Below are 72,089 nucleotides of genomic sequence, written 5' to 3'. Positions count from 1 at the left end.
GATCAGACCTCTGCCCAACAATTCTTGCACTTGTCTATTTAGCTTAATCTTTCATCAGGTGTCAACATATGTGGTGCTTTATTAGGAAAACTAGCTCTAGGTATCAAATCTATACAATGAATTATACTTCTCACAAGAGGCAAACTATTAGGTACATTATCAGAAATGATGTCATGAAATTCAGTTAACAAAGTCTTAATCTTAGCTGCATGTTCCAATACATCTTGTTTCTTAGTCTTTCTAGGAATCAAAGCATAAAAACCATTCTATTCTTTCATTTCCTTTGCAAACTTTTTACCCTTTACCAAACATACTTTGACTGTAGTACAATGATTTTCATCAAACTTTTCCACCAAAGGCAACAATACTTGTTTCTTTCCTTCCACCTAAATAGTATATTGATTCAATCTACCATCATGCAATGATTTTCAATCATATTGCCAAGATCTACCAAAAAGAATATGACAACAATCCATATCCATAATATCACACAAGACTTCATCATGATAATTCCCAATTTTGAATTTCACAAGGCATTGTTCACTTGCAAGTAAGTTATGCTCCTTTTGGATCCAAGCAACATGGTAAGGCTTAGGATTTCTCAATCTTTGCAACTACAATTTGTTAACCAGCTCTTCAGATGCTAAATTATCTTAACTTCCACTATCAATGATTACTTTGTAATATTTTCCAGTGATCTTACATCTAGTTTTGAATAAAATTCTTCTAAAAAAAGGTTCCTTATCAACTTCTTCATTCCACAAAATCCTTCTTAACATTAGGTTCTCACCATTTTTAGGTTTATTAGGTGTTTCAACAACTTCTTCGCAAGCTAAAGTATTTCTACTATTAACTCCAATCTTTTCTCTAGAGTTAGTACATTCAAAGGCCCTATGTCCTTCTTTGCCACATTTATAACAAGTACATTTAAACCAAGATCTCTCTTCTCTTTTTCTACTATTATTATTCCTAGAGTAACTATTATAGCTACCTCTAGAGTAATTACTATTAGGATTAATTTTAAATAGAAATAATAGTTACATCCAAATATAACCAATATCAAAAAATAATAGATCACATAGAGGAGGATACAAGATGCCAAGATTTAATGTGGTTCACCCCAACCCTGAGATACGTCCATCAAATAGCAAGTCCAATATTATTACAATCTAGTGATTACAACCTGATTACAATATGTAATCCCTTATAGCTCAATACTGCCACAAGAAGCATTTTTTGCATCACACATTATGAAAATCCCTAACCCTAAGCATTTTTATACAAGCTCTTTTTTCCACTTACAAAATTAGGGTTAGAATAATAGAAAAATAGTAGCTAATGCCTTTTACAATATATAGTCCCCATACATCTGTATGCACAAGCTCTAATTTCTCACTTTTATTTTCCTTCCTACTCTTCACAAAACTCATTCTCTTTTGTTTTTCATCCACACAAATTTCATAGAAATCCATATTAACACATTTAAGACCTAGTAAAACTTTCTTTGAATGAAGTACTTTCATACATTTCTCATTCATGTGCCCAATTCTGTTGTGCCACAATGCTATATTAGAATCTACAACAACTATTTGTTCTCCCTACTCAACTGCAAAAACTGTTCCTAAACATTCATTTTTCTCTAAAACAATCAAAGTAGAAGGAACAATATGAGCTATACAAAGATATAGGGTGCCTACTTTCACACCTTTTACTACTACAAGGGTATCTTTTGAAACCTTCCAATTTTAATCATTAAAAGTAAATACATAACCCTCATCACCAAGTTGCCCTACTTAAATTATATTCCTACTCAACCTTGGAACATATCTTACCTCATGTAGTAACCAATTATTCCCATTCTACAACTTAATGTTAACTTTTCCCTTTCCAAGAATCTCACAGGGTTCATTATCCCCCAAATAAACAAGCCCAAAATCCCCTTGGAGATAATCAATGAAATAACCTCTATGAGGTGTAGCATGAAATGAATCACCAGAATCTAAAAGCCATGAATCATCAACACTTTCTAAAGACAAAAGAAAAGCATCCTCTTTGAATTTGTTACTTACCACATTTGCCTCCTTTTTGCCTTCTAGTTTATCTCCTTCATTATTCTTTCAAGTCCAATAGTCTTTCTTATTATGCCTTATTTTATCATAGTACTAGCAATCTCTCATTCCTCTAGATTGAGACCTCTTTCCCTTTGACTTTCCTCTTGATTTTCTCACAATTTCTAGAATTAATTCCTCTCTCAGTTGTTTTTCCTCTGCTTTGAGCATTCAAAGCACTTCCTATTGTAGATTCACTTGAGGTTTTCCTATGAGTTTCCTCACTCAAAATAACATTGATCACATCATCATATTTTAGGGTATTAGATCCAGAAATAGAATTACTCACAACCATTACCAAGCCATTCTAGCTTTTAGGCAAAGAACACAAAATAAGAAAGCCCTAATTTCTTCATCAAAGCAATACCAACTGAAAATAACTAACTAGTAATAGTATTAAACTCATTTAAATGATCTTTAATAGGTTCACCTTCTACCATCTCCATATTAAATAAACACTTCATGAGAACTACCTTATTTGAAGTAGAGGGCTTTTCATACAACTTCACTAGGGTTTCATCAACTCTTTAGTCATCTTCACTTTTGTAATGTTAAATGTCACTGACGGGGTCAAGCATAATCAAATGCTTCCAAGTGCCTTTCTGTCTAAAAGATCCTAGTCCTCATTTGTCATAGTTCCTTGGTTTTAGTTTTTCCTCCCTAAAACTTCCATAAGTCCTTTTGATAAAGATAGTCCTCCATTTGCATCTTCCATAACTAAAAGTTATGCCCATTAAACTTGTCAACCCTCAACTTACCCTTGTCTGCCATTGCTCCCACTCAATCGTGAGACTCCAACTCAACCGTGAGGCATTCTTGCAGAGGATTGCAAAAAAATAAAAATGATGACAGTCTGGCTAAACAAAATGATGACAACTTGGCTCTGATACCACTTGTTAGGATTAACCTCAGATAGAAATAACAGTTACATGCAAATTTAACCAGTATCAAAAAATAATAGATTGCATAGAAGAGAACACAAGACACCAAGATTTAACATGGCTCACCCAAACCCTGGGCTACATCCACCAAACAATAAGTCCAATATTATTACAATCTAGTGATTACAACTTGATCAAAATCTATAATCCCTTACAACTCAATACTGCCACAAGAAGTAATTTTTGCATGACACATTATGAAAATCCCTTACCCTAAGTCTTTTTATATAAGATTTTTGCCACTTAAAAAATTAGGGCTAGAATAATAGAAAAATAGGAGCCAACACCTTTTACAATATAAGGTCATTTTTGGATTCGAGGGCACTTCTCGTGAAAAGCCTCGCGAGGGTGTTCCCCCTCGACCCCACCCTATACTACGATAGGGAGCACACCTGGGGCACTGCCTCTAAACCCCCATAGAAATAATTTGGAGGGAAACCATGCTGAATAAACCTATGAGTTTGATTAGACTCCACATCACAATAATTACCTCGTTTAGTAGGTTCATCTTCCCATCCCTTATCTTGCATTGTGCCATCAAATCTACTACTTTCTCCATAGGTTCTACCTCTACTTCTTTGAAATCTGCCACCTCTTCCTCCTTGCCTTTGATCATGTCTCTTTGACAATCTTTCTTCAACTTTCAAAGCAAAATGATATGCCTCTTCTACGCTATCCATATTAACACAGTTGATCTCATCTTGAATTGATGCTCTCAAGCCATTCAAATATCTAGCCACTTTCTCAACTTCATCATCAACATATCTAGATTTGATATCTAGCTTATAGAATTCTTTAGTATATTCCTTCATACTCATGTCCTTTTGTCTCAAATTTTTCAATTTCTTCAAAAAACTAACCTAGTAGTCTACTAGGAGAAACTTCTTCATCTTTCCAAGCATCTTTGTCCATGTTTTGATCTTTTCTTTTCCTCTCTTTTGTCTGTTAGTTTGCAAATGATCCTACCAAAGAGATGCACAACCTGTCAACTTCATGACTGCAATCTTAACCTTCTTATTATCAAGAGTACCTTCTTACTCAAAATATTTTTCCATCTTAGAGATCCAATCCAGCAATGCATCAATCTCAAGTCTTCCATCATAGTGAGAAATTTCTATAATAGGTCTAGAATCAACTTTAGACAAAACTCTAAAAGTCTTTCCTCATCTTGTTTAGCTCCAGGTATAGGTTTAGGATTAGGTGTAGCCACTTCTTCATCACTAACATCTTAAATATGTACACTTCTTCTTTACACTATCTCTATACCTTCAAGTTTGGTTGTAATCTGTCTCAACATGTCCATTATAGAATTATGAACATTTCCTCTACCACAAACTATCTTGACAATAGTTCTTGCAAGACCATAACCTTCTACAAGTTATAGGTTAGATTTTAGATTTTCCACCCTACAACTAATCTAATAACATTCTCCATGATCTAATCCACAAGAAAGAACTATTATTTTATACTACTTGAAGTAGGGATAGGAAGATTCAAGAGGAATAAGTCCAACTTAAACCCACAAACTATTAGATATAATTGATTAATTGTGTATTGTCTTTAATGTTACACAAATATCATATCATTATTAGTTAGTGTATGCTGAGCTCACTCGGGCATTGAAGATAGTTTTTTGTGGCTATCGAGCAATGCAAAGTTTGCCTAGTTCAAAAGGTAGTGTCTACTAAGATCACTCAGGCACCAAAGGAAAGTCTGCAGATGATGAGTGCTAACTAAGCTCACTTAATGAAGAAATGTTGCTGGAACCAATGCTAACTGAGCTCACTCGGTTACCAAAGGAACTTTTCTAGTATGCAATGTTGACCGAGCTTCACTTCGTAAACATAGGAAAATCATTTTTGAGTTAGTGTCTATCGAGTAGGGTTGGCTATCAAAGGATTTTCTTATTTTGGTATTGAGATTGATTAATTTATGTATTTTTTCTAGCCAACAAAGAAGAGGAATATTATTTATTCTAAGTTGTATTCTAGTCAACTAAACAATATGAAAGATATAAGTATATGGTCGAGTTGTAGGTTAGAATGTGTGAAGAAATGTGAGAATACATTAATGATTTGATGATGCTAAGAGGAAGCAAATCATAAGGATAAGCAAAATATCCTTATGAAGCTGAAAGGATACATTCGATCAAGAAGGATCGAGTACAAACCAGAATTGAGATTTGTAATTAGCAAATTTAGTTGCATCCAAAATAGGTCATCTCATTGTTACTCTCTAACCATTGTAGCAGTGATCTAAATTTATTAACAGAGTTGGCTTAACAAATATTTATAAATCCTCTAACAAGGTGGCAGTTCTATTGAATTATCTAAAGACCTCTGACAAGGCTACTCCTAATAGGGTGATTAAATCCTCTAATAGGGTCACACTTAACAGTGTGTTTTGTAACCTTTGACAGGGTTGACTTCTAATAGGGCTCACTTTAGAAGAGTGAAAATAGTAACTAGTTGCGACTAGTGGTTTTTCCCAAATTGGGTTTCCACGTTAAATCTTGGTGTCAAATGTGTTCATGCTATTTCTTTTATATGTTTGCAACTAAGTTAAATCAATGATAATCATAGATAACATCTTAAGATTTTTATATTAATTAATTATTAAGCATTCTTAATGTTTATCGAGTTACAACATTTCTTTGTTTTCCAAGCATCAGCTGAATTATTTTATTGACATCTAAGGGATCTGAGATTTATTTTAGTAGTAACTGATTCACCCCACTCCTCTCAGTTACTCCTCTTATATTTCCAAAAAAATATCCCCTGATTAGAGTTACACATGGAATCAACATACAAACTAAATAAACAATAGAGAACAAGAGACTAGATTCCATGCAACCATATGAATGTGATCAATTAACTTTCATAACAGAGATCCAAACATGCTCGGTTGTGAGGCCTTTCGAGTTATGACCGTATAAAAATAATTATGAAATCAAGTCCAAAATCATATATATATTTCATATATAGGATCTTCTCATTATCTATCATAATCTCCTCATCCTAATAATACTTTCTTACATCAATCTAAGCTATTTATATAGCTAGCTAAGCCACAAATTGGCTAGTCAAACATTTAATTACATTATAGGTCCTCCTTGGAAGAGTAAACCAAAACCATCACAAATATGAATGAAACCTAATAAAAATTCATATTTAGGTCCACACATGATCCAATAATATGACCTTACCTTAAAAAAATCCAATTTCCTCATACAAAATTGTGCAAGATAAAAACTCCACACATTTTTGTGAAAACTGCCCAAAAATTGATGTCTGAGGAAAACAACAATATCTCCTAGATTTGATTGAATTAAAACTTGTGCTTTGAAATTGAGGTAGTAATTTAGGTTCTCTACAAGACCTTAAGTGAAAAAAGACTAATTCATTAAGGATAAGTGCACATCCATCCTGAAATTCATGTGCAAAAACCTGACACAAAAACTAGCAAGAAATTGATGCATTAGAATAATGGCCATATCTCCCAAATCATGATGAATTATGACTTTTAGTCTTAATAATAGATATTAATCTAGGCCCTCTTCAATCCCTGGAATTTTTAGCCTCATAATCATTGCAAAAAATTATTTACATCGCCCGCAATAGGCACACAGAACACAAAAAATACAACTCCAGTAGCAATGCTACTTTACAAACAATAGACTGGTAAAAAAATGTTTTTGGTTAATACAAGATTGCTCCAAGACCCAAGATTCTCCTACATTAGATAGCCTTCCAATTAGCTATAGGTTTCTTCCCTTCACTCTCTCTTTCCTCTTGCACAAACTTCCACCATGTCAATGCTTGACCTTTCAATCTGGATTTTGCAAACCTCACATTTTGGGCCTTTTTTGTCCCCTCACACTCAAAGTAATTTTCAATAATTTCAATCCATTCTAGGATCACCTCTACATCCATCTTGCCATGGAATACTAAGAAATTTTCAAGATTCTTCCCTCCAAAATCCTTGAGATCTTTGAGGAATGGTTCTTGCTCACCAAGTGGAGGATATGGTCTAGGTATTTCATCCTCTAAATTCAACTTCTCTTTACCTTGGGATTCATCTTCCATCTCCTTTATCTTATCTTTCACCTCCTCTAGGGCCTAATCAACAATCTTGGTCTTCTCTTCTATGAGCTTATTTTTCTCATCTATCTCCTTTTCAAACTCCGCACTGGTAACCATCCTTGACGATCCACTTGACTCAATGAAATACAACATACCACCACAAGCCACAATCTTATGGCTCTGATACCACTTTGATGGGGAGCTTCTTCACTTCAGTTCTTTCTTTCTCTTCCAAGGCTACTCCTAGCCTACTTAGGGTTACTATCCAAAACCTCAACTTAGAATACTCCTTCCCAATTCACTTTCACCAAGAAACTCACCCAACAATTAAAGTTTCCATCCACTACCTTCTATTCACCAACTATACACTAATTGGCCTAGAGTGCCAAAACTTCACCCAATATAGATAAAGGGATAAAATCAAGTTTGAACCACCTTTATGGGGTTCTTGACACATTTCCTACCATTCTACATCATTCTTTTGAGTTTCACAGATCCACAACTCCAATTTACCCTATTTAGCCTTAAAGCCCTAAGAGCCCCTAATAGCCCTCCTAATACTAAGGAAAAAGCTATAGCTTTTAAAAAATATTAACAAGGCCACATAGTATCTTTAGGAATATGCTTCCTAATGGCCTAACCTTTTAAGATTTTTTAGATCTTAGCCTCCTATGATGATCGTACAGTATGACTTCAAAATACCCCTATTTGAAGGGTTTCATAAGAAATGACAATGATTCCTTCACCAATAGTTTTAAAATCCATTTCCAACCTCCTCTAATTTATGAACCCTTAACACTCTACTCCTTCATTTCCTAAACAAGATTGGCACGTGCTAATCCACTCTTATCACCAAAACTTCAATTCAAGCTTTTATTGTACCTTGCCAAGCCTACACTTCTTGCTTGGGGCTCACTTGAAAAATTAAGTTCTTGACTTGCATGGGACTCCTCTATCTATTTCTATCTAAATTACTTAGAGAGATAAATCTTACAAAAATGGGATACAAGAGACTCCCAAGTAAGTTTTTCAATCCCCACTTCACCTATAAAATCCTCGTACTACCACCAGGTGGAGGCACTATCTCGTAAAAGGTAAACTGCAGGTCACACCTTTAGGTTACTCCCATGAGGGTGTAATATAAAGCACCACTATAGAATTTGTGGCAAAGCCTCTACTACTGCACCATTTGTGGAACCCAAAAGTAATGGTGGTTGGAGTTTTATCAAATCCCTGATCTTGTTGCTGGCATTTCTAGGAGGTCTGTTGGGTGGTGGCTCTATTTGATGCATTGACTCACCCTCATGATTGCCCTATCCCTCAACCTTTCTAGGTGGAGGACTCCTACTTGTCTCTCTATCATTTTCCTTGTCTCCTCCTAGTACCTGTGCTTCATCACCTCTTAAAACTTGCTATTCAGGCTAGACTATAGGCAATAACCTTTGATGGACTACCCCAGTTAGGTTTTGGAGGGCATCCAGAAATATCCTGGTTAGGGTTCCATCATGATGGTGGTGGAGGTAGTGTAGGTGGTCCATCCTACTATTCTTCCCTAACACATGAATCTTTACAACCTCTGCCTTAATGTTCAACTCATGTGACTATAAATATCCTACACAATAGTTTGAGTTTAAATGAGTTGAAATGTAATGGGTTTAGGTTCCTAGTGTTGAAACTGTGCTCTGATACTATAATGTTATGCCCAAAATTAGGGAAAAAATATACCAACATTTTTAAAAAGGTAATAACAACTAATTTTAATACATACTAACATTAAATATGTTATAGAAAGATGATGACTAGGTAACGTTGAGTTCAAGGCTTGAGTTCAATCAACTAGACTAAAAATCAATAACAAGATCCTCAATGTCATCAATTGACATTCCTTGGACATTCCATTTTTCCTTTGTCTATACTTCTATCACATTCTTGGCTAGGCATCGCATGGTCTTCACATAGTCTAGGGTAGGGTAGCCAATCACTTGATGAACAATTGCCTTGGTTATCTTGACTATCCAATTCTCTAGCCATAGCTTCATGTCTTGTACCTTGCTCAAAATTATTTTGATCCATTCAACCTTAAATACCTTGGGAAAAACTAGGGCATAGGTGAGCCCTTTTTGGTAACAACTCTATTCTTTTCTTTTAGAACTCCATTCTCGTGCAATTTTTCATAGGCTTCCTCATTTCAAAATCACTTATTTCTCCAATCTTACACATATAGCATGATCCCACATCATGCACCATGATGACTTGGGGAGGAATGAATGATAATGCACCAAATGTGTCTCCAATCATCGTGACTTCCACATATGTCCTAAATTTTGGTGGGGTTTATGTATCATTCCTCATAATTTGTGTATTATTATCATTTAAAAGTTCCTTTCCACTTCTAGATACAAATAATGCCATTTTGAACTAGGTTTTATAAACTTTGAATTAAAAATACAAAGTAATAAAGTTGGTTCAAATAAAACTTTCAACCTTTCGTATTTTTTTTTTTGTTAATGGCACAATGCTGAATCTCGCAAATTTTTGCACAAATCATTATGTTAAACACCTTCAAATCACTTTATAAAATACTAGATTTCTAGGTGAGTGAAATTATGTATAAAATTTTCTATATAGGTTCAAACAGTTAAATTAGGTTGTCAAAAAATGCTTCATAAAATGTTTGGTGCAATACAGTTGCCTCATTCTTAACATAAGAACTCAGTTACCATAGTACCTTCCTTCCATCACTTGGTCAAAATGCTTCATAAAATGGTTCATGCAATAGAGTTGCCTCATGCTTAACATTAGAATACCACAGTACCTTCCTTCCATCACTTGGTCAAAACCAAAACTTGGTCACTATTACCATTTCTACACTTGGCTTTGTCAACATATTAGTTTAATTTACATAGGAGCCTAGTTCACTCGGTCATTATAGATACCAATAATGATGATCAACATCAATTATTTATATAAATCCTTTGTTTAGTTCTTCCCTCAAATCTATCCTAATGCATATATGAAATTTTACTATATCTTATGTTTGGAATGGGTGTATAATGTAGCATTCAAATGTGTAGATCCTTACATAACCTATATGCTTAGTTAGAAGTAGTGTTATTACCTTATCCATTGGATTGGATGAGCTCACCTTCATTTGTTCCACTAATTTCAGCTTCTACCTTCTTTCTCCAGGCTTGATTCATCTCATTCCTTGTTTGTTCTGCATCAAATTTTCTTTTTCCTTTATATTTTTAATTGCTAAGTGTTAGTGCTCAAGTACTAAAATTTCTTCTTACATGTCCAATCTCATGGAAACTATAAAAAACTAAACTTTTATTCATCCAACTCTTGGATTTCCCTCTAAAGTGTGTCCTGATGCAATTTTTTGGAATATATCAATATTCACCATAATAATGATAACTATATCATGTGTTGTAATTCCAATTTGAAGAGTTACCTTGTTTAAATGCATTTACTTGCCTTTTGGTTGTCCACTTTGCCTTAGATCTACATTCTTGAGCTTTATGTCCATACTTCTAGTAGTTGTAGCAATAACCTTCAAATCTAGGTGCAACAAGTGTGTTACTAGCCTTTGACATGCATTCATGTGCTTGGTGTCCTTTCTTATTCCAATTAAAATAGTATCCATTGAACTTTGGTTTAGAATTTTTCTTACCAATCTTGCTTCTACAGATGTTTGGTGTATGACCTAGTTTCACACAATGACAACATGTAGGTTTTTTGTTCCTTGGCTTTGCATTCCTCAGTTCTCCACTCTTTGATGATTCTGCTTTTTAAGTAGATGAAAGGTGCTTGATGTATCCTAATCTAGAGGTATCACTGGGTATTTATGGTGTTCTCATCAGTTCCTCAAAATATCTCACAATCTCATTATTTTTTTTCATCCTCTTCATGATTTCCTTCTCATATCTTAACTCATTCCTCATAATTGTAATTTCCATGTTCTTTCTATCCAGTTCTGAATTTGAAAGTAGAAATTGATTTGCCATATCTAGTAGATTGTCATCAAGTCTAGTAGCCATTATTCTCTTGTCTTCTTTTGAAATATTTTTTTCTTCCTTATCTTTCTTTTTAAGTTCTATCATTTCACATAGTCTTACTACTTGATTTTCATGTTCTCATTTTAGTCCTTTGACTTCTTCATTCAGTATGTTGTTTCTTTCCAATAGGTCAGCTATTACTACATCACTTTTATTATAATTTTCATTATTAAGTAGTACTTTGGTTTCTTCTTCTTGATAAAGTGTGCCATTCTACTAAATAGCCAACTCTTTCCTTTTTGTTAAGGATCTCTTTATCTCATCTCTTGTTGCTTCATGCTATTGCAATAAGATGTGTATGTCAAGTTTTTGGTTCTCAATGATTTTTCACAAATTGTATGCCTCCATCTCTAAGATATTAAATATCAAGTGTTTAGACTTATTCTTAGAGAACTAAGCTTTGATACAAATTTTTGGAAGTCTATTGGCAAAGTAAGATACTAAGACAAGGTGGAGGTGAATCAGGATCTATAAAAATTTTGTCTTCTTGAAAAAAATTAAATATACTTACCTATAATCCATCTCATATCACCATCATGAATCTTATAACCATAAACCAAAATAGATCTAACTATTCATCACATCAATAAACATGAAAGCAAATGTTGACACATAACACAAAATATTTGGTTAACCAGAAACCCTCCAAGGTGAAGGTGAAAATGGGGTGGGGATGACACCCACAAATCTTCACTATTGTAGCTATAAAGTATGCATGTTAAGGGTAAAATATTTGATCACTTCCATTGATCTACCCTATGAGGGGTCTTCCATGCTAAGAGCTTACAAGACTTATTTAGTCTATCTTGATTAAAGGATTTAAATTTACAACTAAGTAAGCACTTTGTTAGGATATTTATATAGGCATGTTAGGACCACTCTGTTAAAATATTTACCCCAATTCATATGCTATAATATAGTAGAAGATCATTTTATTAGCACTCTAGTGCTTGATTATAGATCTCCTCTCTTCAATTTTGATATGATCTCCTATTTGATAAATTTTTTTATGTCCTTTACTGCTAGGTTTCTCTGCCTGTTCTTTTCTTCTTGACATCAAACATAGCCTCTTTTCACATACACCTCTTCCTTTTCTCTATCCTTCATCTCAATAGATTTAGGACTTAGAACCTCCCTAAATAAAAACCTGGAGAAGGTTCTAGATCATGATCAATGATCCAAAATTATCCCTTTTGTTTCTTAATCCTTCTATTTTTCTGATTGGTTGATTACCCTGTATAGGGATTAATGATCCAACTCACAATGCATAATAAACTTCTTAGTTGTCTCAAAAATCATTAAATTAGGTATAGAAGTTAGCCAAAATGGTTTACATAATAATTTGTGCCATTCCAAAAATATATACCAAAACTAGTTGATTTGACATAAGACCACCTTGATGCTCGGTCATAACTAATACTTATGTTGCGACTCAACTTCTGAATGCTTGGTACTAACTATATGGCTTGGGATGAGCTAATTATATTTACCTCAATTTACTCTAACTTCTTCAGCATAAACTATCACTTGGTACATGTTGGGGTGCTTGGCAACTTAAGAATTTCTCAGCTCAAATTGAAATGTGAAAAATTCCAAATCCATCATTGAACCTTCATTGGGTGGCTCAATTGTAGTGATGAATAACAAAATCTACCTAGTAAATGACTAAGTGTTTGAAACTAATAGTGAACATGACTTGGAGATCAACATGGCCAACCTATTCAACATGAACAAATAGACCATAATTTTTTATTACATGATGCATAAAATTTAATAACATTCTAGAAATCTGGTTGGCTTGATTACTTTATCAAGTTGGTAACATATGAAGATGAGATAACTAGAGAGATAATAAGAAAAATTAAAAATGGTCAAGCTAGAGTAAAAGGTCTCACCATAGATGCTTCACTAGACCAATTTTTAGAAGTGACTAGATTACCTCAGGTTGGAGAGTTGTTTCCTCAGAACATTGACACCAAAAATGCCTGGGATAAATATCAAGCCCACATTAGGCAAGAGCCTACAACACAATGGTAAATTGTGAGCCTCTTATCAAATAGTTCTTGTGTATGAATCTACCCATGCTTAATAAAATAATCATTAATAATAATACATAATAATTGATCTTGGCTTTGGCCTCTTATCGATCAAAAAAAAAAAAATCAAGCCCACAAGACCTTTTACTTGATATAGATAAGAAAGGGACAAAGAGACTAAGCCTATAAATAGATTCGAAAATACACCTATAATATGAAATAAATTTCATGTGAAGGTTAGTTCTTAATCTTTCATTCTCATCATTTCAAGATATTAGCTCATCTACATCACAATATGTTAATGAATGTTCCAAATTTTTTATATAATTTACTTTTTGACACTACTACTGAGTATAGGAATGGTAGAATTAATTTTGTTTCTCATTATTGTCTCATTTAACTTATAGTAGAATGATTAGCTAGGGATATATCTCCTATGTGTAATCACCTAAAAATGGTCATCTAGACTATTAGCCCCCTTTTCAACATTTTGGCTAAATTAATTTAATCATTTATCTAGACCAAATTGCTAATAATCAATTTATTTGATTATAACCTATAGTTTGACTATGCTATCCTAAGTTCATTATTTGATTAAAAGAACATGTCCCCTTTTAATTAAATAAAAGACCCCATTCTTCTAACCCACTTAAAGTGTACACATAAAGTCCTTTTTCTATTTTGCAATTAAAAGAAAAGGCTTTGTGACTTTTGTCTTATATGACAAGTCAACTTATATTCTATTGGTTGACTTGTGTGTGCACATGGATCACTCCTATTTTCGAATTCCACCATTGATCATCCACCATCTTCATCTTGATCTCTACCGTCCATACAACTTTAAAAGGGAGAGAGCTTTCCCCTTCAAGGGATCCATCTTTTGAATATTGTCATGCTGAAGGTTTTCTAACAGGTTTCCTTGGAGCTTTATGGAGAACTTCTTTTCCTTGTCTCATTCTCTCATTTCCTTCATATTAGTCTTAAGATCATATGGCATGATAGTGTAGTTTCCTTCAAATAATTAGATCACATAGATTAATAGTTGGATTTGTAACATTCCCATCTCATTTTTAGCATAGCTTGCATTGTGCATCTCATCCTAATTTAGTCTCATTTTTGCATTGCATGATCTAAGAGTTCTTTGACACTAGCACTCTTGCTCTTGTCTAAAGAATCTCCCATTTTGTGGTTTACTAGAAAGGGCTGTATTTCTAAGGCTCAGCTGAGAGCTCCTATATGCTCATTTGTATGCCCCTTGCACTCCATGACTAGGGAGCTCTAAGTCGGCATTCGAGCTTTCCAATCTATGGAGAACCTCAGATAGAATGATTTAGAGAAGTGCACCTTTTCTAGTGTACACTATGCCTTGGGAGGATTTTATTATCTGTAGAAGGTTTGAGCCACAATTTTAAAATCTCAACCGTAAGACCAACCTATCACCCATAAATGTAGGGGTTCTTAATACAAAGTTGAACCCTATGTAGTTGATTTTTTGAAATCTATACATTCCAACTCTTATAAATCACATTCTGAGGAACTTTTCCCCCTTTTAAAATGATTTCCAAGTTCCTAAGAAAAATCCCCAGCTTCTAAAGTTGGACCTTTCATAAGGAAAGGGAAAGAGAAAATGTATGAAGAATATCCATAAAAATAAACTCCTACATTTTCTCCAGAGGGTGTGTAAAGGAAGAAATCCAAAACATCTTCCTCTCCTACAACCATGGTATCTAGAAAGCTAAAATTAGTTTCTACTCCTCCAAGGCTAATTTCTAGACTCCAAAGCAGAGCAATAATCATACCAGCTACTTTGAATATTGACTCCAACCCTTTATCTTATACTTCCTATCTTTCATAACCCTCACCTAATGCTTTTTGCTTTCTCAATTATACCTTTACATTAAAATAGTACATCACATGGTAAAGGAGGACAGTATATGAGTGAGAAGGGGTATCTAGGGCTTGGACTAGGAGATCTAGTAACTATTGCAAAATAGTTATAGGATGAGTCAATGGATAAACTATAGGAGGGGACGGGGAAAGTAATTCAAGATGAATTGGTTAAGCATCTACAAGAAGAAATGTTGGAGATTTCAAAAGAGAGATTGCTTGAAGTGATAATATAGAACAATTTTTTGATGAGGTCAAAGGAAAAATATAGGATGAGCCTTCATAGTAGCTACATGAAGAAACATCAAACAAAATGTAGGATAAACCTCTATAAGAGGAAAAAAATTGTATTATAGAGGAGGGAAAGGAAATAAAAGAGAAGATAATAAAAGGAGATAATCAAGGGATCAATGTAGAAATGAATAAGGCCCAACCTATTTCATAGGAATAATAGCCTCATGTGCCACTTGAAATGCAATCACAAGGTATTGAAATAAGATATGTAGTTCCTAAGTAGTCATAGGAAGAAGTAGTACCAACCATAGATGATAAACCTATTGATGCCATAGAACATCAAATTAATATTGATAAATATAAAGGAATTTAGGAAACAACTATAGTAGACCCTGAGATACTAAAAATAGAAACACATGGTCAAGATAATTAATAACTAGAAGGGTAGGAGGAAATATAAGAGGAAGAAATGAAAGACACTATTAGGCCTCCTCTTCATGTGAACATTTCTATTGAGATATAAGGAATAGTACATAATGAGACTTATAAGTAGCTTCAAGGAGAAATATTAGACCAAATATAGGATGAACCCCTATAAGAGGGAGAAGTTTAGAGTGTAGAGGAGGGAAAGGAAATAGAAGAGTAGACACAAGGTGGAGATGATCAAGGAAAAAATGGAGAAATGAATGAGACTCAACCTATGTCAAAGGAGAAAGAGCATCATGTGCCACTTGAACTGTAGCCACAAGGTAGTGAAACATGAAATTTAGTTCCAAAGAATGCACAATAAGAATAAATACTAGTCACATATGATAAACATTTTGATGCCACAACATATCAAGATAATATTAATAAATCTAAAGGAATCTAGGAAACATTTAGAGTAGGCCATGAGATACCAATATTATAATTACATGATCTAGATAATCAACAACCAAAAAGATGAGAAAATAAATGAGGAAGAAAAGAAGGACATTGTTAGGCCTCCTCTTCATGTAGCTTGTTTTTCTTCAAGTATTAAATGTCATGAAGAAATCTTTTATCAACAAACCATGAGTATTAAATATGGGGCTCTAAATCCACACACACTTCAACATGATCATTATTTGATAGTAACATCCCAAAATGAACACGAGGTTGTCCATTCGATATGTCTACACAAGGTGATCTATTGCCTTCTAACTAGATGGGGTTTTACTATTCACTTTCAGAATTGAGAGCTCAGTAACCAAACCAAACTAGTATGAAGGATTTATGAATGTGAATGCAATCTAATCTATATTCTTGATTTTTTCAAATGCAAAGATTATGAATTAATCTAGATGATTTTCAAATTAATCTAAGAGCAATGAAAAGTAAGTTAAGCTAAATGAATGCATTTTAGTCTAAATGATGAGCATATAAAGCAAAATAGATTTGAATGCAAAGCACTTGAGTGATCAATCCAACAATGATTCAATACTCTTCATGTGCATCCCCCAAAATGAGAGGCTAGGGGTCTCTTTTTATATAATCTTGGACCCGATCAACGATCAAGATTAAATCAAGTGTACAATCTAGATTGAATCTGAGATTGAGTCCTCCATTTTTTATGGAGTTGAATGAGATGAAATAGGAGATAAAATTGATCCATTCAAATATATGCTCATAATTATTTTTTAATTAATCAAATAATTACTTTCAAGAATTATGATGAGTATATTTAATTTAATCAATATATTTAATTCCTTTTTCATATGAGATGAATTAGGAAAAAATATTGATCCATTCAAACATGACATCATAAGAGAATATTCTAATTAATTAAATAATTAGTTTCAACACTTATGGTATATATATATTTAATTAAACCAAAGTATTTTAATTCCTTCTTTATGTTTATTAGCTAAAGTACTTAGGACTTATAATTAAGTTAATTCAATTAGGAGATTAATTTAGCTAATTTCAATCAATATTTTAGAATTAAATAAAGTATGTGATTAATAGAGTTTAGTGATTTTCTACATTCGACACTGAGGTCAAGTAGAGATTATTAGAATAAAAATACCTAGTACAATAGGACTTAAATTCAATCAACAAATAAATGTTGTAATATTGAGACACCGAAATTGGTTCAAAATAGCAATGTGCCAATTTAGGGGTATTACATTTGCCCCTCTTTGAATAAATGTGTGAGTAGCATGTTGATTCAAATAAATCAAAAGTTTGAAGTATAGATCAAGAACTAAGATTAATGACACAGAAACCAATTGATGAGATTTAGAGAGTTATTTATAGAATGAAGCTTAACCCTCTAGAGTCCAGATAGAACACCTAAATACTAGTCTTATAGAACAAATATTGTCAAAATTCACAAGATTATTCTCATAACAAGACTCAGTGTTCAGGAGTCAGGGTTAGAATGCCCTGATACCTATCCATTCAAAAGATGACAAGATTAATCATGATTCATAGAATTATCATCAAAACAAGGCTTAATCCTTAGGAGTCAAGGTTAGCATGCCCCAATACCTGTCCATTAAACAATGATTGAAATAAAGCTTAGAATTATCTTTAGAATGAAGCTTAATCCTCTAGAGTCTAGACAAAACACCTGAATATTGGTCCATTAAAGATAACAAGACCTAATCATGAGTTATAGGATTATCCCTAGAATGGGGCTTAATCCTTAGGTGTTAGGGTTAGAATGCTCTAATACCTATCCATCGAGCTATGAATAACATTGCTATGAGTTTAATCAATTGATCAATAAGTAAGATTAGATAACATATGATTCCATATAAACGGAACAAAGATGTCCTGAGTGATGAGATACTCCTAGAAATTAGGAAATTATATTTAGATTAGGTTGAAGCTAGCTTTGAAAGATTCAATGATGTAATTATCCTGCTCTCTTGGGAATGAAATCAAAAGATGATACAACAAAATAGTGATGAAAAGTAGTAGATTCAAATATAAAGATGTGATCAATGAGTTAGAAGAATGTAGATCAGATCAAAAGAGCATGAAGAAAATTTGGAGTTGATTTAAAGTTTTATTTGACCAAGTTTGACTAGAGTTGACCATAGTTGACTTTCTTAATATTTTTTGAGAATTTTGAGAAAATGTTGATATGATGAAGTTCTAAGATTCATAAAGTATCAGAAAAATATACTACATAAGCATTCAATCATGTCAGTCCCAAAATTTTAAGATGTGATTTTGAGCTGTTTAAGTGTGTTAGATTTCAATTTTTGATCCCAAAAATGAGTTCAAAGCAATCCAATTAGCCAAGGGGGTGATGTTCACATCCATAGGAGCACTTTGAAAATTTGGTCAAAACCTACATAAGGGTAGAAAATATCATTTTCAAATCATTTGTGCATTTGTCTTTTCTGGAGAAGGAGCTCTGAGGAAAAAAAAGTGGCCCCTGTGCACTCACACCAATTCGAGCAATCTAGGCAACACAGTTGGCCAATGGACTATGGACCTCTAGTGAGTAGCTCATAAACCTATAGTACATTTCAAATTTCATGTTTTGTGATTTTTTTTTGGGTCATTTTTGATGAATTCAAAATATTTGTCATCGGGGTCCTTGCATGAGGGCTTGATTTCTTATGTGAGGTGCTAAGAAAGCTTGTCCAAAGAAGTGCCACTAGGGCACTTTCTCAAGCATGAACTGGGGTTTCCTCACTTGTGGGATACCTATCTCTTGTGTGAGAGACCCTAAATTTAGTGCATTTTGTGCAATGTAGATTTTCTATTTCACACAAGATTTTTTTTTCTTGTGCAACTTGTGGAGTTACCTCGTGCGGGGATGTGCCTCATGTGCATGAGAATGTAAGGTCTCACACAAAGATGTGAAGTCTCATGCAATATTCTAAGCTTTTTTTGTATCATTTATGTCAAAAAAATCATGTTTTTTCATCTTCTTCATGTCATTGTTGATCATTGAATCATGTTTTGAGGATGTTTGTGTTGTAGCAGTATATAAACCATGTTTATACTCATGTCGGATACTAAGCATGGTTATATTGTTTTCTTGTTTGTAGGTTGACTTTCTAGATGTTGGGTTCAGATCACACTATCCAACCATTAGGGCCTGTTTGGTGAGCAGAATAGGAATACGTATTCTGGAATACATATTCTAGAATACGTATTCTGGAATACATATTCTGGAATACGTATTCTGGAATAGAACGTATTCCTGTTCTTTGTTTGGTTCAGCCAATATTTGATGGGAATTCATGGACCCAAAAATTTATGTTTTCTAAAATAAAAAAAATGGAATAGGAATATGTATTCCAATACCACCGATTTTGGTGGAATTGCAAAACCCCATTTTTGGGCCAAAAATGGAATACGTATTCCATTTTTGCTTCGTATTCCAATCCTATTTTGGTGCATCCAAACAAGGAATTCACAATTTTTGGAATACGTATTCCTACTCCGCTCACCAAACGGGCCCTTAGGGCATTGATCAGATAGCTAGATGCTGCCAAGTTGACACACATTGATACCCTCGATCTCTCCTATTTGTGTGATATCCCTAATCTGTAAGTGAATCATGATTTATTGATTGCTTTGGTGGAACATTTCTATTCAAGGATGAACACTTTCCATTTTCCTTTGGGAGAGATGACCATCACACTGGAGGACATATATAGAATACTTTGGATACTATTCCATAGGCCATGAATAGACTATGATACACAACCATGACTATGGACATTGGCACTAAGAACTATATTTTAGGATATCATCATGTGAAGAGCTATCTCATGGGAGGAGTTGGTGCAGGTATAGGGCTCGACCCATAGATTGGAAGTAGTACTAGGGGCTTTCCTTAGATGTTATATGATGCTAGAAAAAGGATAGCATGGGTTAGAGTGTGGATGGGGATGGATGTATGAGTAGCCAACACATTTTGGGTGGGGTCAATGCATGCTAACCCAAATGTTCCAAGAGATGCACGAGATCATCTATAGAGAGACAAAGAGTATGGTAGTAGGAGTTTATATATTGCAGGTATGGGTATGGGAGCACCTACCCATCATTAGGCTTATATGGAATGATGAGTGATAGCATAAGGATCCCTACATTTATAGATATAGAGGGTATATGACCTATACTACTTGGTTACATGTTCACTTCTTGGCCACTGATTGGTCATTCAATACATGTCATTGAGTGGTTTCTATTGACTCGTGTGTGGAGGTAGTATGGCTGACCAAAAGACATTTCACAGGAGTGTTGTGCATATGCCCCCTTCACCAAGGAGGTGAAGAAGGGATGGTCAATGAGGCTAGACCTAGGGAGGACTATGATCGATGTGCGAGGTATCACATTGACTCACTTGGATTACATGGTAGTGGTCAAAGATGGAGGGATGACACCTAAGTATAGAGAATATTTTGTGAGTAATCCCATCCCTTAATGCATAGATCTTGTAGGGATGGAAGTATCCATGTAGTTAGTTGAGGCACCATAGAAGCCATAGTAGCAAGGTCCATTACAATGGACTACACAAGTTTTTATCCCACCTTGATAGATAAGAGTGGATCCAGGTGCTGGTGGTAGTGGGTCTAGTCATAGGAGAGTTGAGGAGAGATGAGAACCTTGGGTTCCATCAGAGGTGATGCTCAGAGATAGAGGGTGGAGGGTTAGCCTCCATAATAGATAAAGTAGGGTGTGGGAAATGAGGAGATGTAGGATCATCCTATTCCTGAGCCATAGGGAAGAGATATCCTGGCACAGACCTAAGATTCCCTTAAGAGATCTAGGGATCAAGTGGGGAAAGCATAGTGACAGCTGGGCGAGCTGCAAATCCAACTAGCTATTAGGGACACATGCCTAGTAGAGTGAGATCAAGAGGTCTATGAGCTTTGAGAGTAGCTAGAGTAGTAGTGGGATGAGGCCCATTTATAGAAAGTGAGAGCATCATATTATTATTTGGTTTATGTTGGAGTAGTCCTGGAGGCAGCAAAGAAGGTGCCTCAATTTTTGGAGTATGCCAAAGCATCAGAGGGTGCAAACCCTCAAGCTAGAGTAGATACATCTCCTCTTCCTCTAGCTAGGGATGAAGGAGAAGGGTGTAGTTAGCTTACTCTATCTTCTATCTTACTTTTAATCATGTATTGTATGATGTATCAACATTATTTTTTATCATTTTTGAGATCAATAGTGCTCAAGTAGAACTCATTTTTGTATTGATGTACATTTTTACTCCATTGGATATATATATAAGAGCTCTTGTTTAGTACCACTGCATGTATCACATTATTTCACTTATGATTATTCATACATGAGATGTGTAGCTATATGATTTTGATTAATGCAAATGGATACGATATATAGATATGTAGCATAGATGAGATGGATGTTTATTATACAAATAAGGTTGATGAGATATGATGTATTCTTATAACATGACATGATAATATGTAGATGAATGATATGGTAATAAAAAATGTATATGTACTAACATCTCATGCAAAATTCTCTTTTTTTTTTTTCTCATGACAAGTGCTTTGTCATATTCATAAAGATTGACCAAGGATTCAAACAGTTGTGTAGTCAAGATGAAGTGTAATACATTGAAGAAATCAGCAACCTCTCAATTCAAAAGATACAAGCAAAGAAGTAGCTAGAGCTATGTGCTAATGCAATTTGAGTTTGAAATGCAACCCTATGCTAGATGTAATCCCTAGGACTAGTTACTAAACTTGTAAGATAGTTATCATCACTGAGCTTTTAGTTAGACCCACTAATGTGATACAATTTGTATTGAAATTGCAATCATGAGAATATGAATATGACATGTGTCTTAGTTTTGTCAGGATTAGATGTAAGAATTAAAGCACAAGTAACCAGAATGACTTGAACATTTGTCCCTTTTAATGTAACAAGTGAACATAAGCATCAAAGCATAAATGTAAGGATGACCAAAATTTTTCTTGTGTATAAACACACCAAAAATGAGAGATCTCATTTTCATGGTAAGTGATTAGTAAGTAATCTATCTTCAATGACCCTTGCATTCATAAACTGAGACAAAATAGTATACTTGTAGTGACCCATAGGTTCACTTATGAGGGCAAGTATCAATATTTTACTATAGCATATAGAATTCACTCAAATAGTCAAGGAGAAGAACCAACATCACTAAAGGGTGCATATAAAATGATTCAAGGTACACATGGCCATCCAACATGAGATAGAGGCTCTTATAATGGACATCCCTTTTATATGTATTCTTCAAATCATTGGAACTAAACCATCAAGCATAAAGCAAAGAAAAGATCATGCCCCAAGTCCTTGCTTCTCTAGTAAAATTAGACATCTTGGAGTTTCTCAAAATGAAATGATAAAGCAAAATAATAACACACAAAGAAAAGCTTAGCATAGCTCAAATTATTTCAATTTTCAATTTCAGTTTTAGTTTCATTGGATTGGTGTCAAGTGTCGATGTTCATAACATATGTGTTAGAAATATCTTCATTAGGAAGATGAAAGTAGATAAACTTAGTTATGACAATTGGTGACTAATGTTAGAGAGAAATCTTCATTGAGAAGAATCCTAGTACTAAAGTAAGCGATAGTAGACACACACAACTAGAACAACTGGTGAGTAATGCAAAAGAGATATTCTTTGAGGGTAATCTCAATAGTAAATCAATCAACAATAGATAGCAATAGCTAGAATAACTAGTGACTGATGTGAAAGATATCTTAATCTAGAGGAATCTCAATAGTAAAGTAAGCGACAATAGACAAACATAACTAGAACAATTGGTGACTGACGTGAAAGAGATCTTATTTAAGAGGAATCTCAATAGTAAAGTAAGAAATAGTAGACATATACATCTAGAAGAACTTGTGACTAACGCTTAAGAGATCTCCTTAGAGAGGAATCTCAATAGTAAAGTAAGTGACAATAGATAGATATAGCTAGAACAACTAGTGACTAACGCTTAAGAGATGTTGTAAGAGACCATAGGGTGTTTCCCCCAAGACTATGATCAAATTCAATCAATGTGAGTTTTGAGAAAGGTCTTGAATGTAACTAAGAGTGTATGCATTAGCAAAAGCAACAAACTAAAGTAGGAACACAACTATACAAGAACCAAAAGATGTGTTGTAGGATGTAGTATTTGAAAGAAGAGGCACCTACTTACTAGGTTTTCAACTTCTTGGAAGAGGTTCTAGTTTTTCTACCATGATGAATGTTTTCCAGGTTTTCATCAATGACACTTTTTTCTTGTTTTTTAGTTTTTTTAAAAAATATTTTTGACTTTTTTCAATTTGTTTGGATTTTTGGATTTTTCGGTATTAACAAGGCACCTATTTCTAGGTATTCACCAAGATAATTTTTTTTAAGGACATTTAAGTATGTACAAAGAGCTTCAAAAACATGTTAGTTTTAGAACCATTTTAGATAAAGAGTGTTGATCACCTCTTTGAGCAATTCTCCTTTAGTTGTTGAAAGTTGATAAGCACTGGATCCAAACACTGCAGTGACTATGTATGGACCAAGCCAGTTGGGTTCAAACTTCCCTTTCTATATCCATTATTTTTGATTCTTAGGGTTTTCCCTCAAAAAAAGGTCACCAACTTAGAAGTCATGTGGTTTGACTTTCTTACTATAGCTTTATACATTCTATTTTGATAAGCTCATAGATGATCAAATGTCACTTGTCAACATTAATCTAGTAGTTCTAGCTCTTGTAGCAGAGATATTTTGTAATCATCATCAATAATGAGGCCTTTTAGAGAGATTCATAAAGTAGGAAGATCAATCTCAATAAGAAGTATATCATTTGCTCCATATACCAAAGAAAAGGGTATTGTTCTCATAGGAGTTTTGATACTTGTTCTGTAAGCCCATAAAACAAGATTGATTTGAAGGTGCTAGTCCCCTCCATATTTTTTGTCTGTATGATGTAAGATATTAAGAATAGCCTTATTGGATTCTTCCACTTGTCCATTAGCCTAGGGATAATAGATGGAAGACCATTGTTGTGTGATTTTAAATTTTGAACATAGCTCATTGAGATCCTTGTTTTTAAACTATTCCCCATTGTCAGCAATGATGGAGGATGGTACACCATACCTATATATGATGTAGTTGAGTGTTATGAGCCAAATTTGACTTTTAAATAATATAATATACATGTATATATTATTTTCAAACTTTTCAAATCCCTAATATAATATATTAATAAGTCAAGAATGTATATGGTCATGAGTTAATGTTACCCATATCAAATAACTATAAGTGTTAAAATAAATAAATAATCAAATGTCAAATTAAATGAACAACATTATCCAAATTAAATAAATTATTCAATAAATATACCAAATGTATACAAACATTTAAAAGCATCAAATAGTCGGACCCGCACATTTAAAGTCTTGTGAATGGACATAATCTCTCTGACCCACACATATAAATGAGTGGGGAGGATGCCACATAAAAGGGGGATACAATTTATTTATAAGCTTACCTTCCTATAATTGGTGAAATACTGGAGTGCTGAGATTGTATGAGTTGATTGGGATGTGGACAAGGTAGGCAGATTAAATTAGTGTACAGGAATACCTAATGCATGTTTAAGACCCCCACTACTAAGGTACAACAAGCTTCCACGTGGATCAAACATTGGATAGTAGAAGGGGAGGTGACCAATAGGAATGCACTCAAAATAAGAGGAGGAGATTGGTAAATAAATTTAAAACATAATACTAGGAGCCCCAAGTTACATACATATAAGGAACATTGGTCATCTAGCTAGGAATGCAGAGACTTTGGCATGAAGGTATTAGTGTTAGTGCCAACATACACCGAGTATTGATTAAGGATTTTAGGTATCAGGTCTATTAAGGCAACTATATTGTTTAATCTTCCTATTATATATTTTTAATATATTATTCATCATTGACTATCTATTAATGGATATATTGGAGGTATTAACTAAATATGAGAATATCTATCTATCTATCTATCTATCTATCTATCTATCTGTATATATAAAGGATAATGTTTAAAAATAATATTTAAGGGAAATATTCAATAATATGAGACTTCATGAATATAGAGATCGAGGGCATTCCTATCTAAATGGCTAGATGAGTAAATGAAATCTCATAGTGCCAGCATAGGAAGTGAGATCCTCGTATGAATGGCAATCGTGCCAGTGCAAGAGATGAGTAATCCTATATAAATAGCTAGATGAGGAGTGGATAATGGCTAGAATATTCTAATGATGTCAACATATGTATATGTGAACCTTAAGGGGTGCACTCTAGAGAAGATGATTGAATAACTAGGGGTTAGGAAACCAAATCTAGAGACATCATTAAGGGTGGGATTAAAATAGAGGGTGGATTAGTATAATACTATTTGATACTATTATGATTATAACTATTATTTTGCAAGTTTTGATAACCCTAATAGTGAGGACATTACAATGGTATCAGAGCATAATCCTGCCATCCTGTGGAACTTGTTAGTTCACATATCGGTACATCTAAAAAAATAATGGCAAGGGAACTAGCCCAAGAATTAAGAAGCTTTATGGAACAAACTAATGAAAGAATTGAAAGCTCTGATAAATTACTACTTGAAGCTATAAAAAAATTAAGCAATAATAAAAAGTAGAATGAAAGACCTAACCCATAGAGGGATTGTCACTCTAATCATGAGGAAAATGAACCCTCATCATAGAGTTCAGTTCCATGAGATACCTTTCCTTCATTCATTCCAAGAGGAGAATCTAATGTAGAAGAAGAAACAAGCACAAATAGTGTGGAAGAAATTGCACAAATGTATGTGAACTTGGATCAAAACATTTGACAACTTATTTCCTTTGAAGAATACTACAAAACCAAAATCATGGAAAATAAAAAGAGAAATCATGTAGATGAAGACCTTTAGGAGAAAGAAAATCAAGTAAAATTATCATATTTTGATTAATCGGGAGAGGAAACTGCTCAATCATGGGTACAAAAGTTAGATACATATCAATCTTATAGTCTCATGACAAAAGAAGGTACTAATAAGTTTTCCATACTTCATTTAAGGGGGTTCACCAAAAAAGGGTGGCACTATGGAAAAAATTCCTTAGGGCTCAAAAAAACTACCATCTATAGTGAATTCACTCAAACATTGATGAGTAGGTTTGATCTAAAGCATCTTGAATGGTACTTCCAACAGATAACTCACCTTAAACAAGCAGGGTTAGTAGAAGAATTTTCTAATTAGTTTCAAGAACTCTTTGTAATGGTTCCAAGTCTATCACAAGGTCACTCATATCTTTATAGGACTATGAGATTCTATAAAAAACAATGTAAAACTTCTCGAGCCCCCTTAATTTAGAGGAAGTCATTAGGAAAGCAAAGAAAATTGAGTCTAATACGTATAAGGAAAATTCCAAGAATTGCATGTACAAAATATCTCATGAAGAGCCTATTGGAAATGGAAAGGAGTAACTAAGAGGAGAGGCGTGAATCAATTACTATAAAAACAAATCCTGAGTTCTTTTTAAGATGTCAACACAATATAAAACCAAATCCTATTGTAACTCAATTAACACTAAATATTCTATTATAACATGGTTAACATTGAATATACTACTATCACTTAGTTAGCACAGAGAGTTTAAGATATTACTATGATTAGAGCAGTTGCAAACACATAAATAAAATAACATGAACACAAGAGACACCAAGATTTAACATGGAAACCTAATTTGGGAAAACCACCAATTGTAACTAGTTACTATTTTTTACTTTTTAAAAGTGAGCCCTATTAGAGGATTTAATTCACCCTATTAGGAGTGGCATTGTTAGAGGTCTTTAGACACTTCAATATAGAAATGCCACCTTTTTAGAGGATTTTTTGAATAACTATTAGGCTAACTCTATTAAGAGATTTGATTCACTACTACAATTATTAGAGAGTAATAATGACTTGACCTATTTGCTGATGCAATTGACTTTGTTGATTCAAATCTCAATTTTGGCTTGATTACTTGATCCTCCTTGATTATAACGTTCTTTGCAGCTCGGTGGATGCTCTACCCTATACATATATCCTTTAAACTTGCTTTCTCAATTCATCTTCTTCAATTCCATCTTTCAATCCTCAACTTGATTCACCTTAGGAGTGGCATTGCTAGAGGTCTTTAGACACTTCAATATAGAAATGCCACCTTTTTAAAGGATTTTTTGAATAACTATTAGGCTAACTCTATTAAGAGATTTGATTCACTACTACAATTATTAGAGAGTAATAATGACTTGACCTAATTGCTGATGCAATTGACTTTGTTGATTCAAATCTCAATTCTGGCTTGATTACTTGATCCTCCTTGATTATAATGTTCTTTGTAGCTCAGTGGATACTCTACTCTTTACATATATCCTTTAAACTTGCTTTCTCAATTCATGTTCTTCAATTCCATCTTTCATATATATGATTCACCTTGTCAAGTTAGCTTGAATACTCTTTTAATCAATCAAATATTATCCCTTAAGTTAGCTTGTATTAACCAATAAATTTGTCAGATTTAATATACTGACAGTCAGCTAATACAGAATTGAGTACTCAGTGAACACTAAGAATCCCTTTGTTAACTGACTCAAACTGGTTAGAATGAGAGTTCTAATGTTAACCAACCCAACTTGATCAATACTGACTTTATGCTAACTATCCTTTAGTAACCAAGTGAACTCAGTCAATACATGATCTACTTCATTAACCAATTGAGCTTGGTCAAAACTATCTCTAAACTTGGTTATCGTTGAATGCTTGACATATACAAGAAACTACCTTCGATGCTGAGTAAGCTCAAATATCACTAATTTTCAGTAAAGGCTTCATATTTTGTGTAACAAAAAAGACAATACATAATTGAATAATTATTTTCAATGATCTCCCTCTTTGGCATTTATGGCAACACAACATGTCATAATATAAAGATATTTTAGAGAAAAACAAGGGTAAGGATAATATCCTTAGTTTTGTTCCAATTATCATCCATGAAAACTCCCTCTATTAGTGAGAACTCCCTCTGACATCAATCTCTCCCTCTAGAATGATTTTCTTTGACATGAACTTGCTGATGACAACCAACTCTCCCTTTACAATTTTTTTTGATACAAGGGTCACAAGACCTCATCATGCTTTCAGCTAAAACATGAAATACAAGACCTTATTGATGATGGTATAATTACTTTTGATCATTCCTTACTAGCATCCAATGCTGATCATACCATCTTCAAAGATCCTTTGGGTAATCATGACAAAGAAAAGGCCTCTAGTTCAAACTCAAACCCCCAAGCCAATGTGAATCACACATGCACTAGATATGACTATACCATAAATTACTTCAATGAGTCTAACTCCCGCATATCCATATTCACCTCAAAGGTTGAAGACCCTTGTTGTGATGTCACTATGCATTGTACCAAGATCATCCTACTTGGAGCTCATTCTAGATCTACTACCTCTACTAGACCTACAACCCCTAGTAGACCTAATGCTCCTACTTCATCTAATTATAGCCTTATTGAATAGCTTGGCAAGACCCCTGTGCAAATACCCATCTTGGACCTACTGCGCGTGTCTCCCACTAATTCTCTCAAAAAATGATATTTTATTGCAATGTGCTTTGTCTTTGTATGCATCACTAGATTTATGTATTTCCCAACTTAGTGAATATAGGATCTACTTCATTAACTAGCTGAGCTTGGTCAAAACTATCTCTGAACTTGGTTATCACTGAATGCTTGACATATAAAAGAAACTACCTTCGATGCCTGAGTAAGCTTGACTATCATTGATTTCTCAGTAAAGGATTAATATTTTTTGTAACAAGAAAGACAATATATAATTAAATAATTGGTTTCAACAATCTCCCTCTTTGGCATTTATGGCAACACAACATGTCATAATATAAATATATTTTAGAGAAAAATAAGGGTAAGGATAATATCCTTAGTTTTGTTTCAATTATCATCCATGAAAACTCCCTCTATTAGTGAGAACTCCCTCTGACATCAATCTCTCCTTCTAGATTGATTTTCTTTGACATGAACTTGCTGATGACAACAAATTCTCCCTTAAATTTTTTTTTTGATATCTAGTATGACAGAAAACGCTCTCTTTGACATCTCATGCCAAAGACAAAAATCAATGTATTTTCCATGTACTTGATGTAATGATTCATATACAATCTACTTTGACAATATTGCATCAACTTGACTGATCTTCAAAATGCTTGGTTGATGCACCACTAAAATCTGATTAGTGAGCTATAGATAGGGGAATGACCCCTAGCTTACCTCTTAGATACAAGAATGCATCCTTAGGTAATTAATTGGTGAATATGTTTGCAATTTTTTCTTTTGAATTCACATATTCCAATCTACCCTCTTTGTAAATTGCACTAATTCTCTCAAAAAATGATATTTTATTGCAATGTGCTTTGTCTTGTTATGCATCACTAGATTCTTGGATATGTTAATTACATAGGTATTATCACAGAAGATAACTATTGGATTCTTGATTTCTTCCTTCATACTTGACAATAGTTGTTTGAACCAAATGATGTTGGAACAATTAATTATTGCTACAACATATTCTACTTCTGTTGTAGACTAGCTTTTTAAAGACACTAGGCTTTTTCCAAGAAAGAATGCTCTACCACTAGTGCTTTTCTTATCATTAATACTTCCTTCCCAATCAACATTAGTGAAGGCTTTCAATTCAAAGTTGCCCCCTTTCTTATACCAAAAACCATAATCTTTAGTACCTTTTAGATACCTCATAATTCTTTTTATTGCCATCATATGATTTTCCTTCGGATTAGCAGAAAATCTTGCCACCATACCAACTACTAATGCTATATCAGGTCATGTGTGTACTACATACTAACATTTTCCAATTATTGATCTATATATAATCTGATCTACCTCTTTGGAATCATCATTTATGGAAATCTTATGTCTAGTAGACATAGGTGTTCTAGCTATTCTAGAATCCTCCATTCTAAATTTATTCAATATTTCTTCAATATCTTCTTGATGTACTTTGATTGAGTAATGTAGATATCTTTCTTCTGTTGAATTTGCAAGCCAACAAAGAATTTAATCTCTCCAAACATTGACATTTCAAAGTCCTTACTCATTTCCTCAAAAAAGGATTTGCATAAGTCATCATGTCTAGTAAATAATGTATCATCTACAAACATTTTTGCCAACACTATCTTCTTATCTAGTCCTTCCTTGATGTATAGACCATTATTGTCATTACTTCTTTGAAAATCGATTTTTTTCAAATGATTGTGTAATCTTTCATACTAGGCTCTAGGGGATTGTTTGAGACCATATAAAGCTTTGTGTAATTTTCAATCCATATCCCTTTTGTTAGGATCTATGAAACCTTCAGGTTGCTCAATGTAAACTTCTTCTTCTAGAATTCCATTCAAGAAAGCTAACTTTACATCCATCTAATATACTTTGAATTATTTATGTTTAACATAATCAAATAGTGTTCTAACACCTCTATTCTTACAATAGGAGAAAAAGTCTCTCCACAATCAATACCTTCTTCTTGAGCATAACCTTTTCATACTAACCTTGCATTGTTTCTTGGAACCTCTCCATTTTCATTCAACTTATTTCTGAATACCCATTTTTTGTCAAATACATTTTTGTCCTTGGGTCTAGGAACAGGAGTCCAAGTTTTGTTCCTTTCAATTTGGTCAATCTCTTCATTCATTTCCTCAATCCAACTTTCATTGTCTAATGTATCTTTAACAGTTCTAGGTTCAAACTCAACAAGAAAACATGTACCTTTTAGTTTATTCCTTGTCATTGTACCTTTTGACTAATCTCCAATGTTTTTCTTAGGTGCATGATGCCTTTTGACATATCTAGCAAGTATAGATACCTTCTCTTTAGATTTAGAACTTGTTTCATTTTGTTTACTATGCTTTAGATTTATCTTTTAGGTACATCACTATCATCATCCTAGGATAATCATCAAATAATAAAATGAGATACTTATCTCCATAGTGGCTTTCTATGCCAATGGGTCCACAAGGATCTGTATGAACCAGCTAAAAAACTTCTTTAGAGTGATAGTTCTTTCATTTGAAACTTGTCTTTCCCATCTTTCTAATTTCACAATTTTTGCACATGCCCATATAAGGTTTCTTTAAACTAGGAATGCTTCTCACTCTTTTGTTCTTTCTAATGTTGACCAAGTTATCAAAATTCATATGACATAATCTTTTATGCCATAACCAAATTTCCTCTACTTGAGCTAGGAAACATGAACTTTCATTTATATCTAGATAGAATAGATTACCTTTTGTGTGACTGGCAATCCCAACTAGATTTCTTTTCTCATCTAGCATCTTGGCCTTTCCATTGATGAATTCTACCTTGAATCCAACATTTTTTAACTATGCCACACTAAGTAGATTGTGTTTTATTCCTTCAACTTAGTAAGCATTGTCACATCTAAGTTCATCTGTCAATGTAATGCAACCTTTTCCTTTTACATAACAAGGTTCATCATTTCCAAATCTGACACTTCTACCATCATAGTGTTCCAAGTGCTCAAACTTTGATTTATCACCAGTCAAGTGGTGAGAACAACCAATATCAATAATCCATGTGTCATTCTTTCTAATATGAGAAATGAGGGCCATCTTATCATTTTCATCATCCAATTCATCTTTAATAGCAATGTAAACCATTTCATCTTTATCACTACTATCAGAGTCTTTAGCCATGTAACAAGATTTCTTACCTTTATCCTTGTAGTCTTTATAGATTTTGAAATATTTATTTCCTTTTTACTTTTCATGCTTCTTTTCTTCTTTGCCTTCTTTGTTTGGACACCTTGCAGCAATGTGACCAACTTCACAAGAAAAATAGATTAAAGGTATTTTACCTTTGTACTTTCCTTTTCCTTTATGGAATCTTCTTGCAAGTAGGGCTTCAATGACTTCAAGGTCATCATTAGAATTATCTTCATCTTCATTGTTAGACTTTTTGCTTTTAGATTTTCCACCTTTCTTCTTGAGTGATAGTTTAGCTTGAAATGCAGACTCGATTCTACCAGAGTTAGGAACATAGTTATCAAAGTTATCTAAATCAAAGGCTATCAACCTTCCCACTAGTGCATCCAAGATTATATCATTTTTAGGATCACATCTCATTTCTTGAATAATCAAAACTTTAATTACATAAATAGGAAGAAGAGTTCTGAGTACCTTGCTGACCACTATCACATCATCAAATTTTCCTCTTAAGGCTCTGATTGCACTCACACTTTCTTTGATTCTTTCACTATATTGTGCAATGTTTTCATCTTCTCTCATCTTCATCTAATCAAATTGACCTCTTAGAATTTTTTCCTTGGCTCTCCTCACATTGTCATCTCCTCCATAGATATCTTTTAGCTTTATCCACATTTCGTGAGCAATTGTAAAATCTTTGACTTCATCAAATTCAACCTAATTGAGAGTAGAGACAATGTATATCATCATTATGTTGTGATTCTTATTTTCCACAATTTGATCCCTAGACAAAGGTCCAACAGGTGTCACATACTTGTTCTCTAGAAATTTTAGGCTTGTGTATCCAATGGTTGCTGTTGTCACAAAAGTTTGTACCCTTGCCCAAAGTTTTTACCTAAGTAGAACCTTGTGAGATGTGGAAACAACTTCCAAGCTATGAGACTTGAACTGTGAGGTTGAGTATCAGGAGAAGGCCAACTTCCTTTTCCATTAGGATGCACCTAACTACTCTTAGAGAGGAAAAGAGAGAAGGAATACATGAAATAAAATCTACCTACTCTAACCTAAGGGGTGATGCACCAAATTAGAGTGTTCAAACCAATCTCTGCCCATACATGCACTTTTGAACCATCATGACACTAAAAGATATACACATCCAAACTTTTTTTAATCTAACAATCACATGTGGATTAGAAAACCCAAATAAATGACACAAGGAAGATGAGATTCACTTATATATCATTCATAGGTCAAAGAGATACAGTCATGAAAAATTATAGATATCCACAATACACTAATGAGAGGAAAATAAATATTGCATAGTCCTCAATGGCTAAAGGAGATAACGTAGGATGTCATTAGGTCTAGAGGCAAAGGAATTTACAGTTAACTTGCATAGCAATATCAGAGAAATAGAGAAGAGTCAACCTCAAGAAAGATTACAAATTTACCTTTATAGTTAAGGCAAAATTGAGATATTTTTAACTGGAGTTACTCCACAACTACTGCCATTAAGTGCTCAAAGAAAAATCAAGACAATCCAAACAATAGATTTGATTTGGTACACTTACAAAGGCATGAAAATCTTGAAACCCCAACTTGGAAGAAGCCTTGAAGTGAAAAAGCGGTGCTAATCATTGCTAGAACCCTTAGAATGGATAATCAAGCGATCAAAAGAGTGCCTTTACATCATTTCTAGAAAAGCAATAATTTTGAAGTGGTTCAAATTGATTGAAAAGATTAGATCACATAAGAAACTCTATTTTTCCTTATTTCTAGCTTATAGAATCAACAAGGTTAGTAGGTCAACCTAATCAAGCAAGCAAAAGCCTCTACGTGGACCAACCATATTATTTATTTTTCCCACCTCGTAGAGTCTTCATGCATTTGACCACATCATTAACTATGCCACCCTTCAAAACTTGACCATGATAGCTTATAATATTTTTGATTTTAACCATGATGTTAACCTAACTACGCCTGCCAAGACACATGGAAAATCCTCGCTATGTTGCTATAGCTAAAGATCAATCATTGTCCCATAGGGACATAATGAGAGACAATGATCTACCACCATCCTATGGCCTTGAAGGTACACCCAATGTGTTAGTACACCAACCAATAGAAACATGGTCTTTTTCCAACCTGTCTGACACTAACCCACCATACTGTGGCCCACAAAAGGAAAGGACCCACCTACCAAATGGTAAGTGCTCACTATATCACATGGAATAACTACCTTGGAACTCTACAAGGTGATATAGTGATAACCATAGATGATCCTTGATCTAATGGCAAGTAAAATGCACTGAAGGAATTGGCCCACACCTTACACGGTCATTCCCTTAGCCAATGAGAAACCAACAAACTGCCAACATGCTCTAACGACTGCCTGATCGCTCTGACAGGAGAGGGTCCACCAAAATTAAAGTCAATCCATCACTATGTTGCATAAAATAACTACCTTACAACTCTGCATAGCGACAAAATAACAATTGTGGATCATCTTTTATCTAGGAGGATTTGATGGTGGATGAAACATGTGGGTCACCTTTTAAAACTGTCTGTACTTCAACCAACCAAAAGCCTTCTATATGCCAACTCAGTCTAACTTATCACCTTATCACATTGTGGCCCACATAACATGACTTGGCCCATGAGTCCCTATGTCATAACATCACACCAATAGAATTCTAGCCATATTCCAACTCACAACAACATGTCAACATAGTCAAAAGATGACCCATCAAAGAAACTTCCAGACCCATATATACATGCAGTGTAATGTCACTTTATCAAATGAAATAAAGAATAAGAACTTCTACAAAGTGACAAAGTGAGGACCATAGATCATAAAAAGATCTGGTGATGGGGAATTTGCGAGCCTGCAAAAATATTAAAGTGCATAGTCACTTAGGAATAAGGAAATATATTAGAGTTTTATTTCATTCATTTTCATATTTTGATTGAATATTTAATATAAAAAGTGGGATGTGACTATTGGGTGGTCCTATCATTTGAATTTAAATATTTGACAGGGAAGCAAATATGGTTAACAGTTGCCAAATGTAGCTTTATGAGTTCCTACCATGCTTGGAAGTCATTTCTCTTCAGCTTAGGAATCTCCCTTCTATAAGACATCTTGATCTTTAGCTTAGGTCCTTGAAACCTTATCTGCAAGCACTAAACTACTTGATACCAATTATTGGAAATGGAAAGGAGTAACTAAGAGGAAAGGGGTGAATCAATTACTACAAAAAAAAATATCGAGTCCCTTTTAAGATGTCAACATAATATAAAACCAAACCATGTTGTAACTTAGTCAACATTGAATATTCTGTTGTAACTTGGTTAACAATAGATATATTACTGTCGCTTAGCACAGAGATCTTAAGATATTCATGTGATTAACCTTTATTAACCTAGTTTCACTAACATAAGGAAATAACATGAACACAAGAGACACCAAGATTTAATGTGGAAATTCAATTTGGGAAAACCACCAATTGCAACTAGTTACTATTTTTCACTCTTCTGAAGTGATCCCTATTAGGAGCCAATCCTGTTAAAGGTTAAAAAACACGCTATTATGTGTGACCTTGTTAAAGGATTTAATTCACCCTATTAGGAGTGGTCTTGTTAGAGGTCTTTAGAAACTTCTATCTAGAAATGCCACCTTGTTAGAGGATTTGTTGAATAGCTATTAGGATAACTCTGTTAAGAGTTTTGATTCACTACTACAATTATTAGAGAGTAACAATGAATTGACTCGATTGGTGATGTTGATTTAGATCTCATTTCTGGCTTGATTACTTGATCCTCTTTGATTAGAATGTTCTTTGTAGCTTAGTCAACTCAAATGCTCTTCCCTTTAAAGATATCCTTCAAATTCACTTTCTCAATTCACCTTCTTCAATTCCATCTTTCAATCCCCAACTTGATCTTTCATATATAAGATTCACCTTGTCAAGTCAGCTTGAATACTCTTTTAATAAATCAAATATTATCCCTTAAGTTGTCTTGTATTAACCAATAAATTTATCAAACTTAATATACTAATAGTCAACTAATATAGAGTTAAGTACTTAGTCAACATTGAGAATCCCTTCATTAATTGACCTAACTCAATTAGAACAAGAGTTCTAACCTCAATCAATCCAACTCGATAAATACTAACTTTATACTAACTTTCCTTTGGTAACCAAATGAACTCAGTCAATATAGGATCTGCTTCATTAACCAATAGAGCTTGGTCAATATTATCTCTGAACATGGTTATCACTGAATTCTCTAAATACATAGGAAACTACCTTTGATGCCTAAGTAATCTTGACTATCATTGATTTCTTGGTAAAGACTTGACATCTTGTGTAACATCATAGACAACATACAATTGAATAATTTTTTTCAAAAGGGACATGAAGGGATCACTAAGAAAGATCATGCTACATGTGTAAGGAATCTTGGAGTAAGGATCATTTATGTCAAAAGAGAGAGGAGTTAGTCAAGAAGAACCTATGATTTAGATGTATGAAACCATGGAAGAATGGACATCAGTGTAAAAGAGGACAAACAAGGAAGATGTAAGAAATATATGAAAATAATACCAATAAAAAGGTGAGACATAAGGAACAAGAACATGGGACATTAATAATCATCACTCAAGACAATGGGGATAGTCCCTTTGTATCAAAAGAATATTATGGAAAGAAGGAATCACAAATTAAATAAAGATAAATAGTAGTTTTTCTTGAGGACAAGCAAAATAGGGAAGGGTGAGTTGGTGATGTAGCAGCATCAAGCTTGGATTTCGGTCGAGTTATGATTTTCATGGTTAGGGATGTGTTGAAGATACATTGGGGAACCTTTCCTCATGATTTCATAGAGATTCGATGGATTGAGTTGAAGTTAGAGCCATTTTTACCTTGCTGCTAGAGCTGTGTTTTTTGGTTTCTAGGTACTTATTGTAGGCCATGTAACCAATTTTGTGCAATGAGTTAGAGGATAAAAATTTCAAGGATTGAAGAGGGTGTAGAGTACTATCTTTTGTTCAGGTCACTAGTTCTAATTCATTATTAAGGTCACTAGTTCTAATTCATTATAAGTTGGGAGATATGGCAATTCTCCTGGAGTATCGATTTCTGGCAGTTTGTGCAATGGGTTTCTATGCATGACTTCTAAGATTAGTTTGAAGATATCCTTAATGAATCAGCCTTAGCAAGCTTAAGGGGTTGTAGAGGACCTAAATTAATATGTCAATTTCGAAGCACAAGTTCTAATTAAATTAGAACTAGGAGATATCACAATTTTTCTCAGGTACCAATTTTTGGATATTTAATTGCTGTTGGAGGCTGACTTGTGGCTCTTCAAGTATTTAATGTTAGGTTTATTTAATTTGTACTTGCTAGGCCAACTTGTGGCTTAGTTGGGTATAATTAAGGAGATATTGTGGAGTCTTTTAGTCATTTTCATGGAGGGATGATTCATTCTTTTTGAGGAGGAGAGAGTGTGGAAAGTAGCTAAAGAGCGAGTTTTTCCTGAGTCTATGAATAGAGTGCCAAATGTGAGGCAATTTATGGCAAGATTATGATTAATCATCTAGCTTGGAGAAGATCATAGAAGATGGAATAGCTAAGTGAGAGAATATTTCCCGAGTGTGTGGATAGAGCACCAAATGTGAGTCAGTTTACACTTGGATTTTGGATAAAGTTTGAGAAGAGCTAGTAGCTGCGACTTGGAAAACAAGGAGATTGCTTGGTGGGCTTGCAAGCACAAGTTGAGATCTTCCTTGGAGGTTTCTACTAGGGTGTGGATCTAGACTATCTAGTGTTTGGGTTGGATCTTGAGGGATTTTGTAGAACTATTATTGTAATTACTTTGTATTTGGTTGTAACCGGGAAGGCCTTATAGCCTGACACATTGCGTGTAATAGTTATTTTATGAATAAATTATTATAATTTGGTATCAGATCTTGCATTATTATTGTGTTTCCACTGTGTGATTATTTGATGGGGGCTAGGGTGTCTCCTTTGGGGATTCTCCCTACCTTGTACCACATTAGTTGGTATGCACCCAAGTTGACATTTGAATAATATAATATACATGTATATAATATTTTCAAGCTTTTTGAATCCCTAATATAATATACTAATAAGTCAAGAATGTATATGGTTATGAATTAATGTTACCCATATCAAATAAATATAAGTGTTAAAATAAATAAATAAAAAAATATCAACTTAAATGAACCACATTATCCAAATTAAATAAATTATCTAGTATATAGATCAAACCTATATAAACATTTAAAAGCATCAAATAGTTAGACCCAAACATTTAAAATCTTGTGAAGGGACGTAACTTGTCTGACCCATTCATATAAATGAGTGGGGAGGATGCCATGTAAAGGGGGGATATAGTTTTTTTATAATAAGCTTACCTTCCTATCATTGGTGGAAAAATGGAGTGCATAGATTGTACAAGGTGATTGGGAAGTGGAAAAGGTAAGTTGATTAAATTAGTGTGTAGGAATACATAATGCATGTTTAAGATCCTCTATAATAAGGTATGAAAAGCTTCCATGTGGATCAGAGATTGGACAATATAAGGGGAGGTGGCCAATAGGAATATGCTCAAAATAAAGGGAGGAGATTGGTAAATAAAGTTAAAACATAATAATAGGAGCCCCAAGTTATATTGGTCATCTAGCTAGGAAAATAGAGACTTTGGCATGAAGGTATTAGTTTAAGTGCCAACGTATGCCAACTATTGATTAAGGATTTTGACTTAGAAGATGGGGGGGGGGGGGGTGGTGGTGAATCAAAAGTAACACAATTTAACCTTTTCAAATCATTTAAAACAAATAACTGAAAGTAAACTGCATGCATGCAAACATATTAAATAAACATAAAGTAAACACATGCATCAAAAACACATAACACCAAAAATTTGGTAACCCAGAAACCCTCTAGGAATAAGAACGTAAAATTGGGGTGGGGATGATACCCACAAAATCACTACAACAATAATTGTTTGACCACTTCTGATGGTCTGCCCTATTAAAGGCTTTACACTGTGTCAATAATGACCTGGTTAAAGGATTTAAAACACTTTACATGAAGTGTCACCCTGTTAAAGGATTTAATCACCTCTTCAAAGGATATACAAAATAGCTATTAAGCTAACCTATCATTATAGGATTTTAACTATCTAATACAATTGCTAGAGAGTATTATAAATCTTTGACTTGATTGCTTATAATCTTCAATTGCTAATTTTAGGCACTTGATCTGCTCATTCTGATGTGATCCTTGCTTGATCTAATATTTTTTCATAGCCCTTGTTCTATTCTGATCAACTAGATACATAATTGCTGCTCAATTTACTAAGTCTTTTGTGCCCCTACTGTTTGCCCTATTCTACAATTTTTCTATCTACTTAGCAACTTCCTTAACTTCTTTTTAGCCACTTGAAATTGTGGGGTCTAAGCCTTCTTATAAAGGCTTTGTAGACTTAGGGTTTGTAATGAAATGACAAACTCAAATTTCTCACTCAAATCCTTAGATTTAGCCTATTAGTTGCATGCTGTCTCCAATTTTCTGATTGGCTGCATGCTGGTAATGTAGGTAAAACAAAAGATTCGATCTTATCTTCTAGTCCCTTCATAAATCATCAAAAAATGGTTTACATCTGAGTTTGTGAAGGCACAAACTCATATGCTAATTCTGTGTTACTCGACACATACTGGATTACCGGTGCTCAGCACATGTTTGATCCTAGTTTGCTTGACACCTATTACATTCTACCTTGCTTGCTACATGCATAGTTTTGGCTCACTTGGCACATGAAGCATTCTGACTTGCTCGACATCAACTATGACTCAACACCTATATATCATTCAATACCTATATAATGCTCACCACCTGTTGGAATTCTAGCTTGACACCTACTGTAACTTAGCATATGTAGTGTACTTAGCTTCTATGTAGAAAGTGGTTAAGTGTGTTGACACTCAAATGTCAAAACCATTATGAGACTAAAAATCTCCCCCTTTGACATGAGTGTCAAAAAAACTTAACTTATAACTTCCCTTGAGCTGATTGTGCCATTTCATTCTTGCAACCAAAATTCTTGTGGTGATGTATCTGATACTCTTTGTCTTTACCCTATTTCTATTTCTTGTGCCTGCTTGCTGAGCTATTTTGTCTGTTCTCTCTACTCTATCTACTCTATTTGCACTTGTAGGTTTTATTCATATCTCCCCCAAAACATTATTTCTCCCCCACACTATTTACACATAATGTCTTATCTCCCCCTTTTTGGCTATCTACAATCTTTTCCCTTTTATTCTCCAAAAGAATGAAAGAATGTAATCACTAGAACACTTAGTATTCTCCCCCTTAGTTATATCTTCCTTATTATTTCTCCCCCAAAACATTATATATATATATATATATATATATATATATATATATATCTCCCTTATTGTTATTTCTCCCAATTTTTGACACTTATGTCAAAGGGTTCTAAGGAGTAATACCATATTTAGCCAAAAATGTATTGTTTACCTCCATGATCATCTTGAGAGTTGCATCCTAATTCTCCACAACAATTTCAAGTGACTTATGCTGAATGGCAGTATCTGTAGCAAGATGTACAAGCCCACCACGTGTAGAAAGATTAGGATCTTTCTTGAGAACATTCTCTGCATAGGCTTACTCTTTATGGAGGACCTCCAAATGTGGGGTTATGGAGGATTTAATCTGCATTAATTTGGCCTTGATATTGGCCTCTTCACTTGTAAGTGCAACTAACTCCTTTTGAGTGTGAAGTGATTGAGCAAAATGATTCTCACTTTAAGGTGGATCTCTTGGTAATTGCATGCTAGAAATCTTAAGATTTCTCTCCAAGCTCAATATCCTCTGGCTTGTCTCTTGTGTGAAATTGGGAAAATCACACAAATTTTTGTATAGTGAGAAGATATTCTCAAGTACAATTTTGACCTTTTCAATCATTTTGGTCAATTCAACTTATTGAAGTGCTATGCCACTGGATATTTTCTCATTTACTTTTCCTTGAAACTTCCTTTCAGACCATTCCATGAGTTTCATATTTGTCTCCTGGTCTTCACTTGTCACCTGGTCAACTATATCTAATAATTATTCCATTATAGGCTTTGACTCATCTAGTGACTGCAAGCTAAAGGCATCCATAAAGATGTCCTTAAGCTCATGTGGTGCTTGCTTATGTTTATACTCTTTTATGAGTATTTCTTGTCTTCTCCTTCTATTTAATGCATCTTGCATCTCTGTAATCTACTTAATGCTGATAGTCTTTGAGTCATAGGTAGGTATGACAATGTCCTCATCTAACTCAGGGTCTCCATAGTGAAGTACCTTGGTCACCTTTGTAGAACTTGAGCCTGGTGAGGAGATTTGCAAAGGTATCATCTCAGTGCTTGACTTCTGAAGAATTTTTGTAGGAGTGTCAATTTTTAGTAACTCTACCAGTGTTTGTATTGCTGCCTACTCCTCTTCTTTTGATTTATCCTCCTTTTCCTCATCAAACTTCCCTTGATCAATGATAATTACTTGGGATGTACCTTGGAGTTGTACTATAGGATCAGATGTATTAATCTATCCTATTGGTCCTATTGTTGTATCCTTCCCTTCTTTTGCACTCGGCTTCTGAATGGTGTCAACTGTTACCATTGGAATTGGTGGTGGGAGCATTAGGATTTGAGTACTAGTAGTTGAAGAGATAGAAGGTGGTTCTTGTGCCTTGTCTCTTAAGGAATTAGCTACTACCTTTTGTAGCTCATCTACACTCACCAATACAAGATTTGTGCATAATTGTGCCTGTACAATTGATTGGTGAAGGATCTTCTTGAGATCCTTTGTAGTTAGGGGTGTTGGTGTTTAAAACTACTAAACAACAAAATGCTCAACACCAAAATGATAATACTCACACAATCTAAGGATTAGCCACTTCCTATTAACAACTCTATGTGCAAACCATTTGGAGCAACTTCAACAAAACCACAAATGGTTTCCTACTCTTTAGGCTTTGCAAAACCAAGGCGGGTTTACCTAGGGGATGCCTTAGATAACCACTAATATATGAGAATTATATTAGTTTCATTTTGATTCTCATCTTAAATTCCTATTACTTACATATTTTATCTAATTTTTGATACTTTCACAGTAAGGTGCATCCCTTATTAGCAGATTTGTCATAATTCTCCTTAAGTTTACAATTATTTTTGGGAATAACAGCTACATAATATTCAAAAATAAGATATAAATGAGTGCTGACCAGCATCATAGTTTTAAACAAAATGGAACAAAAATGATTTTGAATTTGTGATTAATTTGATATGTAGAAGCAAAATATACCCCAACTCACTCCTGATTCATGAGACCAGTGTCTTATCCATTTGGAAAAAGACTATCTATTGGCAGGAGATCTAATTCAATTAACTTGTAAATGAATTCATTAATTGTAGTCACCTATTTCCATTCTTATTATTTATCCAGTTTATAAACTCATAAACCTCACTGATCTATTGAAGCATTTATATAATTCTTTGAATTAAAAGCAACAATAGTATTAGCATATAGCCCATCCAAATTGCATTCTATCAAATGAACCTTATTCAATTGATGTCAAAATAAACAAACTCATAAAATGGAGACAGAAATTGATGACACAAATCTAATGCAAATACCCCTTTGTATTATCATTTTTAGATGACTAATACAATGACCAATAAAAATTCAATCAAAAGCCTTGAATATCTTGCTGATGCTGTCATTTGTATGTATTATCAAAGAGTACAAGTTTGACAGTAAAATCAACACATCTACATACAACTGGACCGACTATACCTTTTTGAACAAAAACCAAAATTATACAATGTTCGGACCCATTCTCTAGCCCTGGGATCTCACTTATATAATGTGAGATACAACAAGCTTTAGGCTTAGAGAAATTGAAAAGTGTCCAAAAGACTAAACTTAATCTAATAGAAACCTAACACATCAATATATTCTTTGGTAGGTCCCATTTCTATTACATCACAATAGGTTATTGGATCTTTTGATTTGCCACCACTATTCTAACTCTTCTGAATATATAGCTACCAAGCTAGCCAATGATGAATCTTGTGGTAATGTTTGCAAATCAACTCCTACTCATGGGTTTTCACTATTTTCATCTTGAACTGACAAAACCACTTTTACCCTTAATTGATCTTCTATCATGTCCACATCTTGGGTCTCTGAGCCTATAGCTAGAACCAATTGGTGACCTTCATCTTCCTCATCTTTTGAATCTAGTTCTATTGTGTCAATAATCTACACCTCGTCCTCCTGTACCTCATCATCATCTGTACTGACTTCTTCTAACTATTCACTAGAAGCAATATCTACCATCCATGTGTCAAATTGTGCATAATCTAGCTAGTTGAACTACAAAATATCATTTTGCTTCTTAGGTATATACTCAACCTCATTATCAATACTAACAAATTCTTACTTCAAAGAATCAAAAAATAACTAGACTTTCATCAATTCCTCTATTGTGGTGGCCCACCGAGCATGCCCCTTTTCATTTATAACCTTATTCATCCTCAGATAGAATATGTCATCCAATTCCTTAGTCCATTCATCCTTATTCTTCAATTTATTCTTTCTATCCAAGGCATGAGGAAACAAATCAAATTTTTGATTCTTGTACTTGCTTAAATAAGAAACAACTTTTAGTTGCAAAGCAACTCTCCTGTTATCAAAATCTAACAAATCATTAGCAATTTCATATGTCTTTTCAATATGGTCATGGGAAGACCATATAACTGAATAACATAAAAAGGTAATTTCTTTCTTTCTTTTTCCCCACTTATTAACAATAGGCTTGAGGGCTTCATCATGCGTTTTCAGTTCTTCCCATATACTTATTACTCTTGCCAACTAATTATAGAACATGGGCCATTCAATTTTATCTACCAAGTACATTAGAGCCTTTCTAAGTTTATCCTCATATTGTACTTCCATCTCTACATGTAATGCCCAAAGTTTACTTTTTCCTTCCTCAAAATCATTTGCTGGATAATATTGAGGCCTCTGTGGGGTGTCTAGCATTTCTATAAGGAGAGTGGATTTAAAAGGATCCACTAGAGGGCAAGGATATGTTATTTTGGGCTTGGTAGACCTTCCCATAATTTTATTTTCAAACTCAATCCTCCTTTGGACCTCTTTATTGTAAGCTTCCAAAATTGTTTCCTACTTACTTTGTAATTCAAGCATGGCCCTTTCTTCCTTTTTTGCAATAGCCAAAACAAACTGAGATGAATCTACATTCCAATGTGCAGCTTGCACATGAGAAGTGTCAACCACTCTTCTTATAACAATACTTCCCATCAAACTAGAATCATTTGGTTGTGATGAGGTGGCTCTTGATCCTTTGTTCAATGACGAGATAACCAAGGCAGCCTAGTCTTCACTGAAAGCAATGCCCTGGAAGTCTTTCTTATTTTGGTCTTGTAAATCAAGTTTATTTGAAATAGAATTAAACACAAGAGCATCAACAATGTCCCAATTGGGCAACAACAAAATGTTTGATGCTCTGACCATTTACCTTCCTTCCTCAAGGCTTATACTCTAAAACTCCCTCATCATTTGCTCTTTTACCTAATTTTGTAGGGCAGTTTCATCCATCTCTGGGTGCTCTATTCTCAGTTTGTTTCTCCTTTCTTCAAATTTGCCCATATTGGCCTGCCATGCAAATTGGAGAAAAGCGCTAGATTTAACAAAACTATCATTAGACAAAAATTGATGACTAGCTCATTCTAATACAGGGTCCAATTCCCTGCTTCTATAATCTGCAACTATCAAATCCAAACTTGGTATGGGTGGATCTTAAGGGTTTCCCTCATCTAGTTCTTCCTAGGTAATAAATACACCTCCCTGTAACCCTATTTGTTCAATCTTCTCACTAGTGAGTTGTTCTTCTCCAATCCACAAAGGGGATTGAGTGGGTGAATACTCCTCAACTTGAAAATCCTTTTCCTTTATTATCTTCTGCCTCTTGGGAGAAGGTTCATCAAGTCTCTCCTCTAGGGCTACACTAATGGATCCCATTATTTTCTTTCCCTTATCCACAATGGCCTTTTTATTTTGAATCACAGTATAGCTTGGTCTCTTTTGAACAATTATTTGACTAGCTCCTACATTAGGAGTGAAAGCTAACCTCCTCATGACCTCTCTAGCCTTATCTGGGTATGAATCAATAGAATTTTGTTTCTTCTCATTCATGGCTTCCATTATTTTAGGGAAAGTATTCATGAGCTTATTTATTTTATCAGCCTCTGTATTAGCATTATCTAGAGGACTATATTTTTGATCAAAACAATGAATGAATTCTAAAACCTTGGAATAGACTCTCCACTTTTCCTTTTTGGTTTCTTGTTCCTGCAAGGAGAACTCATTCCTTATGATGTCCTTTGGATAATATGAGTAATGTTTGACCTTTCCTAATTTAAGTCTATGTCTCAAGGTCTGATTATAAAACCCCTTAGCATCCCAAAAATGGGGATGAGAACCAACCATTTTGTATTGATCCAAAATTTTATGTAAAAAGATCCGACCCCCTTTAGTAATTACAAACTGATGGGCCATAGTACAAGTAGGGAAAATTGACCCCATTTACCTTTTCAATAGATACAACTCTTCCAATCCCCCTAACTACCACAAAACTTCAACCGTTCCTACCTTTAAGGGTACTTGGTAGGACAACAAATGGGGGCTTCCTTTGAAACCATAGATTCTAAAAATAATAGAAATATAGTATGAAATGATATCTCCCCAATTGTGTGAAAGTTTCAAACCACTGGGATTGTCCATAGGCCTAATTAGATTCATTAGTGCCTTGGGGATTCTGGGATTGTCACTTAATATGAGGCATCTCAACTTAGAAGTGAAATACCTATCAAACCTTACAAAGCTAGCCTTCTCTACATCCTAGGTCATATATGCACTCCACAACTGGACTGGTAGTGCTTCCCCATCCTCCTCTCTGTTCAACTCCATTTTCTTACCAAAATATGACACTCTCTTAAATAAGAACATATGATCAATAAAGAATAATGGCCAAAAGTTTTCTCCACTTTCCCTTTTGTAATTCCAACCAAACTAGTATGAAGTTCTTTAGCCAAATAAGAAGCAAAAGAAAAAATAACATCTACACCAAAGGAGGCAATTTGAACCATCATATACATAAGGCTGATGGGCATGAAATTCTATTTGTCCTCACCAAAAACATGGCATAGGGTCCTGTATATTTCTATAGCCTGGGAAGGGAAAAGTTCCTTTTTAAAAGGTTCCCTAGAGGCTGCAGTAATTACTATCAATGTTCCTATTTTTCCAATATGTGCCCTTAGTGCACCTCCCCTAATCACATCTTTCTTTGCCTTGTATTCATTTTCTAACTCTTGCAGATTAATCGACACATGACAATCTATCAATGGCTCTAGGTGAAAAACCTCTCTAATTTCCTCAGGACTAATTGAAATTAGAGGCACACCATCAGTTCTTCTCACCACCCTAACAGCTTGGTCATAATTCTTTTCAATGGCTTCAAGCAAATCATAATTCATGAAAACACTTGGAACTACTAGTTTTCCCAAATCAAAATTCCCATACATTAGCATGCAAGGCAAACAAATTCCTCTCTGAAAACTATTTTTTAAACAAAACAAGACCAGTATGCATAGTTGTTGCATCCCTAACCTAGTTCCCTTTTTCATATAGGCCATCTACAATTTTAAGCCTAGGGTTTAAGGAGGTTACCTTCTTAACCTGTAGAGTTTCAGTGGTAGAGTCTAGGAGTAATTCTAGCAAATTGTCATGAACATTTCTATCCATATAATTCACTTGTCCAAAAAATACTTTCTTAGGAGGCATCTTGAGTGTACTTCATAGGAATTGAAATGCTATAGAGGTTATAATATGAGTACTTACTTGATTTTCCAATCTTGTTCTTCTTTAAACTTCTGTAATGGCTCATGAACAAATGGGAAACTACTTCACATTTTTGCTAGGCTTAACACAATATTCTCAGTAGGTTGTTGTGCTTAGAAAACATAAAATCTTTGTTCACGTGAGATTGGAATTGATGAAATCTCTTGCATTATACTTTTTTTTTCTCACATGCAAAGCTTTCATTCCTCATAAATGCACATAGTAGAAAAATAGAGTGGTATCACCTTTCCTTTTAAATTTGCGACATTGATCTTTGAAAAATCCTACAATCTAGGGATAAAAACAAGGCTAACTCATCTTTCTTCACAACACATTGGCAGTCAAACCAATGAAATGCTTCCATTTATACCTTTCCTTCACTATTGGTGCTTCGAACTAGACCCACTTTTCCTTGAGGACACATGTCACTAAATTGCTACCTCGCTATGCATAAACAGTGAGCACATTGTCATAGCGAGAAAGCAATAACCCTTGATATGATCTTAATATGATCATAGGCATTTTTTTGCATTCTCATTACTATAATGGTGGGTCCCTTTCATATTTTCCTTGTTCACTATGTCACTATGGATAAATAGTGAGTAACTTTCAATAGTGACAAAGCAATGATCGTTGATTCCCCTTTGATCGAGTGAAGGACATTCAATGCATCATATAATATGAAAATGATGGGTCCCATCTTTATCAACCTTACTTGCTATATCAATATACATAATCTTTGAGCAACTCACCATAGCAAGGTAGTGATTCTTGTTGATCCCAACTTGATCGAACGATCACAATTCTTTACCTAGTTTCTGACTTGGAAGTGGGTTCGCATTTCTTGGCGGCATTGAGCTATCTTGACATGCTGGCATATATATATTATTTTAATCCTTAGTAACATCACATCTCCTTGATTTTTTTGTGTTTGTTATTTTTTAGGTGGGTTGCTACATCGCTATCGACGAAAGTCATTAACTTTCTGATAGCAACATAGCGACTTCCAGTGATCCATCAAAGTTCAGTGCCAGGAAAAATTTAAATAGAATAACCATAATTGATATGACTATCATAAAAATAAAAGCATACTTTGAAAAATATCTTTCTTGGGATCCTTACAATCGCTGCCCCTTTCAAAAGAGTGTCATCTTTTGCATTATCCGATCAGTCAGTACATTACTATTGGCAGGATGCATAGATTTTTTGGTCGCGACATAGCGACTTGCCGAAAAATTTGAGTTCCAGTGACACCACTTGCAAATTGCTCCACGTGCATCTTTTCTAATATTGACAACTCTGGGATAGAGCACATGACCATAACGTATTCAAATCAATGCACATTTTGGATGCTAGACCTCATTTTTCAGTATCATAACTCAATTTCTGATAGTCACTATGTCGCCATGATAAAAGAGCTTGCATTTTGTTATAATGACAAGGCTACAACCATGGATCTAATCAAGATCAAACGGTGAGAAAAGATTTTGAAAATGGTAACTTAGCGCGACAAGAATTAAGCAAGTAAGGAATATTCGCATTTTAAAAGATCTCACGCCAGGATAGTTTTAAAAACTAAACAAGACCTAAGGTTTGACAAAGCCTTCAAAGGGTAACAAACTGTAAGACCCAAAAACTAGAAACCCTAGCCTCTAATAATGGACTCAAATATGATTTTTTAAACCTAAAATGGAAAAATTATCATGTGAAAAATTAGACCAACAAGGGGATTGATGTTCTAACATGATTTGTCAGTAACATCCTTGATAGTTATTGTGTCTACAGGTGTGATGGTTACATGAAGAGGGCTAGGGGGTGGCATTTGTATGTCTTGCACACTTTGCTCTTCTTGTTGCTATTGGTTAGCTATTGCCATTACATCTCCCTTTTGTGTTTCCTCTCTCCTTTTTCCTTATCCTCTTCCTCTTTCTTCTCTTCTTCTCCTTTTTTCTCTTCATCTCCTTTCTTCTCTTCTTCTACTTTCGCTATTTTCTCCTCTTCTGCCTTCTCTTCTATTTTCTTTTCCTCCTCTACTACTTTTGCTTTCTTTTCCTTCTCATTGGCTTTAGCCTTATTTGCTTCTTCATCCTTGTCATTAGTCAATTTGTATATTGTTTTCTATAATCTTGTTGATTTTTGGACTACTTCTTCAATTTTATTTTGTAGGATGCTAAAGGCTCTATACTTTGGTGCAAATTTGCCACCATGTTTCTTGTTAGCCTTAGTTATTTGACTTCTTGACAGATCAAGCATTGTATGCACCCTAAAATGGTCGCCTAGACTATGGGCCCCATTATTTAATTTATCAATTATCAAATTTCTTGAATCAATGGTTTGCAACATTTTATTAAATCAATTCAAATCAATTTCCTTGATCAAATTCAATTTGTTTTTTTTCTAAGGTTGATCATTTTATCCTAAGTCTTATTTAATTAAAAGAACTTGCTCTCTTTTAATTAAATAAAATAAGTCTCCATTTAATTAAAAGAAAACCTTTCTTTTAATTAAATAGTTCATCCACATTTAATTAATTAAGAGAAAAACCTCTCTTTTAATTTAATTAAATATTTACCATTTAATTAAAAGAACTTGCTCTCTTTTAATTAAATAAAATAAGTCTCCATTTAATTAAAAGAAAACCTCTCTTTTAATTAAATAATTCATCTACATTTAATTAATTAAGAGAAAAACCCCTCTTTTAATTTAATTAAATATTTCCTATTTAATTAAAAGAACTTGCTCCTTTTTAATTAAATAAAATATCCCACTTAAATATCTTTTTGATAAAAAAGGAGTTAAAACAAATAAAAAATTAAATAAATCTTTTATCTACACTTAATATGGGACTTATCTTCATCCTCTCTCCACTTTCTTCTCAACCACTCCACTTTTCTCATTGGTGGATCTTTATTTCACATGGATCATTATTTCTCCACCCTTGATTAAATTTTTTTCCTCTCAATCTAGATCGTCCAATCTTCTTTATAAGGGAGAGCCCTCTCCTCATTTTTGAGACACCCATTATTATGCTATTGTTATGTTGCAGGTTTGGAGAGTGATTTTTGAAGAAGGAGTTTTGAATATTAAAGCTTTTGTGGAGAAATTCTATCTTCTTGTCTCATTCTCTCTTGCATGCATGACTTCCATCATCATGATCCATACTTTTATTTTCATGTTAGCTTAGATCTTGCATTGATAGATTAGATATTGCTTTCATAGATTAGATCTGCATTGTTATTTCTTTTCATAGATTAGATTTCATTTCTTGCATTGTTTTGCATTGTTATCATTTAGATTAGTTTTTCATTTCCATTTGCATGCATATTAGATCATTGAATCTCTTGTTTCGTGGTGTACTTGCATGGGCACAAACTAGGTCAGATTGAGGGCCTCCATTACAAACCCCTGCACTCCATGAGTAGGGAGCTATGAGTCGCCATTCGAGACCTCATTTTTGAGAAATATTTAATATAATGACTCATAAAAGTGTGCTCACATTTTAGGCATACATTTTTGGTGCCCACCATGGGGCAACCCACCTTTGCTTGCTAGATTTTATGTAGATCTGTTTGCAGACTCAAAAAAAACTCTAGCTTTGAAAGATTTGATCATATATTTCAAATGGCTAGGTATTTTGATCTAAAATTGCAGGGTTTTGATATATCAGGAAAGCTTCAGTCCAAATTTTAGATTTTTCTGAAATATTTTAGATTTTTTATGATTTTTCCTTGATTTTTTTATAAAAAATCATTTTTGAGAGTAAATTAGCATATTTTTTGAGAACATTTATAGTTTTAGAAATCTGTCTAAATTTTAAACAAAGTTGGTTCTTTATGTTTCAATTTTATAGGTCATATCAGTGGTCAATAATTCGAGACTCAAAGGAACCCTAGATTTGAAAGATTTGATCATATCTTTCAACCGGCTAGGTATTTTGATCTAAATTTTTTTTGTAAGGTTTTGATACATCAGAGAAGCTTTGATCCAATTTTCAATTTTTTATAAAATATTTTGGATATTTTATGATTTTTCATGAAAAATTATTTTCGAGAGTAAATTAACATATTTTTTGAAAAAATTTATAGTTTTGAAAAGATCTCAGAATTTTAAATTGAGTTGGTTCTTTGTGTTTTGATTTTAGAGGTCATATTAGGGGTCAATAATTTAATTTGCAAAAATTGGTCTGTTTTAACAAAATGACTCCCTATGGCACAAGTTAAAAGATCTTTTCAAAATTTTAACATTTTTGGAAAGCTCTCTGATTTTTGACAGGGGTCACTTTTTTGTATTTTGAGTTTTGGACCCGAGTTCATTTCATATAGATCCGATCTTTATGACTAGGTGAAAAATAAATTGAAAAAAATGGCATTTAATGAATAGCTTGTATTTAATTTTTACAATGAATCAATGCATGATGTGAGCTTTCATTTGGGTTACTTGCTGATTATTATCACTCTTAAAAATCAGATTTTTAGATCTAACTCTAGTTTTGCATGAGTTGACATATATTGCATATTTTGTGTTTGCTTGTTTTGTTTGTTGCTTTGTTCATTGCGAGCGAGCGTTCAAGCGTAAACAAAAGGTACAACAAAGAAAAGACACATAAGGATTACCAGGTATTTTTTTTGATCTCTAAAATATTTAGATTTGGGATTAAAATTAAACCTCTCATGTGTTTGGCTTGAGTGTTTTACATGTTTTCATAAAACACATTTCAATTGATGCTCTTAATGGGAAATGAATGAACATAGATTTGCTTTCATACAAGTTTGTGTAAGTGAATGCTTGTGTTTAAACCATAAGAAATTCTTGGTTCCAATATCAAATATCTCATTAAGTGATTGAGGGCATGGATTCATTCCTTGTTTACATAGGGAGTTGAATGCACCACTTTGTGGACTCACTCTATGTTTACTTGGAAAGTTAAATATTCCATTGTTCAACCCTTTTTCATTTGTGAGTAGTATTGATTAGCAGTCTTAGATTACTTGTGATTGATCTAGAATGCTATCTTGGGTTATTGGACTCGCTAATCTTCGGGCCCCTCATTTTTGCCCCGTGGTTGCAAGATCAGTGCCACATTAAGGGGGAGGGGTCCACAGGAAAGAAGCATTAATTGCTCCACTAGGCAACCCTTTTGTGCTTTTTGGAACTCACTTGTTTTTTAAGGTGTGGACTCAATTTGAGTTGGTTTCAAGGGTTAAATGTTCCACTTTTGGACTCACTTCACATTTACTTGAAGAGTTAAGTGTTCCAACTTTAGTGCTCTAAATACTTTTGATAGTGAATTACTTAGTTCTTATTTCTAGGAGGCCTACTTGGGGATTTCATCACCCCTTGGGACGACCTCAACACCTGTGTTCTGACAGAGTATAAATATCAGGAGGTGAATCCAAAGACACCTCTCTTGGGAATTGAGTTTGATATCACTCTTGGCTAAGCCTTAAAGAACTTTATAGCTTTGAGAAGTGAAGGAGGAGATTTGAGTTACCGTTTCCCTTCGGCTCTGTGATTTTGGATTCTTCTCATCTACGGATTTGGGCCTCACGTACCTTGCATATATCAAGGACTCCTTTTAAAAAGCCATGTATATCCTTGTAGACAACTTGATAAGGTGTTGTTGTGTTCTAAGTGCCTGCTAAAACATTGTCAAGAACATACACAAGTAGAACCTTTAAGGAGTAGAAATACTAAGTCACTATACTTGTTCATGCACAAGGTTGCTTTGCCCCTTTCTCATTGTTTGAAGACTATTTGATTGAAATCCCTATTTTCTATCTTGTGTGCTTGGTTCATGATAAAGAATCTATTGATACATCTAGTTGGATATTTAAAATGAACAAAATTTGAGTTCTTGAGTTGAGACTTTATGATCGAATAACTTTGTTATCCCATTATTTCTAGTCTCCCTAGGTTGGTCCTATTTGGATTAGGCTACTTACCCCATTGTTAGAAGCCTTTTTGCACCTTAGGTTATTGTGCTTTGACCTCTTGAATTAGTAGTCATTGATTTCATAAGAGATCTTGTTTCGAGTTGGTGAGTTAGAAACCGTCCTGAGAAAGATATACACTTGGATCCTTTGATATTACACTTGGAGAGTCTTAGTAATCTCTTATCCATTCACTTTCATAAAAAAATTAATTTTAATTATTTATAATTTGGGTAAATCATTCTCCTGGTCTATATGTGCTAGGGTATTCACCCAAATTTGTGAGCACCCCTGTGGCAGTGTTGGTTTATGCCTATTGCAAAATTCTATCTTATCACATCTCTTTTGGACAAGTTAGTGCTTTTACTATCCTAGTTTGGTACCAACATTTCTTAGGGTTATCCTATCAATCAGTACCTTTTCTTTCATGTCAGTTACAACAAGATATCAAGTAGATCAAGGAAAGCAACCTCAAGTTGTCTTTAAACAATTACCTTTAGTTCAAACTCTTAGAAGACATAAGGGAAAGAAACCTATGTCTATTCAGTCACCTAAGAGTATTCCAGAATTTTTGTGTGACCCTAGTGATGATCTTATTGAGTTGAGTACACCCTTAGCATCACCTCATTCAGCTATGGATATGAGTTTTACAAGAGCTCCATAATCAAAGTAGTGAGTATAATGTTTACCTTTTGAGTGGTGATCCCACTCGTGGAAGTAGACCAACTTCACTCCTTATTGAGGATAGGTATTTGGATGCACATCAAAGGGAAGAGAAAAGTAAACATTATGCATATCAAGAAGAGGAAGCCCAACATGATGATCAAATTGGTGAGCCTTCTAGTGCTCGCGTGAATGCAACATTTACTAGTAACTAATTTAGACAATCAAGACCATGTATACCACTCATGACACCTTTAGGTTATGCAAGTGGTAGATTCAAAGCAATTGATTGTGAAAGAAAAGCCCTTCTAGAAGAAAAAGCTAAGAAGGAAGAACAATTTCAATGCCTAGAGGAAGAAAGGCAAGTTATTATTGAGATGGAAAGAAAATCTCATCAAGAAGAACAAGACTTTTTCAAGACTTCACAACTTGACAATAAATTCAACAATGTGCACATTGGTGGTGGAAACAACTCTCCCCCATCTACCCCTTCCAAGACTCCACAAAGTGGGAGATATTCAAGAACATCTTCACAATCTCCTGCTCCTAGAGGAAGGGAAACTTCAAGACATGATTATTATAGGAGACCAACATCTCCTAGAGTTTCAAGAAAACCTTCACAACAAGCTCATCATGGTTCACAATATGGAGGTGGTAGCTCCAAATTTGAATATAATTCTTATGATTTCATGGCTATACCACAAGATCAACATTTTCAGCAACGTATGGAAGCATATATGGACCAAAATAGAGATGCATGCTTTCAACGTTTAATCAACAAGGGTTCTAAGGTCACTTACAAATTTGATGTGGATAAAAAGATTCAAAAGCATGATCCTTCCATGAAAGAAGAAATTTATGAATTGAAGAAACAAATGAAGCAAATATCGGCACCCAAGAGTTCTTTTTCATTTGATTCAATTTGTCCAAATCCTTTTGATAAGAGTGTTGACATGAAAGATTTTCCTAGAAAATTTGAGATCCCCCAATATGATAAATATGATGGAAATGGGGATCCAAATGATCATGTGCGTCAGTTCTATACTATGAGTTTTGAGTTTCATCATGAGGACTCATATCTTATGAGATTATTTCTAAGGAGTCTTAAGGCTCAAGCCATGGAATGGTTTACCAATATAACTCCTCCTGTTAAGACATTTCCTGAGTTAATTCAAAGATTTGTTCAACACTTTTCATACAATCTTTCATGATCTGTCTCACTATTGGACTTATGCTACACAAAGCAAAATCAAGGAGAACCCTTTGTTACTTTCTTGCAAAGATGGAGACGACAATGCTCTCATTATTCTAGGACTATTCTTGAGAAAAAAAAGATTGAAATCCTCATTAGTAATATGGTTCTTGAGATGAAGTATGAAGTTAAGATGATGGTTTTTGAATCCTTTGATACCATGATTAAAGCTGCATTTAAAATTGAGGACGTTTTGAGAGAGCAAGGTATTTTGACAAAAAATGGAAACAACAACAATAATGGTCATAATAACAACAACAAAAAGGATAAAGGAAAGAACATAAATTGGAATAAGAAAAAACAAGTGGTCAATGATGGAGTTGTGGATTCCTCAAAACCTAAAGACCAAGCTGTTCTCCATTTGGCTAGTGCTAATCAACAAAGTAACAAACCAAGATATCAAGAAAGGTCTAAAGGAGAGAAGTGTAAATTTACACAATTAGGTGAGACATATGAAGAGATATTCACAAAGCTCCTTGCATGTGATCTTGTGCACCCTTATGATGCTGCAAAGTTCTACATACCTAAAGTTAAGCCATGGTGGTGGGATGAGAAGGATTATTGCAAGCTTCACAATGGCATTGGACACAATATTGAAAAATGTGGGACCTTCAAGCATATTGTTCAAGATCTTATTGAGAATGGAAAACTTAAAATAGATGGACTAAATACAATTGCTGATCACATAGCATTCAAAGAGCCTTTTCCCAAGTATGAGAAAGGGGAAGCTTCCCAACCTAAGAATGACAGGGCTGTAATCAATTATACTTATACAAATGCATAAAATGTTGTCAATATGCTTGAGGTTGTAGAAGAAAGTGTCAACATGATGGAAGATAAAGATCCCAGTGGTTATAATTTAAATTTGAACTCTCCTACCTTTGGCAAAAAACCTATTTTGGTGCTAAGGGGTACTCACTCTAGAGAGTCATCTCAAGGTCCCCTTGTCATTAGAGGACCCAATTCAAACTAGTCAAGTAAACCTAAGCAAGTGTCTTCCCAAAGTCTCAATGCTGTTATGCAAAGTCAAGGTCCCCTTTTTATCAAAGGACCTAGTTCAAACCAACCAAGTAAGCCAAAAAAAGTGCAATACAAGAATGTTCCTTCAAAACTAGTGGTTAATCCCAAGTCAAATTATAATCTTGTTGATCAATTGCAAAGAACTCCTGCTCAGATTTCAATATTTGAGCTTTTAGAGTTGTCTCTGAGACACAAGCAGGTCCTTGAGGATGCTTTGTGCATGGTGAACATCCCCAATAATTTAGACATTGATCAATTCCAGAACATGGTTAATCATATTACAAGCCCTCATTATCTTTCCTTTTTGGAGGAAGATGATAAATCTTTGATCCATCCACACAATGCTACCCTTCATATTGAGGTTATGATACATACGACCCATGTTAGGCGTGTGTTGATAGATGGGGGTGCTGGGCTTAATATTTGTTCTTTGAGTCTTTTAAAGACATTGGGTTATTCTGAACATGTTATTGATAGCAAAAGAAAGATTACTATCCAAGCTTATGATGAGGCAGAGAGAAGTTCAAAGGGGTTGGCTGTCCTTCCTATTAGGATTGGCCCTATGGAAAAAGATGTTTTATTCCAAATAGTTGATGCTAGACCCCTTGCATACAACATTTTGCTTGGTAGACCATGGATTCATGATATGCAAGTAGTACCATCTACTTATCATCAGTGTGTTAAGTTTCCTTACAATGGAACAAAGATATGTATTCCTGGGGATAACACTTTGTTTATCAACTCGATTTCAGCAAGTGCTCATGTTCCCCTTAATAAACAAGCATATGATTTTAATGTAGTTTTAGCTGATTACAAGAACAAGTTTAAGTCCATAGACCTTGACATGGGGGGATATCAACTTAACTCCCTCGCTGCATTACCAATTTCACCTAGGTCTTATGGTAAACCTTCACAAGTGATGAATCCTTCCTCTTTAGCTATGACATTATTTGACACATTTGTATAGTCATCAGTGCCTATTCAAGATGAGAAAGAAGATGTGGTTGTTAAAGATTGGATTTATAGAGAAGATAAGTATATGCACAATGAAGGTTTCACTCCTTCACCTAATGCTTATGGAAGAGGGCATTCTTTTGTTAAGAAAATGGGTTATCTTAGACATGGTCCTCTTAGTAATAGATTGGATGCTAGAGCTAAACCCCTTGATCATCAACTTTTTGGATGCAAGTCTAAGAAGTCAGTCAGCCTAGGGTATGTGGATCATAGTAAGAATGTTGCTTTTATCCTTGATAAGTAAGATAGTGAGGAAGAACAAGAATACATACCTAATTTAGAAAACCAACAAGATATGTGTGAAGATTGGGTCCCTTCTACTAATCTCCTTTGGGGAGATTTAGATAATCTAGTATCTCATGAGACAGTTTCCAATTTAGAACAAGAAAGTGTGACTCTTGATAGTATTGAAGCTTCCACATCCAAACATCCCAAGCATTCATGGTGTAAGCATCCTAGTCAAGATTTTGAAACAGATTCCAATTAGTATGAATGAGATTCTTTCTTAGAATCTTCCACAGTTGATATGGATGTTGATGTTGTTCATACATATAGTTCTCAACCTAAGTTATTTAATGAGTCATGTGTAGGACTAGAGGATTTAAACTCACATGTTGCCTTAGTGGACGATTCTTCACTTTTGAGGATGAATCTTGATTTGGGTAGTTTAGGAAGTTACTTGATAGACTTTGAATCTTCAATCACTAGAGATATCATCCATATTCACAATCTTGAACCTGTCATTGATTTATCCCTTGTTCATCTTAACCTAATTGATTGGTCTCAATGCAACCAAGAAGCTGAGATCTTAACATTTCAAAATGACTATGAAATAGCCTGTTATTTGAATGCCATTGAACCTATAGTCTCTTCCACCAGTGAACCAGTTGCTAGTATGACAGATCCAGATATCAAGTACCTTAGTCACAAAATAAAGAGAAAAGAAAAGAAAAAGAAAAGGATTTGATGGCAAAAATCACTATGTGGTTGTGTCAGAACCAAAAAAAGTAAAAAAGAAAAGATGTATCCAAGGGTGAAAACCTCTCCGAGGCACCTAAGGATGAGGTACTTTATTCTCTTCCTAGTTATTTTCAAGATAGATCTTTAGTACTTATTGAACCAACACAATCAATCAATTTGGGTATGGATGAAGCTCTGCAAATGGTACATTTGGCTCAGTCTTTGTCATCACAAGAAAAAGAAACCTATACTAAATTCTTACAAGAAAAGAAGATTAATTTTGCATGGACTTATTCAGATATGCCAGGGCTGGACACTAATCTTATTATGCATCACTTATCCATAGCTCCAAGTGTTAAACCAGTTAAGCAAAAATTGAGAAAAATGCATTCTCACATAGCTCTCTTAGTCAAGGCAGAATTAGAGAAACTTCTTCATGCAAAATTCATAAGAGCTATTGCCTATGCCGAATGCATATCAAACATTGTACTAGTTTCAAAACATGACAAAACCATTCGAGTTTGCACAGATTTTAGAGATGTTAATAAAGCATACCCAAAGGATGATTTTCCACTTCCTAATATAGACATGATAGTGGATATGACTACGGGTTATGAGATTTATTCCTTAATGGATGGTTTTTCTGGATATAATCAAATTAAGATAGCTCCTAAAGACCAAGAAAAGACTCCTTTACTTGTGCATGGGGTACCTATTGTTGGAATGTTATGCCTTTTGGATTAAAAAATGTAGGAGCTACCTATCAACGAGCTATGACAACTATTTTTCATGATATGATGCATAAAAACATGGAAGATTATGTGGATGAAACCTTGGCCAAGTCTAAGAAAAGAGATACACACTTAGATGATTTAGAAATCATTCTAGATCATATGGAACAATTTCAACTAAGGTTAAATCCTAAAAAGTGTGCATTTGGAGTCACCTCTGGCAAATTACTAGGATTCATTATTTCAGCAAAAGGGATAGAGGTGGATCTTGAAAAGGTTCAAGCAATTGTGGATATGCCACCTCCTAAAAACATTAGTCAAATGAGGAGTCTTCAATCTATAAGGAGGTTTATTTCACAGTTGGCAGATAGAGCTTAACCTTTCAACAAAAACTTAGATAAAGGAGTCAAATGTATATGGAATGATGAATGTCAACAAAGCATGGACCAGATCAAGAAATACTTAGCAAATCCTCCTATTTTAATGCCTCCTATCGCAGGAAACTACTTATCCTATACATTTCAACAACATAATCTTCCTTGGGGGAATTATTAGCTCAACTTGATGAACATGGGAAAGAAAGAGCAATATATTACATTAGTCATGTTTTTGTTTCATATGAGGTTAATTACACCAGTATTGAGAAAGCTTGCCTCACAGTTGTGTTTGCTTCCCAAAAGTTGTGACATTATATGCTTGCACACACTATACACCTCATAGGAAAATAGATCCACTCAAGTACTTACTATGTAAGGCTGCCCTCATAGATAGACTTGCTAAATGGATGATGATCCTTTCAAAGTTTGACATAGAGTACATTGAGCGTAAAGTAATCAAAGGACAAGCCATAGTAGATCAATTGGCTGATTTCCCACTACAAGATGATGCACCTATTGAAGTTGATTTCCTAGATGAGCACCTCATGTATATGATTGAAAGAACATGGAAGATGTTCTTTGATGGGTCCTTTATGCAAAGTGGTTTAGGAACTAGTGTGTTGTTTGTTTCTCCTCATGGGTACACAATTCCTAAATCTTACAAGCTATTATTTCCATGTACAAACAATATTGCTAAATATGAAGCTTTAACAAATGGAATTAAAATGGCCATAGAATGGAGAATTACAAAGTTACACATCTATAGAGATTCACAGCTAATAATCAACCAAGTCAATGATGATTGTCTAACAAAAAATGATAAATTGGTACCTTACAAGAAAATGGTTGATTCCTTGAGACTCTACTTCACATTCATCTCATTTCAACAAATCCCTCAAACAAAAAATAAGACAGCTGATGCTATGGCTACACTTGCTTCACTTCTTCAATTAGAACAACATGAATCAAGATTTGAATTCCTGGTGGAAGAGCTACATCACCCTATCTATGATTCCCAAGAAAGTCATGTTATTTGTACCCTTGTTGGTCATGAGTCATGTCGTTATGGTGCCATTTACTCATACTTTCATGATGGAATTATACCCAAAACCTTTAATCGATCTGAACATAGAAACCTTATTCGAAATGCCTCTTGTCATTCCCTTATCTCTAGTGATTTTTATAGGAAGGGTCTAGATGGAACACTTCTTAGATGCATAGAAAAGGATGAATCTAATCAAGCGTTAGTTGACATCCGTGAGGGTATCTGTGGGGGACATTCTAATGGTCTTTCCACGACTCAAAGATTGCTTAGGGCAGGATACTATTGGCCCACAATGCAAATTGATGTAGTAGCTTTTGCAAAGTCATGTGAAAAATGTCAAAAACATGGTAACCTGATACATACTCCAAGTAGGGAGCTTATTCCTTCTATTTCTCATTGGCCGTTTCAATGTTGGGCCTTTGATCTTGTTGGGAAAATTCATCCCAACTCATCATCTAGACAAAAGTTTATTATCACTGCCATTGATTATTTCACTAAATGGGTAGAAGCTGTCCCACTTTCTATTGCCTTGAGTAAGGTAGTTTCTCTATTTATTTTGAATCATATTATCTGTAGATATGGAGTTCCTTCTAAGATTATCACTGATAATGGAGGTCAGTTTAAAAATAAGGACCTTAAGAAACTCTGTAAGAAGTTCAAGATAAAACAACATTGGTCCTCTATTTATTTCTCGCAAGGAAATGGTCAAGCAAAAGCATCAAACAAAACCATTCTTAAAATCTTGCATAGAACAGTTCATAAGAATGGTAGAGATTGTCATTTACAAATAAATCCAGCTTTGTGGGCCTATAGAATGAGTATTCACACTCCTACTGGGGCTATTCCTTTTTCTCTTACATATGGTGCCGAAGCAGTGTTACCTTTAGAGGTTGAGATTCCTTCACTTAGAGTTTCTCTCAAAGGTCTAGTTTTAGATGAAGACTACCATTCCATGAGACTTCAAGAGTTAGAACTTCTAGATGAGAAACGAAAAGCATCATTTGACCATATGAGGGTCTATCAAAAGCGTATGTCAAAAGCATTTAACAAAAAGGTTCACCCTAGAGAGTTCCAAGTGGGAGATCTTGTCCTATGTGTGAATCATAAGAATCAACAAAATAGAGATCAAAAGGGTAAGTTTGAACCTAATTGGCTTGGACCTTACATTATCACAACAACTTTTGGTTCTGGTGCTTATTTACTATCTACAACAGAGGGAGAGCAGCTCCCTGATCCTATAAATGTCTTGCACTTGAAGAAGTTCTATCCATAATGCCCATTCTGTCTAGGGGCATCTTTTTATATATTTATTGATCTTGAAAAAATAAAAATAAAATTGATATGTTTCAAAAATCCAAAAAAATAATGTATTGTAAAAAAGTCTAAAAATTGAAAAAATGTTTTGAAAAAATGATCTTCTTAGTGACAACCTAGTAATAAGCACTTTGATGTATCTCCAAAAAAATTATATATTCCAAAAATTCAAAATTCAAAAAAAATCAAAAAATTCAAAAACAAAAAAAATAAATAGAAAAATTGCCTTGGTGAAAACTTGGAAACAGGCGCCTTGGTAGCAAAAATACAAAAAAATTATAAAAAGTCTTGAAAAAAAAAGAAAAAAAAAAAGAAAAAAAGAAAAAAAAGAAAAAAAAGAACCCAAGTGGTGAAAACCCGGAAGTGGGTGCTACTTGAGGCCTTTGCACCCCTATTTCTTAGCGCATGTCCTCGACACTTAGCCTTTCTCCATCACGCCTTGTCCTTGTTACCTTGGTTTGGAATTGGTCTTTGTCTAGGGGGCATAACTATGTTAGCTTTGGTCTCTTGGATGTGTTAGTCTTTAGGACACCTCGCAAATGGTGCTTTTCAACACCCATTAACTTCAAGTACTTTTCAACACTTATTGGTTTGGTCTTACCCAATTTTGTCATGTGATCTTACCTACTTGCAAGCATTTGATCCTTATCCTCAGAACTCAGTATCAATTAACACACTTAAATTTTAAACGCAACACTTATTGCTTGACTTATGTCATGAACTTTTCTTTGTGTGCTGACTATTATTAATTTTTGTTGAGTGTCCTTGTCTAATAAGTCTCTCTGTGATGCATAGCTAGGGGACTTGGGGCATGGGGCATTTTTTTATTTGTTTTTCTTTTGTGGGTGTGGTCCCGAACTCTAGAGTCTCTCTTGTTATTCCCTTGAAACACTTAGGAGATTTGAGGCATCATCCTTGATTGTTTTTGCACAACCATTCTTATGGTCATCTTGGCATCTATGCCTTGATGCGAGCATGGTTTTGCTACATTAAATTGGGTAAGCTAACAACGAAATCATCTTGACCTTTATGTCTTTGATGCTTATGTTAAAATCTTTCCACATTACAATCCGATATAAATTACATTCACATCTTCATAATTGCTCTTGTGACTAGCGATGATTGTGTAATTTTTTGATGTCCGTTAATAATGGCCCAATGATAAAAATAAGTTCTTTTACATTCTCTAATGAATGATGAACACAAAAATCCTATGTTACAGTTTCTCTTTTGCAAGTACACCATTGCATTTTCATGTAGCTTGCATTATTAGACTTCATATTAGTTTTCATTTTTAGGTTGCATTATGAGTTTGAGAGGGTTCTCCGTTCATCTTTATTGTGGACTTTTAATCAACTGTGGTCATGTTTTGATCTTCATTTCCTTATCTTCTTTTGTGATCTCAATCAAAATTTCTATCTTAAACAGTTGATTGATTTTAGGGCATTTTCTTTTCTTCCTTCTGTTTCTTTCCATATCTTCCAAACTCCTATCTTCCATTTTCTTTTTCCCCCACTTTTCTTCTAAATCACCTTTGGGGTATAATATTTCTTGCTTCATCTACCTTAGTTCTGTGATTCTTATATCTTTCATCTTACATCAAGAACTTTATCTTTTGTTTGATTTGATCAAATTTACCAATTTGTTGTTTCTCCTCTATCTCATTTTGATTTCAATCACGATGGGGTAGTAATTATCAACTTCAATCCTTGATTCAAATTTATCAATTTTATCCTTGACTTTTTCAAGTCAAAATTTATTTGCATTGTTTGTCTTGATGTGTTCCCAAATTGACCACACATCTGGGTTGTTTTGTGATCTCAAATTGACCTCACACTTCAATTTCTTTCTTTGACTACATGTATTCCCAAATTGATCACACATTAGTCAAAGAGGGGCAAATGTATGCACCCTAAAATGGTTGCCTAGACTATGGGCCCCATTATTTAATTTATCAATTATCAAATTTCTTGAATCAATGGTTTGCAACATTTTATTAAATCAATTCAAATCAATTTTCTTGATCAAATTCAATTTGTTTTATTTCTAAGGTTGATCATTTTATCCTAAGTCTTATTTAATTAAAAGAACTTGCTCTCTTTTAATTAAATAAAATAAGTCCTCGTTTAATTAAAAGAAAACCTCTCTTTTAATTAAATAGTTCATCCACATTTAATTAATTAAGAGAAAAACCTCTCTTTTAATTTAATTAAATATTTCCTATTTAATTAAAAGAACTTGCTCTCTTTTAATTAAATAAAATAAGTCTCCATCTAATTAAAAGAACACCTCTTTTTTAATTAAATAATTCATCTACATTTAATCAATTAAGAGAAAAACCCTCTTTTAATTTAACTAAATATTTCCTATTTAATTACAAGAACTTGCTCCCTTTTAATTAAATAAAATATCCCACTTAAATCTCTTTCTGATGAAAAAGGAGTTAAAACAAATAAAAAATTAAATAAATCTTTTATCTACACTTAATATGGGACTTATCTTCATCCTCTCTCCACTTTCTTCTCAACCACTCCACTTTTCTCATTGGTGGATCTTTATTTCACATGGATCATTATTTCTCCACCCTTGATTAAATCTTTTTCCTCTCAATATAGATCATCCAATCTTCTTTATAAGGGAGAGCCCTCTCCTCATTTTTGAGACACCCATTATTATGCTATTGTTATGTTGCAGGTTTGGAGAGTGATTTTTTAAGAAGGAGTTTTGAATATTAAAGCTTTTGTGGAGAACTTCTATCTTCTTGTCTCATTCTCTCTTGCATGCATGGCTTCCATCATTATGATCCATACTTTGATTTTCATGTTAGCTTAGATCTTGCATTGATAGATTAGATCTTGCTTTCATAGATTAGATCTGCATTGTTATTTCTTTTCATAGATTAGATTTCATTTCTTGCATTGTTTTGCATTGTTATCATTTAGATTAGTTTTTCATTTCTATTTTCATGCATATTAGATCATTGAATCTCTTGTTTCATGGTGTACTTGCATGGGCACAAACTAGGTCAGACTGAGGGCCTCTATTACAAACCCTTGCACTCCATAAATAGGGAGCTATGAGTCCCCATTCAAGACCTCATTTTTGAGAAATCTTAAATATAATGACTCATATAAGTGTGCCCACATTTTAGGCATACATGCATCACTTGTGCTAGTGTTGATTCTCTAATTTCCTTCTCCATCTTGAGACAATAGTGCCATTTGTTTTCAATGATCTCATATAATTCCCTAGGCATGGTATTGTCTAACTCTAGAGGTGTGTTCTTAAACTCAACCATCATGGCATACACTAATTCCTCTATCTTGTTTTGGTTCTCTCTACTTAACTTATTAAAATCAACACTTTTCAAATCAGTAAAACTTACATTTTTCCTAACATTATCATAGATTTTATCTATGTTGGACTTAAGAACATTTCTTACCACTCTGAATTGGTTGATATCCTCTGATTCAGTCTTCTACTCCTCATCAGAATTTGGTTGTGCTACATACTTTCTTCTTTTCTTTTGCACTTTACCAGTTTGTTTAGTGGCCTGCTTCTTCTCTTTTTTTTTCTCCTTGGTCTTTTATGTAGATGACCTTGTGGTAGCTCTTGTTACTGGTGCTAACTTGGCTTGTGTAGGCTTGGTTACCTTCTTGGATTTGGGCTGAGCTAGACGCTGAGTTTTAGCCTTTCTCTTCTTTGATTCGACTTGTGTAGGTGCTTCCTTGGCTTCTTCTTCCTTAGCACCTTCCTCCTTATCTTCACCTAAGCCTTGAGTTAATTCCATTGGGCCTTGCCCTTGCTCTTCTTCTTCACTCTCACCTTCTTCTTCTTCTTCCTCTTCAATACCTACTGTCCCTTCAATTTTAGTACCAAAATTCTTCTTTATCTTTCCTTTAAATTATAGAGGCTATCTTCAAATCTATTTCAACTTTAGACTTTACAACATCATATGTGCCAAGGGTTTTGTAGCTTTATCTATGTCTTCTATAAGTAATGCAGTGGTTACAACTGATGCTTGATCCACATCTAGTTCATAACTTAAGGGTATGAGCCATCTGACCCTTGGAAATGCTGCTTGGATATACATGTAGTCAATGTCTACCAAGAAGCATATGTCATTGATATGTTTTTCCACTAGGGAAACTGGTATTCTCACTCTTTGTGTCATGGATTTCTTAAAATCCTCAAAGTAGCTTGTCATTTGTGCTTCAAAGTTATCACCCATTTGATCAATATACTCATTGATTTGAGTAATTGCAATTTTGTTTGAATTCCAGTTTACCTTTCCAATTGAAGGAAACTCTTTCATGACATAGAAAAATATGGAGACAAGGACTGAACCAAACTTGCATTGAGCTCCTTTTGACCTTCTTATTGCTCCTAGGTTCTCATTTATCTGATGTAACATCAGTTCTACTTATTTTCTTTACAATCTTATAGGCTACATCCACAACAATACATGGTACACTATTTAATCTGATGGATTGGTAGAGCTTATGTGAAATGACTCTTACTGCAAAATCTAGAAGAGGATCTGTTATAGTATCATTTGTCATACCCTTCTTATTCCACTTAGCCCCTATGTTCTTTTCAATGACCTCTTTTGAATCACTTCTCAGAGTCTTAGGTAGATCTAGGGTTGGGAAACCCGTAACCCTATGTACTATCCTCTTTGTTATCTTCATAGGTCCTCCTTCTAACCATAAACAACCATTGCGTATCCTACTTAAAACAATTCTTATCCACTCTGTTTTAAAACCTAGTGTAAACTAGGGCATGGGTTAAACCCTTTTTCTTGACTATTTGAAATTCATCCTTTAATATTCTATTGCCATATAGTTTATCATACACTTGAAAATTTTTAAGGTCTCCTACTGCTCCTATCTTACAATTGTAACATTTCCTCACATCTTGCACCATTACAACTTTGGGTGGAATAATGGACAATGCATCGATAGGATTATTCTTGTAGGCTACCTTAGGAATGGGTCTAAACTCAAGTTGTTTTACTTCATTACTAACCAGCTGGACCTCATGACTTTCCTTTCCCTTGGGGTTCTTAGAACTAGAAGCCATTATACTGATATAAGGTTTCAATATATTAAAACTTTAACACTGTGTAGCTCAACACTTGATAAATACCTTAGATTGAAAAAATTTATGCTAAATCCCTATTGCAATCAACGCAAATGGCTTCAAGGTTGCTCTTTGATCTCTTCTGCACTCTTCTTGTCTTTTCTCTGTGTTTGAATGGTGTAAAAATGATAAAATTATACCCTTTAAAACCTAGCATTAATTGCTTAGTGCATTGAGCTGTAAACTTGGCTCTTGAGGGTTTGAACTTGACTCGAAATCCATTGCTTTTCATTCACTTTACATCAACTAACAACTCAATCACTACTGCTAACTCGGCACCCACTAGAGCTTTACTTAGCATTTGAGGACAACTCGATAGTATTTGAAAAAACTTCAAATTTTGACTTGGCATCTTTGCTCATGCTGATTTCTTCTTTATAGTACTTGTTTGTCTTGGGACTGATGTATGATATAACTTTGTATATCAGTCCCATACACCTATTCATGCTTAGTTGGATGAGGTATGATCACTTGACCTCTTGAGTGAAGTGATCCCTCCATTTGATGTGCTGCACTCATCTTTCTTCTTCCAAGTCTTGTTCATTTGCTCTTTGATTTGTTTAACAACTACCTTCTCTTTTCCTTTGTTGACTTCTAACTTGGGTGCCTTTGAATTTGTTGGGAAATTCTTGCTAATATGATCAGTCTTCAAGAAACTGAAACATGTGGTTTGACTCAACCACCTACTATAGTTCCCTTTAAAATGTGTTCTTATATAGTTCTCAGGAACATGCCCATACTCCTGATAGTAATGATAGCTCTGCCTAGTATTGTAATCCTAGTTGTAGTGGTGTCGATGGTTGTTTCTCCTTGTAGGCTGATTGGGTGTCCATATAGGCTTTGATCTGCACTCAAAAGCTCTATGTCCATACTTTTTGTAGTTTTAGTAGTGACCATCAAATCTTGGTGTCCTTATGGTCTTGGTCCTACATTCTTTTGTTAGGTGTGCTTGCTTCTTACACTTATGACAAAAGCTTGCATTCTTAGGCTTATCACACTGATTGTTCTTTTTACTCCTGCATACATTAGTAGTGTGCCCCTTTTTACCACAAAAATGACAAGTGGGTTTAGAGTTCTTACCTTTCTCACTATTTTTCTCAGCACTCTTTGATGTCTCTCCTTCTTCAGTACTGATGAAACCTAGTCTTGAAGTGTCATTACTGGATCTTGATGATTTCAACAATTTCTCAAAGTGCTTGATGGCTTCACTTGATTTGTTCAAGCTTTCTGCTATCTCCTTCTCTCTCCTCAATTCATTCTACAATTGTTCATTTTTCATTTTCAAGGTGGAGATCTTAATGCCCTTTATATTTAGCTCATGATGAGCATTCATCATTTGGCTAAGGGTAACTAACTGCATGTTGGAGACTTTTGCAAGCTCTACAAACTTTTTCTCTAGTCTATTTTCAAGGTTTCTTTTATCATACTCAATCATAGCCTTGTTCTCAATGGCTCTTTTCTTCTATTTAGTTATTTCACACAACATCATTGCTTATGACTCTTGCTCAATTTTAAGAGATTCTTCTTGAGCTCTGTTCTTCTCCATCGATTCAGCTATTACTGCATCAAATTCCTTGGAATCTCCATTGGAAAACACTTGTGTGGTGTCAATCATCTTGTAGTGTGTGTCATGTTTAGCTATGGCTATATCCTTCCTTCTTTTCAAGGATTTTCTCAATTCCTCTTTGGCTTCCTCCAATTTGTGTAGAGCGAGGTGCACATTAATCACCTGATTGTCTATGATCTTCCCAAGTTTGAAGACTTCCATCTTTAGATATTTTCTCTAAGCTGTTAGGCTTTTCCTTGTGAGTACCTTGCTTTGATACCAATTGTTGGAATATTCAAATGGGAAGAGTACTTCTAAAAGGGGGGAGGGGTGAATTAGAAGTAACACACTTTAACCTTTTCAAATCCTTCAAAACAAATAATTGATTCAAGTAAACTACATGCATGTAAACATATTAAATAAACATAAAGTAAATACATGCATCAACAACACATAACACCAAAAATTTGGTACCCTAGAAACCCTCCAGGAATAAGAAGGTAAAAATGGGGTGGGGATGATACACACAAAATCACTGTAGCAATAATTATTTGACCACTTCTGATGGTCTACCATGTTAAATGCTTGCCCTATTAAAGGCTTTACACTATGTCAATAGTGACCTAGTTAAAGCATTTAAAATACTTTACATGAAGTGTCACCTGTTAAAGGATTTAATCACCTCTTCAAAGGATCTACAAAATAGTTGTTAAGCTAACCTATCATCATAGGATTTTCACTATCTAATATAATTGCTAGAGAATATTAGAAATCTTTGACCTGATTGCTTACAATCTTCAGTTGCTGATTTCAAGCATTTGATCTACTCATTTTGATGTGATCCTTGTTTGATCTAATATCTATTCATAACCCTTGTTCTATTCTGATCAACTAGATATGTAATTGCTACTCAATTCACTAAGTCTTTGACCCCCTTGCTATTTGCCCTATTCTGCAATTTTGCTATCTACTTAGAAACTTCCTTAACTTCTTTTCAACCACTTGAAATTGTGGGGTCTAAGCCTTCTTATAAAGGCTTCATAGACTTAAAGTTTGCAATGAAATCACAAACTCAAATTTCTCACTAAAATCCTTAGATTTAACCTATTGGTTGCATGCTGTCTCCAATTTTTTGATTGACTGCATGCTGGTAACATAGGTAAAACAAAAGATTTGATCTTATCTTCTAGTCCCTTCATGAATCATCAAAAAATGGTTTACATCTAAATTTGTGAAGGTATAAACTCATATGTTGATTCTATGTTACTTGACACATACTGGATTACTGGTGCTTGACACATGTTTGATCCTAGTTTTCTTGGCACCTATTATATTCTCTCTTGCTTGACGCATGCATAGTTCTAGCTCACTTGACATATGAAGCATTTTGACTTGCTTGACATCAACTATGACTCGACACCTATATATCACTCAACACCTATATAATGCTCGACACTTGAAGTCACTCGGCACTTGTTGGAATTTTGGCTTGACACCTACTATAACTTGGCATGTGTAGTGTACTCAGCTTCTATGTAGAAAGTGGTTAAGTGTGTTGACAGTCAAATGTCAAAACCATTCTGAGACCAACAACCAAGCCCATTAAGGTGGCTATATTTTTTAAGTTTCCTTTTATATATTTATAATATATTATTCATCATTAATTATCTAATAATGGATAATTGGAGGTAATAATGGATAATTGGAGGTATTAACTAAATATGGGAACACACACACACACACACACACACACACACACACACACACACACACACACACACACACACACACACACACACACATATATATGATAATGTTTAAAAATAATATTTAAGGGTAATATTCAATAATGTGAGACTTAATGAATAATATTAAAGGGTAATATTTAATTATATGAGGCTTAATGAACTAAAAGTATTATTTGTTAAGGATTAATTGAGGTATTGCAAGATAGTGATGTGATTTTAATGGATCTAATTAGTTAAATAAAACTCTATAGTGGTAGTGTCAGAACTATGCTTATCTTTATATGAGTGGTTGCATGTCAGTGTAGAGATTGTGGGAATTCCTAAATTAATGGCTAGATGAGTAAATGGAATCTCATAGTGGTAGTATAGGAAGTGATATCCTTGTATGGATGGCTATCGTGCTATTGTGAGAGATGAGTAGTCTTATATGAATGGCTAGATGAGGAATAGATAATTGCTAGAATATAATAATGATGTCAACATATGAATATGTGAACCTTAAAGGGTGCACTCTAGAGAAGATGGTTAAATAACTAAAGGTTACAAAACTTGATCTAGAGACGTCATTAAGGTTGGGATTAAGATAGAGGTTAGAATAGTATAATAATGTTTGTTACTATTGTAATTCAAAAAATTATTTTGTAGGTTTTGATAACCCTATTAATGGGGATATTACATTGAGAATGAACAGAGCTACAATTTTTCCATTAGTCTTAGAAAGAGGAACTACTTCTACCCATTTTGTGAAGTACTCTATATCTATGATATTGAATTCATGTCCATTTGAAGAAGATGGATGAATTTGGCCAGTTAGATCAAAGGCCCATTTTTGAAATGGACAAAGTGTAATGAAAGGAATAAGCTCCCTGGCTGAAGCATGAATTAGACTTCTAGGAGTTGGCACTATTTGTAGGACTTTGTGTATGTAATTGCCTCTTTCTTCATATCTAGCCAATAGTAACTAGTTGAAATAAGTTTGTGATCTAGTGTCAAGCCATATGAGTGAGATCCATAAATTCCTTCATGTACATCTATTAATGCACATTTTGACTCATCAAGTTCTAGACACCTAAGGAGTGTACCATCAAGACCCCTCCTAAACAAGTCATTTTTAATGATGACATATCATGAAGCACTATGGATAAGATGGCATTTTTTCATTCCAAGTTAGATTGTCCAAAACTATGTGGTCATGTAGGTAAGAATAGATACAATGGTAGTGAGATGATTTGTGTCCTATGATCTATGACAATACAAATCATCTGGGATTTAGGTGAATCATAAGTAGGGTAGGATAATGTCCCCTCTTGGAACTCATGTCAAAAATAAATTTAAAGCATTTGTAACATAGAAGTGAGAGTGGCTATTGCATCGACCGCCTTGTTATTTTTTTGAGGAATTTGTTGAAAAGTGACATGTGCAAAGTAGTTTTTTAAATCATTAACCATTATTTTTTAAGGTGTCAACTTCTCATCCTTTGTTTGATAAATATCATTGACTTGATTGATTACTCATTATGAGTCACCAAAGATATCCAATTCATCTACCCTCCATTCAATTGTAATTTTCATGCCATTGATTAAGGCTTCATATTTTGCAATATTATATGTACAAGGAAAAAATAATCTTGTATGCCTTAGGTAAAGAATATTTCCATGGTGTTATAAATAATAGTCTAGCACTAGACCCCTACTATTTGAAGGAGCACCTAGAGAACATCACCCATGTCTAATGTGTTAGCAATAAATAGATTCATCAGAGAATTCAATGTTCATTAGTAGAAGACTTTGCATTTGTGCATCTACTAGTTGATCAATAATTGCTTATTCTTTTATAAATTTTCTTTCAAGGTATTCAATATCAAACTCACTCAGGATCATGACCCATTTAGCTAGCCTTCTTATTAGAGTAGCCTTGCTAAGAAAATAATTCAATAGATCAATCTGTGCAATCAGTCATGTAGTATGAGAAAGCATGTAGTGTCTCAACTTTTGGGAGAAAAAATAATTTCCAAGACAACTTTCTCAATGATATTGTAGATCATCTCATAAGAGATCAATATATGACTAAGATAGTAGATAGATCATTCCTTGTTGTCATTGTCTTCTTGAGCTAGCAAGATGCCAAGAGATGACTCTATCATAGAGATACACAAAATGAAAGGCTTCCATAAATAGGAGGCATCAGGATTGGT

The sequence above is a fragment of the Cupressus sempervirens genome, chromosome 6 (genome assembly GCF_028749045.1).
Source record: "Cupressus sempervirens isolate cs-2001-9-10 chromosome 6, ASM2874904v1, whole genome shotgun sequence".
Taxonomy (NCBI): domain Eukaryota; kingdom Viridiplantae; phylum Streptophyta; class Pinopsida; order Cupressales; family Cupressaceae; genus Cupressus; species Cupressus sempervirens.
This window is presented reverse-complemented; position numbering follows the sequence as displayed.